Below are 69,065 nucleotides of genomic sequence, written 5' to 3'. Positions count from 1 at the left end.
GGTTCTGCTTTCTGGAGAACCTTGATACACTTATAAAATCATTTAAAGGCTCAGAGGAGAAAGCTGTAGGCTTGGCCTCCAGAAATGATTCTCAAACAATGCTGCAGAACTGAACCAGAAATTGCTATTTCTGCCACAAATGGAAGATGGGATTCAAGAGACTATTGCAGGACTGTTGAATTCAAGAGCATATTGGGAAGACTGTTTATTCATCTGTAGTCTCAGCCTCAAGCTCGTTTGTCTCTGCTCTGTGATTATAGGGTTGAAAGCTTACAAACTACATTTGCCTAGACTCCTTTGCCATCTTATGATTAATTTCTGCCAACGAGAGAAGAAAGCAGGAACTTCCTCCAGCTCCACATCCTCTCAGTCTCTGTGTATCATGGCTGGGGTCCCTGAGGAGAACACTAGAGAGGGTTCTTGAGATCAACACCTGTGAAAGCGAGGGCATTGAATGAGGCTTGGGCAGAGAAGTTGAGCTGTGATGTATTCCCAATAAAGACCGCTCCTGACCTTCTGGGGGCTCTGGATGGCTCTTCAAATTCTCTTGAATCACACTCCTGTATTGAGTTGGACTCCTGTTGGACTCCTGGGTCTTTACATCTCCTGTTCATCAGTCATTGGCTACACTGGAGTGAGGTGTGAATTTAGGCAAAGCAGTTTTATTCAGCCTAGGCAATTCCTAAAGAGAGCTGACGGCTAAGCATTCCCAACACCTGGAGAAGTAAGTTCGTCATTCCTGAATGGGAGTTTGGATCGTGTATCATGGCATCTACTACACAATGGATAGCTCTAGTTTCAGCTGGAATACTGCTGTGTTCCCAGTCCTAGCTACTTTGTACATTTCCTCCCCCTACAAATATACCAGCAGGATAATATCTCAGGCACCCTGGATGATCAAAGAACCAGCTGCAGGGAATCTGCGTTCGAATATCAGAAAACCAGCTTCACAGTTCTCCTTTTGGAGCTTGGGCACCTATTGCAGGGGCTCCCTTCAGAGGCTGGAGCTGAACTGCCTTGGTGCCTCCTTGGAGATCCCAGCCCCAGCTCTTGGTAATCTTGGAATCCACCAAGTGGGGTCTCATCTCTAAGACCCTGGATTCTGGGAGTACTACCTGACTTCCTTTGCTCCTTCAGACCCAGAGGTGATAGTGGATTTATTTCATTACAATCTTTGGGTTACCCTGACATCTTTTTTTTGCTCTTCCAGGCTTCTAACACCTATGCAACCAATTAATCTGACTATAAAGAAAGCTGAGTGCTGAAGAATTGATGCTTTTGAACTGTGGTGTTGGAGAAGACTCTTGAGAGTCCCTTGGACTGCAAGGAGATCCAACCAGTCCATCCTAAAGGAGATCAGTCCTGGGTGTTCATTGGAAGGACTGATGTTAAAGCTGAAACTCCAATACTTTGGCCACCTGCTGTGAAGAGCTGACTCATTTGAAAAGACCCAGATGCTGGGAAAGATTGAGGGCAGGAGGAGAAGGGGACGACAGAGGATGGGATGGTTGAATGGCACCACCCACTCAATGGATATGAGTTTGGGTAAACTCTGGGAGTTGGTGACAGACAGGGAGGCCTGGCATGCTGCAGTTCATGGGGTTGCAAAGAGTCGGACACGATTGAGCTACTGAACTGAACTGAACTGAACTGAATTGATGTATTTAAAGTTTTATTTTTTATTGAAGTATAGTTGAATTACAATGTTATATTAATTACTGCTGTACAGCAAAGTGACTTAGTTATTAATATATCAGATCAGATCAGTCGCTCAGTCGTGTCCAACTCTTTGCGACCCCATGAATCGCAGCACACCAGGCCTCCCTGTCCATCACCAACTCCCAGAGTTCACTCAGACTCACGTCCATCGAGTCAGTAATGCCATCCAGCCATCTCATACTCTGTCATCCCCTTCTCCTCCTGCCCCCAATCCCTCCCAGCATCAGAGTCTTTTCCAATGAGTCAACTCTTCGCATGAGGTGGCCAAAGTACTGGAGTTTCAGCTTTAGCATCATTCCTTCCAAAGAAATCCCAGGGCTGATCTCCTTCAGAATGGACTGGTTGGATTTATATATATGATGTGGGTTCAACTTAGCGTGCATGTATATATATATACATGTATATATCTATACATATACAAGAATACAAAAAAGAACACACAACACACACACACACACATATATATAGTCTTTTTCATATTCTTTTCCATTATGGTTTATCACAGGATGTTGAATATAGTTCCCTGTGCATATACGAGGATCTTATTTATCCATTCTATATATACAAGGTTGCATCTGCCAATCCCAAACTCCCAGTCCCATCCTCTTCCCTTGGCAAGCACCAGTCTGCTCCCTATGGCCCAAATTCTGCTCCACAGGTAAGTTCATTTGTATCACATTTTAGATTCCACATGTAAGTGATATGGTATTTGTCTTTCATGTTTAGACTTACCTCGCTTAGTAGTCAAGTGATCGTCTCCAGTTGCACAAATATCTGAATTTAAAACCCTCTTGCCTAAAATAATCTAGAGTGGTTCCATTTTCCCGACTGGACCCTGACTGATCCCTCTGCCACAAATAGGTGGAGATGGAAGATCACAAGGTTATCATTGAAACTGACGACTTTACCAGTACATCCTGTGTTGGGCTCAGCGATTATGAGGTTGTTCTACCACTTCTTGTTTGGTCGAGCCACTTGGCATTGAGATCTAACCCTGACTGGGGATTGAGCCCATACCCCCTGAATTGGGAGCACAGAGTCTTAATCATTGGACCACCAGGCAAGTCCTGTCCTACTGATTCTTGACACTTGTGAATGGGTAGGAATTCACTGGAATGCTGTGTGTGTGTGTGTGTGTGTGCATGTGTGTGGTCAGTCTTACTTGACTCTTTGTGGCCCCATGGACTATAGCTCCCCAGGCTCCTCTGCCCACGGGATCTCCCAGGCAAGATTTTGGGAGTGGGGTGCCATTTCCTACTCCAGGGGATTTTCCCAACCCAGGGATGGAACCCAAGTCTTTTGTGTCTCCTGCTTTGACAGGCAGATTCTTTACCACTAGTGCCACCTGGGAAGCCCAACTGGGATCCTGCTGCAGAACAAAATCAAGACAGTGGGAGAAGGTCTATGTCTCACTCCTCCCTTTTGAATCTCTTAGACTACACCTCATTGGCCAAAACTAACTTGCATCCAGAGCTTAACTGGAAAGGGGTCTGAGAAAGGTTTTTTGGTTTCCAGCTTCATGATGACACAGTGGAGGGAGGTTGGAAAGGATGCCTCTTGATCAGTTAACCCTTCTGGCCCCATCTACAAAAGGCTGCCCCAAAACTTTACCACTGGCAGTCGTGGTAGGCAGGTGAGGCCGGGGGCCAGATTGTAGGGGTTGAGTGAAGAATTGGGGTGAATCTAGAAGACTGAGAAGCTGGGGTAGTTTGAGCAAATCCAGGTCGTTTGGAAGAGATAACAGGACCTGAGACAGTTGTTGGATGGATAATACAGAAGTGAATGACAGGGAAATTCACGCTTTCACCGCTGAGGGCCTGGGTTCAATCCCTAGTGGAGGAACTAAGAAACTGCAAGCCGAGTGGCATGGCCAAATATAAAAAAAGCGACAGCAGTATGTTACATGGCAAAAAGGACTTTGCACATGTAATTGATGTTTCAGACAATAAAATAGAGAGATTATTCTGGGTTATCTGAGCGAAAGTGTTAATCACTCAGTTGTGTCTGACTCTTTGTGATCCCATGGACTATAGCCCATCAGGCTCCTCTGTCCATGGAATTTCCTAGGCAAGAATACTGGAGTGGGTTGCCATTCCCTTCTCCAGGGAATTTTCCCAACCTAGGGATCGAACCCAGGTCTGCCACATTGTGGGCAGATTCTTTACTGTCTGAGCCACCAGGGAGCTTATATGAGTGGGCTCAGTCTAATCCCATGAACCCTATAAAAGCAGAGGACTTTCTGTGGCTGGGGTCAGAGAATCAATCCTGAAGGAGACATCAGAGAGGTTCAAAGTGTGAGAAGGATTCCAGCCAGGGTTGCTGGAAGAGGCCCACATAGAAACCACCAGAATTAATGTAGGCAGCCTCTAAGAGTAAGACCGATTCCTGCTGGACACCTAGGGAGGAAGCAAGACCTCAGTCCTACAGTTGTGGGGACAATTCTGCCAGCAACATGTTTGAGCTTAGAAACAGATTCTTCCCCTGAGCCTCTGGGAAGGAAGGCAGCCCTGGTAACACCTTGATTTTGGCCTGGTGACAGACCCTAAGCAGAGGACCCAGTGGAGCCCTCTCAAAATTCCCATCTACAGAAACTGTAAAATAATAAACATGTGTTGTTTTAAATAGCTAAATGTGTGGTAATGTATCATGGAAGCCACAAAAACATAAAAAAATAAAATAAGAGAGAAAAAGCCCCAGATGAACAGTCTGTCTGCCTAATGATGTCCATGTGCGCTGCCTCAGCCTGCAGAGGAAGGCTTGGCCCAGTGTGAGCGGTTTCTGGGGCCCGAGTCCTAATGATATAAATGAGTCACCCAGTTTGTGATATTTTCCTGACTTATTCAGAAGTGGGTTAATGAGCAAGGCGGCGCAGGTCCTTCCCTGGTGGTACAGTGGATAAGAATCTACCTGCCAATGCAGGGAGACATGGGTCTGATCCCTGGCTGGGGGAGATTCCACATGCTGCAGAACAACTAAGCCTGTGGGCCACGACTACTGAGCCCGCACCCTAGAACCCACAAGCCGTAACTACTGAAGCCTGTGCGCCTAGAGCCTGTGCTCCACAACAAGATGAATCACAATGAGAAGCCCACGCATCTCAGCGCAGAGTGGCCCTGCTCGCAGCATCTGGAGAAAGCCCATGCGCAGCAATGAAGACCCAGTGCAACCAAAAATAAAGTCAATTAATTATTTTTAAAAATTAGCAAGGAAGGGAAGAATTACAAAGTAGCAGGACAATACTATAGAGGTTAGTGATATGGTTATTATCTTGATTGTGGTAGTGGTTCCACAGAAGAGTTCATATATCAAAAGTGATCAAGTTGTAAATTTAAATATGTGCCATTTACTATATGTCATTTGTATCTCAAGAATACGTATAAACTATACATAAAAAATACACACGGTGAAGACATGAAAAGACAAGCCATGGAGGGGGAGAAGATACTTGCAAAACTATTTTTGAATAAAGGTGTTTTATCCAGAATATGTTTTTGAAAACTTGCAACTTAGTAATAAGCCAAAGAACCCAATAAAACTGAGAAAAAAACATTTGAACAGACACTTCACCAATGAAGATATATGGATTGCAGATAACAATAGGAAAGCATGCTCATCGTTGTTAGTCATTAGGGAAATGTAATTTAAAATCGAAGAATTGGTGCTTTCACACTGTGGTGTTGGAGAAGACTCTTGAGAGTCCCTTGGACTGCAAGGAGATCCAACCAGTCAATCCTAAAGGGAATTAACCCAGAATATTCATTGGAAGTACTGATGCTGAAGCTGAAGCTCCAAAACTTTGGCCGCCTGATGCGAAGAGCTGACTCATTTGAAAAGACCCAGATGCTGGGAAAGATTGAAGGCTGGAGGAGAAGGGGACATCAGAGGATAAGATGGTTGGATGGCATCACCAACTCAATGGACATGAGTTTGAGCAAACTCCAGGAGATAGTGCAGGACAGAGGAGCCTGGGGTGCTACAGTCCATGGGGTAACAAAGAGTTGGACATGACTTAGTGAGTGAAAACAACAACAAAATCACAATAAGACACCATTATTCATCCACCTGAATGACTTTAAACAGAAGGATATAAAGAAGCAAGTGCTGAGACTTCTCTAGTGGTCCAGTGGTTAAGACTCCACCTTCCAATGCAGTGGATGTAGATTTGATCCCTGGTTAGGGAACTAAAATCTCACATGCCAGGCATGCTCTGAAATAGGGAAGCCAGCACACCATGACAAAGACCCAACACAACCCCCCCCAAACAAACAAACAAACAAACAAAGCAAAATAAAGAAACTAACAAAAATCAAGTGCTGGAGAGTTTGAGAGTAACCGGACTGCGAACTCTGTGAGGGCAGGACCTGGGCTCTCTTTGTCATCACAATGTCCCCTCATCACCCAGTTCAGGGCCTGGCACAGAACAGATATTTATTAAGTAGACAAAATTATTTGGGAGGACATTTTTTGATGACTTCTGGGGTCCCAGAGCAATTGGAACATCTCTCCTAGGGGTTCTCCCTTTATATCTCTCTTATGATGATGCTTGCCTGAGCATTTCCATCTCAGCCTGATAATTCAAGATAATTTCATCTCAAAATACTTAATTTAATCATCACATCCTTAAAAAATCTTTTTTTCCCCTTCCACAAGTAAGGTCACTTTTATAGGTCCCAGGGTTGGGCTGTGGATATCTCTGGGACAGTCGCTTTTCAGCCTACCACAAGAGAGATCATACAATCTTTCTTAGAGCAGTCACCTCCTCTCAAGCCAAATTCCCTTCAGCATGGGTCAGAATCCGACCCCTGTGAAAAGTTTCCTGTCTCTCTTCTTCTTTTTTTGGCGCGCTTTATGGCATGATGGGATCTTAGTTTCTCGACCAGGGATCAAATTCCGTCCTCCTGCAGTGGAAACGCAGAGTCCTAACCACTGTACCGCCAGCGAAGTCCCAAAACACGTCCTCTCTTTTCCCTCTAGATTCACTCTCCGCTTTGCTCTAGGTGGGAGTGTGTGGAATTACATCCGTTGGGACTCCCTTGCCTCCTGCCTTCCAGCTGGGTTCAGCCATGGGAGGTGTTAGCAGAAAACAGGAGGGAGGAAAAGAGAGCAGGTGCATATTGACTCTCCTGACTAGCTCCCGGCTGGGTTGGCAGCAGTGATGTTGCAAGAATCTGTGTCCGGGGACTGGTGATCACTCCCTCCCAGGTCCCTTCTGGTTTAGGAACGGTGGTAGCCTCCGGCTGTTGGCTGGGCCGGGGGTGCTGCCCTCTGTTGTTTTCTCTTAGCTATGCACCCGCATCTTGTACAGTTGTTGCTCCAATAAATTTCTTGCCCTATCTGATCATTTGGTCTCCCTAGAGGATCGAGTGGGGACGGCAATGGCACCCCACTCCAGTACTCTTGCCTGGAAAATATCATGGATGGAGGAGCCTGGTAGGCTGCAGCCCATGGGGTCGCTAAGAGTCGGACACGACTGAGCGACTTCACTTTCACTTTTCACTTTCATGCATTGGAGAAGGAAATGGCAACCCACTCCAGTGTTCTTGCCTGGAGAATCCCAGGGACGGGGGAGCCTAGTGGGCTGCCATCTATGGGGTCGCACAGAGTTGGACACGACTGAAGCGACTTAGCAGCAGCAGCAGCAGAGGATCGAGAGGATCGTGGCTGATACAGTCACCTGGTCAAGCCTACGATAGTCCCCAGCAAGAGCACCAGTGCAGGTTGGTTTAGGTCAATCAAGAATGACGCTGATGGAGGGGAGGGGGAAGAAGAATTCCCTGGCAGTTCAGTAGTTAGGACTCCATGTTTCCATTGTGTGGGTCACAGGTTCAATCCCTGATCCCTGATCCAGTTCCCAGCAAGCTACATTTCACGGCCAAAAATAAAAAATATACAAATTATTTTTAAAGAAAAGAATAATTGGGGAAGGGGCTGTGCTGAAAAGAATGACCTGAGAAATTTTGCTGGGCTGCCCACAACCGTGTCTCCTTTAACCATTTTAGTGATAGGGCCTTAAGATAGAGCTTCCTCTCTTATTCAACAGTTCACATGTTAGAAAAAAATTTTTTAATGATGATAAATTGATTTAATAACGAGTCCTTATGTTATGCCAGGGATTGTGTCTTGGTACTTGACATGATTTAACACATTTAATTCCCACTACCTCCCAATGTGGGCAGGATATTATAATTTATTTTACTGATTGGAAACTAAAAGCTTAACTGACATGCCCCAGGTCGAGCAGTAACTAAGTGAGCATTGGTTGAGATTGCAAGATCTCTCTGACCTCAGAGCTCACATTTTCAACCATGACCACCATCCTTTCTCAGATTTGAGATACTTCTGCCCATCAGATGAGATGCTAATCTCTTGGCATATATTGTTTCTAATCTATGGAAGAACCTCTTTTCTTGAATACATGTCACCATCACCTCACCCAAACTCCCTCATCTACTCTTAGGTACTACAGGGAGCTCTCCTCTTCCGAGGCCTGAACTTTTAGAAACATAAACCTGAGCAGTTGTATCTTTGATTAAAACTCTGCAATGACTCCCTGTGTATCTTACTGAAAAATCCAAATGCTTAAAGATTTCACAGACACCAAAGGCCCTGGTCCCGATCTGCCTATCTAACCTTACTCCCAGCCATCCCTCTGAGGAGTTCTGGACTCCAGCACACTGGCCTTCTTTCTGTTTCTCAAACTTTAATGACCAGAGTCCTCCCCAGACAGAAGTTCCTGGGAGGATAGGGACCTGTGGCTCTGTACCCACAATACTGGCAAATAGCAGGCAACTAGGAAACACTATCTGTGTAGAATGAGTGAATGGCTGCAGGGATGAATAAATGAAACTTTCAAGGTGAGGAATTCCTAAGTTGTTTTTAAAAAAATTTTTTTAACAATTTTTATTATTTATTTATTTATTGTGCTGGGTGTTAGTTGAAGCACACGGATCTTCTATCCTTGTTGAGGCATACAGGGTCTTTAGATGTGGCATTCGAACTCTTGTTGCAGTATGTGGGATCCAGTTCCCTGACCAGGGATCAAACCTGGACCCCCTGCATTGGGAGCAAGGAGTCTTAGTCACTGGACCACCAAGGAAGTCCCCTTAAGTTATTTTCAGATGAAGAAATCTAGAGGCCAGGAAAGGTAAATATATTACGATAAGTCACTCAGCAGAGTGACTTGTAAATGTCCCATCTGGGTATCAAATTCAGGTCCAAGTTCAAAGTCAGGCTTCCTCCACTCTGTCTCAGAATGATTGCTCTCACTAGTAAGTGTAACACCACTTAATAAGTGAAAATGAACTGACACCAGAAGAAAAGAATACCACCAGGGACATGGGATTTGCAAACATGGGGACACATAAATAGCAGGACCCAGAGTATTATAACTGTGAACTTTGACATCTGTGATCCCCAGATCCCTCAGGGAATGAGACTTGCTTGGGTGGGGGAGAGCCAAGTGTGACAGATTCATAGAATCCCCCAAAGGCATTGAAGGTTCAAATCAGAGGACCAGCCCTGTAATGGTTAGAGGAACCCAGGCAATTATGTAAGTAAGACTGGTTCCTGGTATGTGGGGGTCAGTGACCAAAGTGACCCAGGAATCAAGTCTTCTACTGACCACCCGAGATGATAGTCTGTGGCCGTGCATCCCGCAGAAATGGATGCATCCAGAGAATGTGTTCTAGTCTTGGGGAAGAACTAGTGTCTCTTGCACTCACTGTGGGTGGGTGAAGGTTCAGTCAATGGTGGCAGAGAAGCCATCTGCTGGTGTTCTACCCACTCCAATATTCTTGCTTGGAAAATTCCAGGACAGAGGAGCCTGGTGGGCTACAGACCATGGGGTCGCAAAGAGTTGGACACAACTGAGTAACTAGCACTTATTTGGGGCTTTCCATGTGGCACTGGTGGTAAAGAACCCACCTGCCAATGCAGGAGATTTAAGAGATATGGGTTCAATCACTGGGTCAGGAAGATCCCCTGGAGGAGGGCATGGCAACCCACTCCAGAGTTGTTGCCTGGAGAATCCCATGGACAGAGGAGCCTGGCGGGCTACAGTCCATGGGGTTGCAAAGAGTCAGACACAACTGAATCGACTTATCAGCACAGCAACAGTGAGGCAAACTCCATACATAGATGCTAAAACAAATGGGGCAGAATTTGAGAAGTAATAGGGATTTACGTGGTATCAAAGTCTCCCCACACCCTTATTTACTCCAAAGAGAAAAATAGTAACTGTACAGTAGAGAAACTTGGCAGGCACCATCTGAAAAAATAGAAATAAGAAAAACAAGGAGTTGTTGAATTCTGGATGATATCTTATACTTAGAACACAGCTCTGCTTGTACTGGCTACCTCTCAAGTACATGGTAGCTACATGGGATCTGGAGACCATACTGAACAGCTCATCTTCAATGGACCCCACTGTTCAAGATTTCTCATCCTATATAGTAATCAATGTTCTCATTATTAAGGCATTTTTAGTTAATATTACTTTACTTAGAATGCATTCTAGGAAATTCCCTGGTGGTTCAGTGGTTAAGACTCTGTGTATCCAATGTAAAGGGTGCAAGTTTGATCCCTGGTCAGGGAACTAAGATCCCACACGCCCAGTCATGGCTAAAAAAAAAACAAAACCTAATAATGATAAAATTTTTAAATAAATTAAAAAGAAGGGGTTTAAAAAAGAATGCTTTCTAGTGAGACTGTCACACCATCACATAGGTACTGTGGGAGGATCAATGCTACTGCTGCTGCTGCTGCTAAGTCGCTTCAGTCATGTCCAACTCTGTGCGACCCTATAGACGGCAGCCCACCAGGCTCCCCCGTCCCTGGGATTCTCCAGGCAAGAACAGTAGAGTGGTTGCCATTTCCTCCTCCAATGCATGAAAGTGAAAAGTGAAAGTGAAGTCGCTCAGTCATGTCCGACTCTTAGCGACCCCATGGACTTCAGCCCACCAGGCTCCTCCGTCCATGGGACTTTCCAGGCAAGAGTACTGGAATGGGGTACCATTGCCTTCTCCGGGGGGGATCAATAATGGCCCCCAAAGACGCCAACCCCCCATCCCTGACCTATGAATAAATCCTATTACACATGCAGGTGTAATTAAAGGATCTGAAGATGTAATTAAGATTTATGGACTTTGAAATAGAGAGATTATCCTGGATTCCCTGAGTAGGCTCAATCTGTACACACGTTCTTTTTTTTTATTTATTTTTTAAAAATTTATTTATTTATTTAACTTTACAATATTGTATTGGTTTTGCCATACATTGACATGAATCTGCCATGGGTGTACATGTGTTCCCCATCCTGAACCTCCTCCCACCTCCATCCCTATCCCATCCCTCTGGGTCATCACAGTGTACCAGCCCCGAGCACCCTGTATCATGCATCGAACCTGGACTGGCGATTCATTTCACATATGATATTATACATGTTTCAATGCCATTCTCCCAAATCATCCCACCCTCGCCCTCTCCCACAGAGTCCAAAAGACTGTTAATACATCTGTGTCTCTTTTGCTGTCTCGCATACAGGGTTATTGTTACCGTCTTTCTAAATTCCATATATATGCATTAGTATACTGTATTGGTATTTTTCTTTCTGGCTTACTTCACTCTGTATAATAGGCTCCAGTTTCACCCACCTCATTAGAACTGATTCAAATGTATTCTTTTTAATGTGAGTAACACTCCGTTGTGTACATGTACCACAGCTTTTTTATCCATTTGTCTGCTGATGGACATCTAGGTTGCTTCCATGCCCTGGCTATTATAAACAGTGCTGCGATGAATATTGGGGTACACGTGTCTCTTCCAATTCTGGTTTCCTCAGTGTGTATGCCCAGCAGTGGTATTGCTAGGTCATATTTCCAGTTTTTTAAGGAATCTCCACACTGTTTTCCATAGTGGCTGTACTAGTTTGCATTCCCACCAATAGTGTAAGAGAGTTCCCTTTTCTCCACACCCTCTCCAGCGTTTATTGCTTGTAGACTTTTGGATAGCAGCCATTCTGACTGGCGTGAAATGGTACCTCACACGTTCTTAAAAGCAGAGAAATTTCCCAGGCTGAAGGTAGAAGAGAAATGTGGCAAAGGGAGAAATGAGAGGGACTGCAAGCGTAAGAAGGATTTGACTCATGATTGCTGACTCTGAGATCTAGGGTCCTCGTTAACGGACCAAGAGCTAAGGATGGGCCATCACGGCAAAGGAAATGGAACCTTAGTCTGACAACCATAAGGAACAGAATCCTGCTGACAACTTAAATGAGTTTGAAAGGGAATCCTTTCCTGAGCCTCTGAAACTATCCAGCCAGCCACACTTTGACTTAGCCTGTAAGACCCACAGCAGAGAAACTACCCAAGCCCACCCAGATTCCTGACCTGTGTAAGTGTGAGATAATGAATTTGTGTTCTGTGGAGTCATTCAGTTTGTGAGAATTTGTTGTGGCGCCCTCCCCCCAAAATTCACATACATAAGTACAGAGACCCACACCAAAGGAAGTATCATTTTCTCATTGTTTATTTGTACGTTTTTTATAAAAAGTAGAAAAATAAACATACTGGGTCTGAGTTTGAGAAATGTCATCTATAAATAAATAATTATTTGGAGGCAATAAATAAAAAAAAAACTGATTTTGATGCATAAAAAAATATCTAAAAAGGTAGGACAGGTTGCAGACAGGTCTCTGGGGTCAGACACACTGGTCTCCGCTGGCAACACATTTCAGGTCCCGGGTGAGGAGGCGGAGGAGGTTGAACATCACAGAGGCTTTGAGGCAGTCCTGGGACTCCTGAGGGAAGAGGGGGATGGCTCAGTATCTCCCACGTCTGGGATCCCAGCTGCCCCGGACAACAGTTTGCCATCTCTGCTCACTCACCTTCCGGGCCTCCTGGAGGCGGTGCAGCCAGTGGTGGAGGCGGCCCCGGGGCCTGGAGCTTGCTGTGGGCTGAGCTGGGACCTGTGGGCAGAGGAGAGAGGGGTGAGGCTGTGAGGCAGGGCCGGGGACCAAGGGGGATGTCCAGGCGGTCAGAGCCCAGACCCGGCCTGGGGCCCCAACACTCACACAGGCCTGGAGCTTGGAGTGGATGTTCTGCAGCGTGAGAAGGGGCTGCTCCAGGCTGTGGCCCAGGGATGAGTTAGCCATGGCCTCCAGGACCGTCAGTGTCAGGGCCAGCTCTGCCTCCAGAGCCACAGGGCGCTCCCACACCTGAGGAAGAGACAGAAGACACGTGAGAGCTGCAAGTGAGAGGGACCAGGTGAGGGGGCAGGTGAGGGGGGCAGGTGAGGGGGGCAAGTGAAGGGACAGGTGAGGGGGGCAGGTGAGGGGGACAGGGGGAGGGACAGAGGGAGGGGAAGCAGGGTCAGGTGAGAGACACAGTCCACGTGGTTGGCTGAGCGGAAGCTGTGGGAGAGGACTGGGGAGGGCAGGGAGAGAAGGACACGTGAGAAGGAGGAGGTGAGGGGGCACCTGCGGAGCCAGAGCAGGTGAGGGCAGGTGGGGCTGACTCTCCCAACTCACCTGCAGGTGCTTCAGGTCCCGGGTCCTGGGGAAAAGGTGGGTGCTGCAGTCCCAGTCCTTTGGCAAGAACGAGTCTTCCTAGAGAGCAAGGGCAAGGTCGGATCACAGCCGGAGGGACGGAGGGGGGACCCCAGGGAGACCGGAGGATGGCCAGCAACAGAGGAGGGGAGGTTATCTTCCCAAAGGATGGCAGAGGCTCATCCAGTGCAGGACAGGAGATCGCCCACTGCGGGGAGTGGGGAGGTCAGCCCCCTCGGGGGTGGGGGGGCAGACCTGCCTGCAGCCCAGGTAGTCTAGGAACCCACAGGAGGGGGCTGGGGGCTCACCCACTGCCAGAGGGGTGGGGAGACTCACAAAGGCATCCCTGGCCGTCTTGAAGGCCTGCAGCTCTTGAGGGGACAGAGACTTGAACTGGGCCACGTGGCAGCCCCTGGCAGGTGGGAGGGCCCTGGGGGCAGAGGGCACAGGAACTGCTCCTGTCCTGCTCAGCGCCACGGTCGTCAGCATCAGCACCAGCACCAGCGTGCAGCCCGGGGCCATGTCTGGTTAAGGAAGCATAGGAAGGTGAGGGGAGGGAGGGCGTCAGGGAGTGAGGGTGCAGGCTCTGGGGAGGCGAGGGTCCCAGACACTGGTGCGGGGGCTCACCCAGCTTCATTCCTGCTCTCTGGTCTCTGTCAGAATGGGGGATCAAGTGTCCACTCTGAGGCTGTTGCCTGGGATCTCAGTCTTGTCTGGCGTCTCTGACTTCAGCCTCCTCTTCTGGATCTCGGCTCGTTGCTCCGTTCGTGTCTCTGAACTTGCAGCTCTGTCTGGTCTGAGGTGTAACTGCTGCCTGAGCTCCATGGTGCAGCTTTTAGCCTGTGCAGCCGGGCAATCCCAGCTGATGTAGGAAAAGTGAAAACACAGCTACAGGCTAACACTGGAAAGCCCAGAGCAGGGCGGAGCCAGTGAGCCAGGTGAGCAACTGAGCGAAAGAGAAACTGACATTGATTGGTGCTCACCTCGGAGGAAGTGAGTAATGAAGACAAAATCAGGACTGAAGTAGCTTCAGCCCCACAAGGGCGGGTCTCCTATAGAGACCAGGCTGATTTAGGACTGGGTGGGGAGGGGACAGAGGAAGTTTCTTTTTTGCAGATGCCCCAGTGCGGGGAATAGAAGGAAAAGGCACTTGTAGAAGGTGTTACCTTGAACAACATGGACCTTCCAAGAGGGAGGCTGTTCAGAGGATGAGAGAAGATCCAGAGGTGCTGTTGAGGGTGGGGAGAGTGGGTCAGAAAGGCACAAACACTCTAGAATTAAGAGAGGAGACCAGCCCCTCCCCACCTATGGATAGTGACAGAATAGGGGAGGGGTGGAGTCTGCATTAACCTGTTCTCTGATTGTCAGGTACAGAGGGACCCAGGAATAGGAGGATCTGCTATGAAATTGGGGTGTGACTAAGACTTCAGAGAAATCAGATGGGCTTGAGAAAAATGCCTTCATTCACTAAGTAATTATTTACTCCCCACTTTGGGTCAGATTCTTTTTAAGGTGCCAAGAAAACAGTATTGGAAGAAAATGAATCCTTCATGGAGCCATTTACAAGAAAAAGGTACCAGAGAGTATGGGATGGGGGGGTTAGGCATGTGGGATGTATTATGTTAGATAACATCAGATAATGGAAAATGAAAGAAATGAACCAGGGTTGAGAGTAGAATGGAAGAGAAAGTTGCACTAAATAAGGTAATGAAATGACACTTGAGGGCAGCCCTAAAGGAAGTGAGGGAGGCAGCTCCGTGGAGATCTGAGAGGGAGCCTTCTAAGAAAAGGGAACAGTCAGTGCACAAGGAAAAGAGAGAGAACCTCCTCCTTTTGTGAGCCTGTCTATGTCTCTGCTGCAGTGTGGTCTTGAATACTCATGATAGCACCAAAGACATCCATGTTTACCTACATTTCAAACACAGAAGATATTGCAGGGACTCAGAGAGGTTAAGAAAGTTGTTCAAGGCCACATAGCATATAACTAGTGAGGGCAGGATGTGAACTGAGTTTTATCTGACAGCAGACAAGTAACTACTGCACTCAACAGCCCCAGTGTGGCTAGATCTGGACTTAGAGGGAATGGATTTCTCCAACAGAAAGTATGGAGGCCTGGAAAGGGTGGCCCACAGTCCTCATCTGGGAATATCTATGAGCTCCAATGCATAATCATGTTTCCAAAGCAACCGCGGGAATGTGCCTTGGGCATCTACAAGTGTTCTGGTCAGATTCTGTCAATTGCACGCACCTTATATCAAGGGAAAAGATCAGGGTCATCCTCTGCTTTTAGGGCTTCCCTGGTGGCTCAGAGGGTAAAGCGTCTGCCTGCAATGCAGGAGACCTGGGTTTGATCCCTGGGTCAGGAAGATCCCCTGGAGAAGGCAATGGCACCCCACTCCAGTACTCTTGCTTGGAAAATCCCATGGATGGAGGAGCCTGGTAGGCTGCAGTCTATGGAGTCCTGAAGAGTCGAACACGACTGAGCGACTTCACTTTCACTTTTCCCTTTCATGCATTGGAGAAGGAAATGGCAACCCACTCCAGTGATCTTGCCTGGAGAATCCCAGGGACAGGGGAGCCTGGCGGGCTGCTGTCTGTGGGGTCACACAGAGTCGGACACGACTGAAGCGACTTAGGAGCAGCAGCAGCAGCATATCAGGGGAAAAGATATCCCTACAACAATGAATCATGAAAACTGACTGTTTATCTGAAAATTCCTAAATACTGTTTCTCTTAGAAAGGAAGTTCATGGGAGTGGTTAGGAGAATTGGAGCTGGAGGAAAATATTCTGGGTTCAAACCTAGTTCTGATCACTACCTATGAGACCCTGGGAAACAATCTTTGCACTTGGCTACAATGGTTGCCCTGGAGAAGGAAATGGCACCCCACTCTAGTTCTCTTGCCTAGAAAATTCCATGGATGGAGGAGCCTGGTGGGCTACAGTCCATGGGGTCGCAAAGAGTTGGACATGACTGAGCGACTTCACCACGACGACACGACAATGGTTGCCCATCCACAGGTCAGGACAAATGGAAGAAGTAGGGTTCTTGTGTATTATGTGCATGGTGGTTTAATGGAGACCAGTCATTAAGGCCATTCTGTGACTTCAGCTGGAAGCTTTGGAAACGTTATCTCAATATATATTACTCACTGCAGTGGACGTGTAATAATGTCATGGCGTAGATGAAAAAACTGGAGCTCAAAGAGAAGCAATTTGTCCAGACACACAGCTATGAAGTGGCAACAACAGAACTGAAACTCAAGTCACCTGATTTCCCTGTCTCAGCATTTTGTGATCAACAGCCCCCCCCCCCCCCAATGATCACAGGAGAAATAACCAACAGAAATGCAAAAAAAATATATTTAATAATTGGCAATAAACTGACAACAGAAGACAAAATAGAAAATACACACAGAAACTTCATTAATACAAAACACACAAGTTACGGAATTAAAAGAAAAAAAAAAACTGCTTCTCAGGACTTTTGGCCCCTTCACTACCCAGTCCCTCAGGGAATGAAGCCTCCCCAGCCAGGAGCTCCAAAAGTCACAGATTCAAGGACTCTCAAGGTGACCACTGAAGGTTCAAAGCTGGGATTGAAATTTGTCATGGGACAGGGGTTCCTGTAACTACAGAAGTAGAAACTGGTCCAAGAGTCACAGATTTATGGACTCTCAAGGTGACCACGGAAGGTTCAAAGCTGGGATTGGAACCTGTCATGGGACAGGGTTCCTGTAACTACAGAAGTAGAAACTGGTCCATGGTCTGTGGTGGTGGTCAGCGACCAAGGCAGACACGGACTCCAGTCTTTTCCTGGGAGGTTCTTAGGGCAACGCATCCCGCTGGTTCCCGGGGACTCTTCCTGGTCTTTGGGGAAAGAGCGCCTCAGGCACCAGCGCATACGGGTCGAGGCTGAGAGACCCCCTGGTTCAGTGAGACCACGGAGGAGGGCGGCGCCCGCAGCCCGGCGCTCTGAGCGCTCCGAGTCCAGACGGAGCGGCGGCGGCATCACAGACAAGGCCCCGCGTGCGCCACCAGCCGCAGGTCCCACGCGAGCAGGTGCAGGAGGTGGAAGATGACGGTGGCTTCGTAGCATCGAGGCGACTCCTGCAGCCCGGGAAGGAGGCAGGGCGGGGCTGAGTCGAGACTCTCCTTCCCGTGAGACCCCCCCCACTCCAGACCCTCAGGGCTGCAAGCCCGACCCCCGCCCCGTCTCCACCTCCCGCGGTCCTCCCTGCGGTCCAGCCGCGCTCGCGCCGGCTCCACTCACAGCTCGGCGAGTCTTGGGACGCCTCCCGGGCCGCCGCGGGGACCTCCTCCAGGAGCCTGGCCGGGCCAGCTCGAGCTGGAGCGGGGAAGGAGGTCAGCGAAGGCGGTGGAGACCCGAGCCTCCCGTCCCCTCCCCGGTGACTCGGACCCTCATCCTTCCGGCCGCAGAGCAAAGCCGGGAGGATGCCTTTCGTGTCCGTGCCCATTTCCGGGCTCAGTGGGACAGCTTCGCGGTGCGGGTCGTGGCCCTGAGACCAGGGGCGCAGAGCGAGCCGGGAGCGGCGCGGGGCCAGGCCGCCGAGCACTCACGCAGGCCGCCACGTCCCGCCCCGCGGCCGCCAGCAGCTCCAGGGTCTGCCCGACGCCGGGGAAGAGCTCGGGGCTCGGCAGGCTGCTCAGCACGGCCTGGGCGTCGGCGAGGTCGTGGGCCACCCGGCGGAGCATCGCACAGGACTGCGGGAACCGGGCTGGAGTTAGACGGGACAGCGCCCGAGCCGCCCTCCACCACACACACAATCCCGCCGGCCTCGGGCCTCACCGACAGCCGCGGAGGGTTCCTCTTCGGGCGGATAGAGCCTTTGCGAGGCCCCCAGCTCAGCGTCTCTTCTTCCTGCGGGACAAGAGCTGGGGTGACGCAGGGCCTCCTGGCCAGGGCCCCTGGAGCACTGGGCACGTCGAGGATTCCTGGACGTGGATCAGGACTGGTCGGGACGGTGGTGTTTTTCGTGTCCTGAACCAGGCTGCGCTCTGATGAGTGTGCGGAGATTTAATGCTCCCGCCTTCCCGGTGCGGAGCCGGCGCTTCGATGTGGAGCTAAGTCCGCCTGGAGTGGGCGCCCCTCCGTGACCCTCACCAAGGCCGTATATGAGCCGACCACGGGACACCCAGGAAGACGTCAGAGTCACAGTTGTGGACCCTGAAATCAGAGATGTGCTTGCTGGACGCTAGAACATGAGCGCCCCTCGGGCCAAAGCCTAGTGTCTCTGAGCCTGGAGGGCCCAGGGCCGGAGGGTCTGGGGGTCGGGGAGGGGGGGGACCAGGGCCTCTGAGCATCATTCACATAGTGGTCCCTCAGCGCCTTGACAGCCAGCAGCGCCAAGAGGTTCAAGGAGCGATAAAGTGAGAGGAGGCAGTGCCGGGCTCACCAAAACCCACAGCCCGATGGCCGCGGCGGCTGTGCCACTCCGCCCCATCTCTGCTCCTGCTGGAGGCGACAGATGTCAGGCGGCCCAAAGAGAAGGCCCTGAGTCCAAGCCCCTGCCTCTGGTTAGACTGGCACAAGGACTGTCATTCACAGAGTGGACGCTGATCACACAAGGGGGGTCCTGACACCCCTCCTACCCTCAGCCTCTCCTCCCTCACTCCTCACCTGCACTGTGGCTTGGGTGCCTGGCACTGCAGCAGGGCCTGTCTTCCACTGGCCTCTGAGTGGTGTCCAGAGTGGTGCCCACCTGGGTCGGCGGTGCCTGCACCCTCCAAGGTGGCTTTTAAGTGTTTCAACTGGGACCAGTGAGCAACCGGGCTTCCCGGTGCAGGGTAAGCTTTCCCAACGTCAGTGCTGGCCAGTGGCCAGCGTGTGTGGACTTTAGCCACCTTGGGCCAGTGCCAGCGATGACTCTACCTGACCCTCGCTCCTGAGCCAATTGCTACTGTTTGCTTTCTGGACTCTGTATTTTCTTTTTTCTTTTTTTTTTTTTTATTCCTTTATTTCTCATGTGTTCCCCATCCTGGACCCTCCTCCCTCTTCCCTCCCCATACCATCCCTCTGGGTCGTCCCAGTGCACCAGTCCCAAGCATCCAGCATCGTGCATTGAACCTGGACTGGCATCTCGTTTCATACATGACATTTCACATGTTTCAATGCCATTCTCCCAAATCTTCCCACCCTCTCCCTCTCCCACAGAGTCCATAAGCCTGTTCTATACATCAGTGTCTCTTTTGCTGTCTCGTATACAGGGTTATTGTTACCATCTTTCTATATTCCATATATATGCGTTAGTATACTGTATTGTTGTTTTTCCTTCTGGCTTACTTCACTCTGTATAATAGGCTCCAGTTTCATCCACCTCATTAGAACTGATTCAAATGTATTCTTTTTAATGGCTGAGTAATACTCCATTGTGTATATGTACCACAGCTTTCTTATCCATTCATCTGCTGATGGACATCTAGGTTGCTTCCATGTCCTGGCTATTATAAACAGTGCTGCGATGAACATTGGGGTACACGTGTCTCTTTCCCTTCTGGTTTCCTCAGTGAGGACTCTGTATTTTCTGTGTGTTGATCTTTCTTTGGCTCTCTAGTGATGAACTGAAAACACACCATTGCCTTCAATTGGAAGCAGCAAGCTTGGCAGAGGTACCAATACAAGTGCCTGCCCTCCAGGAGCTCATACTAGGGTTTCTACTGCTTGCTCTTCCATCACGCTCTTTTGTCATTACATCCTGTCTTCTCTCCCTGTCTTTTTCTTTCTCTTTCCTTGCACAAACATCCCTCCCTTCTGTTTTTCAGCTTTTTTCCTCATCTGGGTCTTAGAAAAATTCTGTCTTCCTTAGAGTATTATTTCATGTGTGTGCATGTTAAGTTGTTTCAATCATGTCTGACTGACTGTAGTCCGCCTGGTTCCTCTGTCCATGGGATTCTTCATTCAGGAAGTGCTCAGCATGTATCAGCTATAATTATTGTTAACAATGGTTGAGAAAAACATGTCTGCAATTCCAATTTTCAACAGCAAATGAACAATAGTTTTATAATTAGTAAATGAATAAATATCATTTAATAACACTCTATTAAATAATATGTAGTCCTTTACCAATTACCAACTAACAGACTTAGTTGCTCCACAGTATGTAGGATCTTCCCAGGCCAGGGATTGAACCCATGTCTCCTGAACTGGGAGGCAGATTCTTTACCACTGAACCACCAGCAAAGCCCCGCATGTTTAGTTTTTTAAGAAACGACCAACCCTGTTTTTCCAGAGGGGCTGTACCATTTTGCATTTACACCAGCAATGAGTGATCAATTTCCTGTATCCTCACTAGCGTTTGATGTTGTCACTATTTTTTTTAGGCATTCTGATAGTTGTATAATGGTATCTCATTGTGGTTTTAATTTGCATCTCTCTAGTGGCTAACAATGTCCAACATCTTTTCATATACTTATGTCCCAACTTTCACTCTTTGGTGAAATGTCTCTTAATGTCTTTTGTTCATTTCCCAAATGGATTGTTTAATTTTCCTACTGTTGAGTTTGGAGAGTTCTTTATCTATTCAAGATACTAGTCCTTCATCAGACGGGTGGTTTGCAAGTATTTTCTTCCAGTCTTTAGCTCATCTTTCTATCTTCTTTTTAAATTAATTAATTATTTCTGGTTGTGCTGGGTCTTCATTGCTTCACGAGGGCTCTCTCTGGTTGCAGTGCTCTGGCTTCTCATTGTGGTGGCTTGTTGTGGAGCACAGGCTCTAGGCACGTGGGCTTTAGTAGTCGCAGGACTTGGGCTCAGTAGTTGTGGCTCACTGGATCTAGAGCATGGGCTCAGTAGTTGTGGAGCACAGGCTTAGTTGCTCCCAGGCATGTGGGATCATCCTGGATCCAGGATCGAATCCATGCCCCCTGGATTGGCAGGTGGATTGTTATCCACTGTACCATGAGAGAAGTCCTGTCTTCTTAACATGATCTTTCACAGAGCAAAAATTTTTGATCAAGTTCAGTTGATCAATTTTCCTTTTATGGATTAATCCCTTTGTCCACCTCTAGACCTTGAAGATGGTCTTCCTAAATTTTTCTAGCTTCTATAGCTTTATGTTTTACATTTAAGTCAGTGATCCATATTGAGTTAATTTTTATTTTCATGTGAGTTTTATGTCAACGTTCATTGTTTGGCCTATGGATGTCCAATTACTCCAGCATTGTTTTTTTAGTTAATTAACTTACTTGTTCTTACCTGGGTCTGGTCTTCATTACTTCACAGACTTTCTCTAGTTGCAGCAAGTGAGATCTATTCTTCATCTCAGTGCGTGGGCTTCTTATAGTGGTGGCTTCTCTTGCTGCGGAGCAGGGGCTCTAGGGTGCTTCAGTGGGGGCTTCAAAAGTTGCAGTTCCTGGGCTCCAGAGCACAGGCTCAATAATTGTGCACAGGCTTAGTTGGCTCGGGTCATGTGGAATCTTCCCAGACCAGGGATTGAACCAGGTGTCTCCTGCATTGGCAGGCAGATTCTTCACCACTAAGCCACTAAGGAAGCCCAGTTTTGTTTTTGAAAGGGCTATTTTTTATTTCCAGTGAATTGCTTTTGCATGTATGAGTATTTCTAAACACAAGGAGTGTCACAACATGTGTATTGTTCTCAACAATTTCCTTTTTTCACTCTATGTTTTGAAGATTTTTCCACGTCAATACATATAGATCTACTTCATTCTATTTAAAGTCCAGCTTAATCTGGGGTTCATGAACCACCCCTACAGTAGGATTCAGGGGAGGGTGAACTTGCATGGGAGAAAGTTACATCTCCTTCTTCATTAACCTCTAACTGAAATTTAGCATTTCTTTCCCTTATGAATGTAAGCAACAAGCTACAATAATATTAGCAGAAGTTGTGACTTTGCCATAAAAGAAGACACAGATATTTCATAGCATATTACAGACATGGCACATATCTTGCAATATCATTTACTCCTATTAGTACCTCAAAAGTTAAACCTACTGCTCTATCTTGTACTTAGATCATCAATAAAGAGGCATCAGTTCAGTTCAGTCACTCAGTCGTGTCCGACTCTTTGCGACCCCATGAATCGCAGCACGCCAGGCCTCCCTGTCCATCACCAACTCCCGGAGTTCACTCAGACTCACGTCCATCGAGTCAGTGATGCCATCCAGCCATCTCATCCTCTGTTGTCCCCTTCTCCTCCTGCCCCCAGCCCCTCTCAGCATCAGAGTCTTTCCCAATGAGTCAACTCCTCGAAAGAGGTGGCCAAAGTACTGGAGTTTCAGCTTTAGCATCATTCCTTCCAAAGAAATCCCAGGGCTGATCTCCTTCAGAATGGACTGGTTGAATCTCCTTGCAGTCCAAGGGACTCTCAAGAGTCTTCTCCAACACCACAGTTCAAAAGCATCAATTCTTCAGCACTCAGCCTTCTTCACAGTCCAACTCTCACATCCATACATGACCACAGGAAAAACCATAGCCTTGACTAGACGGACTTTTGTTGGCAAAGTAATGTCTCTGCTTTTCAATATGCTATCTAGGTTGGTCATAACTTTTCTTCCCAGGAGTAAGCGTCTTTTAATTTCATGGCTGCAATCACCATCTGCAGTGATTTGGAGCCCCAAAAATAAAGTCTGACACTGTTTCCACTGTTTCCCCATCTATTTCCCATGAAGTGATGGGACCAGATGCCATGATCTTCGTTTTCTGAATGTTGAGCTTTAAGCCAACTTTTTCACTCTCCACTTTTACTTTCATTAAGAGGCTATTTGGTTCCTCTTCACTTTCTGCCATAAGGGTGGTGTCATCTGTATATCTGAGGTTATTGATCTTTCTCCCAGCAATCTTGATTCCAGCTTGTGCTTCTTCTAGCCCAGCGTTTCTCATGATGTACTCTGCATAGAAGTTAAATAAACAGGGTGACAATATAAGCCTTGACGTACTCCTTTTCCTATTTGGAACCAGTCTGTTGTTCCATGTCCAGTTCTAACTGTTGCTTCCTGACCTGCATACAAATTTCTCAAGAGGCAGATCAGGTGGTCTGGTATTCCCATCTCTTGAAGAATTTTCCACAGTTTATTGTGATCCACACAGTCAAAGGCTTTGGCATAATCAAGAAAGCAGAAGTAGATGTTTTTCTGGAACTCTCTTGTTTTTTCGATGATCCAACGGATGTTGGCAATTTGGTCTCTGGTTCCTCTGCCTTTTCTAAAACCAGCTTGAACAATTGGAAGTTCACGCTTCACGTATTGCTGAAGCCTGGCTTGGAGAATTTTGAGCATTACTTTACTAGCGTGTGAGATGAGTGCAATTGTGCAGTAGTTTGAGCATTCTTTGGCATTGCCTTTCTTTGGGATTGGAATGAAAACTGACCTTTTCCAGTCCTGTGGCCACTGCTATCGAGTGTAGTACTTTCACAGCATCGTCTTTTAGGATTTGAAATAGCTCAACTGGAATTCCATCACCTCCACTAGCTTTGTTTGTAGTGATGCTTTCTAAGGCCCACTTGACTTCACATTCCAGGATGTCTGGCTCTAGGTCAGTAATCACACCATCATGATTATCTGGGTCGTGAAGCTCTTTTTTGTACAGTTCTTCTGTGTATTCTTGCCACCTCTTCTTAATATCTTCTGCTTCTGTTAGGTCCATACCATTTCTGTCCTTTATCGAGCCCATCTTTTCATGAAATGTTCCCTTGGTATCTCTAATTTTCTTGAAGAGATCTCTAGTCTTTCCCATTCTGTTGTTTTCCTCTATTTCTTTGCATTGATTGCTGAGGAAGGCTTTCTTATCTCTTCTTGCTATTCTTTGGAACTCTGCATTCAGGTACTTATATCTTTCCTTTTCTCCTTTGCTTTTCGCTTCTCTTCTTTTCACAGCTATTTGTAAGGCCTCCCCAGACAGCCATTTTGCTTTTTTGCATTTCTTTTCCATGGGGATGGTCTTGATCCCTGTCTCCTGTACAATGTCACAAACCTCAGTCCATAGCATTTAGCGCGGGCGGCTGCGACCGGCGCATTTAGCGCGGGCGGCTGCGACCGGCGCATTTAGCGCGGGCGGCTGCGACCGGCGCATTTAGCGCGGGCGGCTGCGACCGGCGCATTTAGCGCGGGCGGCTGCGACCGGCGCATTTAGCGCGGGCGGCTGCGACCGGCGCATTTAGCGCGGGCGGCTGCGACCGGCGCATTTAGCGCGGGCGGCTGCGACCGGCGCATTTAGCGCGGGCGGCTACCACACGTCCGAGGTCAGAGGCAGAAGCCGGGAGGACCCCACGCCTGAGAGGAGGCGGCCAAGAGGAATTACCCCACGTCTGAGGTCAGGGGCAGCGGTTAAGAGTGCCAGGCTGCAACGGCTCAGGAACGGCCAAGAGGAGCTACCCCGCGTCCGAGGTCAGGGGTGGCAGCCGAGAGGAGCTACCCCATGCTGGAGGCCAGGGGCGGCGGCCGGGAGGAGCAACCCCACCTCCAAGGAGCAGTGACTGCGTGGGCGCAGGAGGGCCTAGAGGAGCTATTCCACATTCAAGGTCAGAAGGGGCGGTGGTGAGGAGATACCCCTGGTCCAAGGTAAGGAGCAGTGGCTGCACTTTGCTGGAGCAGCCTTGAAGAGATACCCCACGTCCAAGGTAAAAGAAACCCAAGTAAGACGGCAGGTGTTGCAAGAGGGCATTAGAGGGCAGACACACTGAAACCATACTCACAGAAAACTAGTCAATCTAATCACACTAGGACCACAGCCTTGTCTAACTCAGTGAAACTAAGCCATGCCCTTGGGGCCACCCAAGACGGGCGGCTCATGATAGAGAGGTCTGACAGAATGTGGTCCACTGGAGAAGGGAATGGCAAACCACTTCAGTATTCTTGCCTTGAGAACCCCATGAACAGTATGAAAAGGCAAAATGATAGGATACTGAAAGAGGAACTCCCCAGGTCAGTAGGTGCCCAATATGCTACTGGAGATCAGTGGAGAAATAACTCCAGAAAGAAGGAAGGGATGGAGTCAAAGCAAAAACAATACCCAGCTGTGGATGTGACTGGTGATAGAAGCAAGGTCCGATGCTGTAAAGAGCAATATTGCATAGGAACCTGGAATGTCAGGTCCATGAATCAAGGCAAATTGGAAGTGGTCAAACAGGAGATGGCAAGAGTGAACGTCGACATTCTAGGAATCAGCGAACTAAAATGGACTGAAATGGGTGAATTTAACTCAGATGACCATTATATCTACTACTGTGGGCAGGAATCCCTCAGAAGAAATGAAGTAGCCATCATGGTCAACAAAAGAGTTCAAAATGCAGTACTTGGTTGCAATCTCAAAAACGACAGAATGATCTCTGTTCGTTTCCAAGGCAAACCATTCAACATCACAGTAATCCAAATCTATGCCCCAACCAGTAATGCTGAAGAAGCTGAAGTTGAATGGTTCTATGAAGACCTACAAGACCGTTTAGAACTAACACCCAAAAAAGATGTCCTTTTCATTATAGGGGACTGGAATGCAAAAGTAGGAAGTTAAGAAACACCTGGAGTAACAGGCAAATTTGGCCTGGAATATGGAATGAAGCAGGGCAAAGACTAATAGAGTTTTGCCAAGAGAACGCACTGGTCATAGCAAACACCCTCTTCCAACAACACAAGAGAAGACTCTACACATGGACATCACCAGATGGTCAACACCGAAATCAGATTGATTATATTCTTTGCAGCCAAAGATGGAGAAGCTCTATACAGTCAACAAAAACAAGACCAGGAGCTGACTGTGGCTCAGATCATGAACTCCTTATTGCCAAATTCAGACTTAAATTGAAGAAAGTAGGGAAAACCACTAGACCATTCAGGTATGACCTAAATCAAATCCCTTATGATTATAAAGAGGCATATGTATCACTTATTGCAAAGTTACTCTAATGTTTTGGTAACTGTTTCAATACAATCAGTTTTCTTAATAGTCCTGTGTATTTAATTTTATGGCTTTAAAAACATGTTTCTGGAAAAAAAAAAAACACATTTCTGAATCAATAAGTGATTACAGCAAGGTGGCAGGATAAAAGGTTAATACACAAAAGCCTATTGCTTTCAATGAACAATTTGAATTTGAAATTAAAAATACCATTTACATTCAGCATCCCCAAAAATGAAATACTTAAGTATTAATACAAATCTAACAAAATATAAACAAAATCTGTGTGAGAAACACTGTAAAACTCTGATGAGAGAAGTAAAAGAACATCTAAAAATAGAACTCTTCTATGAATATGGATAAGAAGAGTCGATATTGTCAAGATGTCAGTTCTTCCTAACTTAATCTATAGAGTCAATGCAATCCAAAGTTCCAGCAAGTTAATTTGTGGATATTGACAAAGTGAAAGTTAAACAGAAATTCAAAAGACCCTGAGTAGCTTTCACAGTATTAAAGGAGAAGAACAATGTTGAAGGACTGACACTCTCACGTTAAGACTTACTATAAAACTACAATAATCAAGACTCTGCTATTAGTGAAAAGATAAATAAATCAATGTAACAGAAGAGAGTACCCAGGAATAGACCCACACAAATGCAGTCAATTGATTTTTGAGAAAGGACCAAAGGGAATTCAGTAAAGAAAGGATAGTCTTCCCAAAAATGGTATTGAAACAACTGGATAGGGAATTCCCTGGTGGCCCAGTGGTTTAGACTCCCAGCTCCCACTACAGGGGGCGAAGTTTCAGTCCCTGGTCTGGGAACTAAATCCTGCATGCCTTAGGGTGTGGCCAAAAATAAATATAAATAAATCAACCTAGATGCAGACTTTGCACATTTTCACAAAAATTAACTTAAAATATATCATAGACCTAAATGTAAAGTGCAGAACTATAAAACTCCTATAATGTAGTATAGGAGAAAATCTAGGGAACTGTGGTGATGATTTTTTGTATACGCTGAAAGCACAAAACATGGAAGAAAAAAAAATTGATGAATTAGAAAAATTTAAAATTTCAGATGACAGACACCATTAAAAGAATGAAAAAGTTACTCCCTTTCTCTCCCCTAGTCTTAAAAAGCATGATTTTAACAAAAGACTGGAAAGAATATCAATGCCTACCAATAGGAGTTTGGGATTGGTTATTCAATAATCCCATTAGATTGGAAGCCTTACTAGTGGTACATGCAAATTGTCTTCCATCTGCCCCTCCAAGTTCATTCTTCCCACTTCTCTAGCCTCCTCTGGGCCCCAGAAGCTGGCCTTTGGCTTCTGTTGAGTGCAGCCAATGGGGAGCCTAGTAATAGGCCCCGAGAGAGGGAAAGTAGAATACAGGCAGTGTATTTACTTCTCTTTCCCTCCACCTGTGTGTATGACCCTCTTTGTCCCAGGTCAGGGAACCCCTCCCTCCCCTATCCGCTTTCTTCAGGTTTAGGGATGACAGATATACACCGGCTGGGCCCAAGACCTTGAACTACTCCTCCTCTGCTCCCTTTACCATCCAATCCCTTGGTAAACACTCCTGGTATTAAACCACTTCAAATTATCCTAAATTGATTAGGGCATCTTTCCTGCAGGGGACCTCACTGATACAGTATGATTAAAGATGTGGGGGAATGCAAAGGAGAGATAATGGTAAGACACAAAAATCAGGCTACCAAACTGTATACAGACAAGATCCAACTTGGCAGAAATTGTTCATAGAGGGAAAAAGAAAAAAGGAGGATTAGCAACTAACTGCTAAAAAGATTACCTCCAGGAAGTGGGATTAAAGACTTGTTTAACTCTCCAAGTTGTATGTTTTTTTAATTGGCTGAATCTTTATAACAAATGTGTTACTTCAATAATCAGAAAACATACACACAAATCAGTCTATGTACGTTTCTACACATTGGAAAAACTGTTCCAGAGCTGGGGTGAGGCGAGACAGGGTGAGGTGGGTGGTGAATTGACAGATTTTCTTTTTCTCCCTTACGCATGTCTCTATTTTTCAGGCGTTATCCAATGGCCTTGCATTACTAATTTTATCGGGAAAAGTAGTAGGTTTTATTATTTATTTATTTAATATTTTTATTTATTTATTTGGCTGCACCAGGGTCTTAGCTGTGGCATGTGAGACCTAGTTCCCTGACCAGGGATTGAACCCAGGCCCCCTGCATTGGGAGCCCAGAGTATTAGCCACTGGACTACCAGGGAAGTCCCTTTTATTTATTTTTATTTTGGCTCTGTTGGGTTTTTGTTGCAGGCCTTCTTCAGTTGCAGCGAGTGAGGGCTACTCTCTAGTTACGATGTGCAGACTTCTCATTGCAATAGTTTCTTTTGTTGCGGAGCAAGGGCCCTAGAGCACTGGCTCAGTAGTTGCGGTGCATGGCTCTGTTGTCCCTCAGCACATGGAATCTTTCCAGACCAGGGATGGAACCCATGTCCCCTGCATTGGCAGGCGATTCTTTACCACTGAGCCACCAGGGAAGTCCAGTAGATTTTATTTTTAAACCAAAACAGAGACTGACTGAGACACACAGAGACAGAGACGCTTGAATGTTTGCAATGTTGACTAAAAAAATAGTCACAGCCTAAAAGTTGAGTTACATTTTATTTGGTGGAAATTTTCAGGACTTAAGTCCAGGAGGCAGCATCTCAAGAGGTCCTGGGAGAACTACTCAGAGGAGGTGGGAGGGGGAGGGAGTCAGGTTACATTGAAATTTGCATCAAGGGGTAGGTAGTCTGAACGTCAGAAGTATTTTCGTGAATTAAAGAAAATCAGATACCACAGTTAAGGAATTTAGCTCTTTTCCTTGTATGCAAAGATGGAAGAGTCTGGACTCACTGAAATCATTCCTTTCATATGCATCTCCGCTATCTGGGCCCAGTATCCTGAGTCCCCCAGCATTCAGCGTAGGGAGTGGTTACAGCTTGACGGCTGCCGGATGTTGTTCTCCTTCCTGGGCTCAGAAATTCACCTTTGGAGGGCTGGAATCACTGATGGCTGTGACATCCTTGTCTATTGATATGGCAGGAAATACTCCATTTCTCAGTGAGAAAAAGGAATAAGAAACAAACGAAGTTACTGACAGAGACAAAAACAGGACCAAAGAGGTGGAGACAAAAGGGGAGGTGAATAGAGAGGGAAGAAAGAGAAATAGAATGAAATGAGGACAGAAGAGGAAAGAGAGGCGGCACTAAATCAGATACGGCGTGGGGGGTAGTTATGGCTTAGAGATCAAGCTTTGAAGCTGGTTTGAGTACAGGCTCAAATTCTGCCTCTGCCGATTATAAGCTGCGTATCTTGGAGAAGCTCCTTCGTCTTACTGTGCCACGGTTTTCCCATCTGCAAATTGGAGGTATAATAGAACTATTCTTGCAGTGTCATTTTTGGAACATTAAATGAGATGCTGCTGCTGCTGCTAAGTCACTTCAGTCGTGTCCGACTCCGTGCGACCCCACAGACGGCAGCCCACCAGGCTCCCCCGTCCCTGGGATTCTCCAGGCAAGAACACAGGAGTGGGTTGCCATTTCCTTCTCCAATGCATGAAAGTGGAAAGTGAAAGTGAAGTCGTTCAGTCGTGCCCAACTCTTATCGACCCCATGGACTGCAGCCTACCAGGCTCCTCCATCCATGGGATTTTCCAGGCAAGAGTACTGGAGTGGGGTGCCATTGCCTTCTCCGTTAAATGAGATGAGTACATATCAATACCTTGGAACAGGGCCTAGTAACTGTGTAAGAGCTAATCGGCATTATAGAAAGGAGATAACGACATCCAGGGTGATGAAAGTGAAAGGATACAGAAAGGGCCTGGAAGTGTTGGCAGTCAGCTGGGGTGGCATCATTGCTGGCATTGCCTCACTGTGGGTTAAAGTCCTCACATCCCTGCCTACAACCCTCTGGGCCGATCAATGGCCAGCACTGACGTTGGGAAAGCTTACCCTGCACCGGGGAAGCCCGGTTGCTCGCTGGTCCCAGTTGAAACACTTAAAAGCCACCATGGAGGGTGCAGGCACCGCCGACCCAAGTGGGCACCACTCTGGACACCACCCAGAGGCCAGTGGAAGACAGGCCCTGCTGCAGTGCCAGGCACCCAAGCCACAGTGCAGGTGAGGAGTGAGGGAAGAGAGGCTGAGGGTAGGAGGGGTGTCAGGACACCTCCTGCCTCTTCCCCTGGGTGTGATCAGCATCCACACTGTGAGTGACAGTCCTTGTGCCAGTCTAACCAGAGGCAGGGGCTTGGACTCAGGGCCTTCTCTTTAGGCTCCCTGATATCTGTCGCCTCCAGCAGGAGCAGAGATGGGGCAGAGTGGCACAGCCGCAGCGGTCGTGGGATTGTGGGTCTTGGTGACTGTGGGTGTAGCTGCCAACCCCAACGTGACTGAGCCTCAGCGCTGCCTCCTCTCACACTATCGCTCCTTGGACCCCCTGGCGCTGCTGGCTGTCAAGGCGCTGAGGGACCACTATGTGAGTGATGCTCAGAGGCCCCCACCCCTCCGCCCCTGGCATCCCCCGGCTCAGATATGCCAGTCTTTGTCCCAAGGGGCCCTGGCGAACTAGAGTCTAGTAGGTGCATGGCAGATCTCAGAATGGAGAACTGTCAACCCCGACCCCTTCCCTGAGGCTCTGGTGGTCGGTCATACAAGAACTTGAGGCGCATCACAGATGGGGGGCCCCCTCCAGGCAGACTCGGCTCGACATCAAGGCGCAGGCTCCGCACACAGAGTGCGGGTGCATTTCAGCTCATGCATCAGAGCGCAGCCTGGTTTGGGACACGAAAACCACCACGGTCCCGACCAGGCCTGATCCACGTCCAGGAATCCTCGACGTCCCAGTGCTCCGGGGGCCCTGGCCAGGGGGCCCTGGTCAAGATGCCCTGCGTCACCCCAGCGCTTTTCCCGCAGGAAGAAGAGACGCTGAGCTGGGGGCCCCAAAACTGCTCGATCCGCCTGAAGAGGAACCCTCCCCGGCCGTCGGTGAGGCCCGAGGCCGGCGGGATTGTGTGTGCGGTGGGGGGCGACTCGGGCGCCGTCCCGTCTAACTCCAGCCGGGTTCCCGCAGTCCTGTGCGATGCTCCGCCGGGTGGCCCACGACCTCGCCGACGCCCAGGCCGTGCTGAGCAGCCTGCCGAGCCCCGAGCTCTTCCCCGGCGTCGGGCAGACCCTGGAGCTGCTGGCGGCCGCGGGGCGGGACGTGGCGGCCTGCGTGAGTGCTCGGCGGCCTGGCCCCGCGCCGCTCCCGGCTCGCTCTGCGCCCCTGGTCTCAGGGCCACGACCCGCACCGCGAAGCTGTCCCACTGAGCCCGGAAACGGGCACGGACACGAAAGGCATCCTCCCGGCTTTGCTCTGCGGCCGGAAGGATGAGGGTCCGAGTCACCGGGGAGGGGACGGGAGGCTCGGGTCTCCACCGCCTTCGCTGACCTCCTTCCCCGCTCCAGCTCGAGCTGGCCCGGCCAGGCTCCTGGAGGAGGTCCCCGCGGCGGCCCGGGAGGCGTCCCAAGACTCGCCGAGCTGTGAGTGGAGCCGGCGCGAGCGCGGCTGGACCGCAGGGAGGACCGCGGGAGGTGGAGACGGGGCGGGGGTCGGGCTTGCAGCCCTGAGGGTCTGGAGTGGGGGGGTCTCACGGGAAGAAGAGCCCTGACTCAGCCCCGCCCTGCCTCCTTCCCGGGCTGCAGGAGTCGCCTCGATGCCACGAAGCCACCGTCATCTTCCACCTCCTGCGCCTGCTCACGTGGGACCTGCGGCTGGTGGCGCACGCGGGGCCTTGTCTGTGATGCCGCCGCCGCTCCGTCTGGACTCGGAGCGCTCAGAGCGCCGGGCTGCGGGCGCCGCCCTCCTCCGTGGTCTCACTGAACCAGGGGGTCTCTCAGCCTCGACCCGTATGCGCTGGTGCCTGAGGCGCTCTTTCCTCAAAGACCAGGAAGAGTCCCCGGGAACCAGCGGTATTGCCGTGGGATGCGTTGCCCTAAGAACCTCCCAGGAAAAGACTGGAGTCCGTGTCTGCCTTGGTCGCTGACCACCACCACAGACCATGGACCAGTTTCTATTTCTGTAGTTACAGGAACCCTGTCCCATGACAGGTTCCAATCCCAGCTTTGAACCTTCCGTGGTTGCCTTGAGAGTCCATAAATCTGTGACTCTTGGACCAGTTTCTACTTCTGTAGTTACAGGAACCCTGTCCCAGGACAGGTTCCGATCCCAGCTTTGAACCCTCAGTGGTCACCTTGAGAGTCCATGAATCTGTGACTCTTGTAGCTCCCCACTGGAGAGGCCTCATTCCCTGAGGGACTGGGTAGTGGAGGGCCAAAAGTCCTTCTGAGAAGCAGTTTTTTTTTTTTTTTTTTTAATTCCCTAACTTGTGTGTTTTGTATTGATGAAGTTTCTGTGTATTTGCTATCCTGTCTTCTGTTGTTAATTTATTGCCAATGATTAAATATTTTTTGCGTTTTTATTGGTTGTTTCTCCTGTAATCCTTGTGAGGAGGGCTGTTAAGCACAGAATGCTGAGACAGGGAAATCAGGTGACTTGAGTTTCGATTCTGTCCCTGCCACTTCATAATCGTGTCTCTGGACAAATTCTCTTTGAGCTTCAGTTTTCTCATCCATGCCATGGCATTATTGCACTTCTCTTGCAGTGAGTAATATACATTGAAATAATGTTTCTGAAACTTCCAGCTGAAGTCATGGAATGGCAGTAATAATCGATCTCCATTAAATCATCACACATATAAATGCAAAACAATTGGACTTTAAAAACTTGTCAACGGACTTCCTTGGTGTTCCAGTGGTTAAGATGCTGGGCTTCCAGTGCATGGGGCTTGAGATGGATCCCTGGTTGGAGAATTAAGATCCTATTTGTCCCACTGTGGGGCAAAAAAAAAAAAGTCTGAATCTGTGGATGAACAATCTTTATGGACAGCTACAAGGCCTGTTTCCCAAGGTCACACAACTAGTGATGGTCAGAGCCTGGTTTGAACCCCGGAATCTTTAACTCCAGCTCCCAGCTCCTACCTGGTATCTCAGAGAGTAAAGAATCTGCCTGCAACGGAAGAAACCCAGATTCAATCCCTAAATCAGGAAGATCCCCTGGAGGAGGAAATGGCAACCCACTCCAGTATTGTTGCCTGGAGAATCCCATGGACAGAGGAGCCTGGCGGGCTACAGTTCAAGAGTTCAAAAAGAGTCCGAAGTGACTACACTAACACTTTCACTTTCTTCCCAAGCTCTTAACCACTGCCTTGAACTTCTTTTGTAAGAGAAGCACTATGATGTTTAAGAATTTTGAGGTATTTTGTCAATTTTCAGGATTCCTTTTAGCAATGTGTCCTCCCCTGATATACTGCTACTGCTAAGTCACTTCAGTCGTGTCTGACTCTGTGCAACCCCATAGACGGCAGCCCACCAGGCTCCCCATCCCTGGGATTCTCCAGGCAAGAACACTGGACTGGGTTTCCATTTCCCTCTCCAATGCATGAAAGTGAAAAGTGAAAGTGAAGTCACTCAGTTGTGTCTGACTCTTAGCGACCCCATGGACTGCAGCCTACCAGGCTCCTCCATCCATGGGATTTTCCAGGCAAGAGTACTGGAGTGGGTGCCATTGCCTTCTCCGTCCCCTGATATAACGTCCCTGCAATTGACAGAACTGACCAGAACACTGGTAGGTGCCTTGGGCACATCCCTGCTGTTGCTTTGGAAACATTGTTTAATGCATAACAATAATGCATTAGTGTTCAAAGATATTCCCAGCTGAAGACTTTGGTCCACCCTCTCCCTGGAATTACGAATGAAGGAAAGAGGGGGTGGGAGGAATACTCAAAAGGACTCCACACCTTCTACTGGAAAAATCCAACTCCCTCCAAGTCCAGGAGTGCTAACCATACTGGGGCTGCTGAGCGCAGTGGCTATTTTCTGGTTTCAGACAAAATTCAGTTCACATCCTGCCTTCACTGATTATTTGCTGTGTGACCATGAACAACTTTCTTAAGTTCTCTGGGTCCCCCACCCCCACCGCCTGTCTTCTGTATTTGAAATGTAGATTAAAGCATGGATGACTTGGTGCTATTGTGAGGATTCAAGACCACACTGCAGCAGAGACATAGACAGGCTCACAAAAGGAGGAGGTTCTCTCTCTTTTCCTTGTGCACTGACTGTTCCCTTTTCTTAGAAGGCTCCCTCTCAGATCTCCACAGAACTGCCTCCCTCACGTCCTTTAGGGCTGCCCTCAAGTGTCATTTCATTACCGCATTTAATGCAAACTTTCTTTTCCACTCTGCTCTCAACCCTGGTTCATTTCTTTCATTTTCATTATCTGATGTTATCTACCATAATACATTCCACATGCCTAATCCCCCCATCCCATACTGTCTGGTACCTTTTTTTTTGTTAAAAAAAAAAAAACAAAAACACTTCACGAAGGATTGTTTTATGCCTTTTATTTTTTTTAGTGATCTCTTCCTTGCACCTTAAAAGGGTCTGACGCAAAGTGAGGGAGGGGGTGAGTAATTACTTAGTGAATGAATGAAGTCATTTTTCTCAAACCCAGTTGATTTCCCAGAAGTCTTGGTCACACCCTGATTTCATAGCAGATCCTCCTATTCCTGTGCCTGACAATCAGAGTACAGGTTAGTGCAGGCTCCGCCCCTCCCCCATTCTGTCACGATCAGTACCAGGTGGGGAGGGGCTGGTCTCTCTTAGTTACAGAGTGTTTCTGCCTTTCTGACCCCCTCTCCTCACCCTCAACAGCACCCCTGGATCTTCTCCATCCTCTGAGCAGCCTCCCTCTTGGAAGGTCCAGGTTGTTCAAGGTAACACCTCCTACAGGTGCCTTTTCCTTCCTCTTCCTGCACTGGGGCAGCTGCAAAAGAGAAAGTCCCTCTGTCCCCTCCTCACCCAGTCTTAAATCAGCCTGGTCCCTGCAGAAGAACCCCCTGCACCCCTTGTGGGGCTGAAGCTCTCCCCATCCTGATTTTGTCTTCATTACTCACTCATTACTTCATTACTCATTCGAGGTAAGCATGAATTGATGTCATTTTATCTTTCGCTCAGTTGCTCACCTGGCTCACTGGCTCCGCCCTGCTCTGGGCTTTCCCAGCCCGGGCCTCCCCTGGTGGCCACTGTCAGCCTTTACCTGCGTTTTCACTTTTCCTACATCAGCTGGGATTGCCCGGCTGCACAGGCTAAAAGCTGCACCATGGAGCTCAGGCAGCAGTTACACCTCAGACCAGACAGAGCTGCAAGTTCAGAGACACTAACGGAACAACGAGCCGAGATCCAGAAGAGGAGGCTGAAGTCAGAGACGCCAGACAAGACTGAGATCCCAGGCAACAGCCTCAGAGTGGACACTTGATCCCCCATTCTGACAGAGACCAGAGAGCAGGAATGAAGCTGGGTGAGCCCCCGCACCAGTGTCTGGGACCCTCGCCTCCCCAGAGCCTGCACCCTCACTCCCTGACGCCCTCCCTCCCCTCACCTTCCTATGCTTCCTTAACCAGACATGGCCCCGGGCTGCACGCTGGTGCTGGTGCTGATGCTGATGACCGTGGCGCTGAGCAGGACAGGAGCAGTTCCTGTGCCCTCTGCCCCCAGGGCCCTCCCACCTGCCAGGGGCTGCCACGTGGCCCAGTTCAAGTCTCTGTCCCCTCAAGAGCTGCAGGCCTTCAAGACAGCCAGGGATGCCTTTGTGAGTCTCCCCACCCCTCTGGCAGTGGGTGAGCCCCCAGCCCCCTCCTGTGGGTTCCTAGACTACCTGGGCTGCAGGCAGGTCTGCCCCCCCTCCACGGGGCTGACCTCCCCCCTCCCCACAGTGGGCGATCTCCTGTCCTGTACTGGATGAGCCTCTACCATCTTTGGGAAGATAACCTCCCCTCCTCTGTTGCTGGCCATCCTCCGGTCTCCCTGGGGTCCCCCCTCCGTCCCTCCGGCTGTGATCCGACCTTGCCCTTGCTCTCTAGGAAGACTCATTCTTGCCAAAGGACTGGGACTGCAGCACCCACCTTTTCCCCAGGACCCGGGACCTGAAGCACCTGCAGGTGAGTTGGGAGAGTCAGCCCCACCTGCCCTCACCTGCTCTGGCTCCGCAGGTGCCCCCTCACCTCCTCCTTCTCACGTGTCCTTCTCTCCCTGCCCTCCCCAGTCCTCTCCCACAGCTTCCGCTCAGCCAACCACGTGGACTGTGTCTCTCACCTGACCCTGCTTCCCCTCCCTCTGTCCCTCCCCCTGTCCCCCTCACCTGCCCCCCTCACCTGTCCCTTCACTTGCCCCCCTCACCTGCCCCCCTCACCTGCCCCCTCACCTGGTCCCTCTCACTTGCAGCTCTCACGTGTCTTCTGTCTCTTCCTCAGGTGTGGGAGCGCCCTGTGGCTCTGGAGGCAGAGCTGGCCCTGACACTGACGGTCCTGGAGGCCATGGCTAACTCATCCCTGGGCCACAGCCTGGAGCAGCCCCTTCTCACGCTGCAGAACATCCACTCCAAGCTCCAGGCCTGTGTGAGTGTTGGGGCCCCAGGCCGGGTCTGGGCTCTGACCGCCTGGACATCCCCCTTGGTCCCCGGCTCTGCCTCACAGCCTCACCCCTCTCTCCTCTGCCCACAGGTCCCAGCTCAGCCCACAGCAAGCTCCAGGCCCCGGGGCCGCCTCCACCACTGGCTGCACCGCCTCCAGGAGGCCCGGAAGGTGAGTGAGCAGAGATGGCAAACTGTTGTCCGGGGCAGCTGGGATCCCAGACGTGGGAGATACTGAACCATCCCCCTCTTCCCTCAGGAGTCCCAGGACTGCCTCAAAGCCTCTGTGATGTTCAACCTCCTCCGCCTTCTCACCCGGGACCTGAAATGTGTTGCCAGCGGAGACCAGTGTGTCTGACCCCAGAGACCTGCCTGCAACCTGTCCCACCTTTTTAGATATTGTTTATGCACCAACTACCTCCACTGGATTATTGGTTCTAGATTCCTATTTTTTTACGAAGCCGCTAAATTATATTTATTCTTGTACTTTTTATACAATGTGTGAAAATAAACTATTTGTTCATGACATTGACCTTGCTTATATGTGTCTGAATATGTGACTGCATATGTGGCAGGGGGAATGGGAAGAGAGAAATGAAGAGAATAGGAAAGAATGTGGACTTGCCCGGTGGCTCGGTGGAAAAGAACCTGCCTGCTAGTGCAGGGAATGTGGTTCAGTTCCTGGTGGGGGAGAGTTCCACGTGCCACGGAGCAGTGAAGCCTGTGGGACACAGCTACTGAGGTAGCACTCTACAGCTCACGTGCTGTAGGCCCTTGAGGTGCAGCTACTGAAGTACACGCAGGCAGGGCCTGTGCTTAGCAACAGAGAGACCACTGCAAGGAAAGGCCCATGCGCTGAAACAAGAGTAGCCCCTGTTTTCTGCAACTAGAGAAATGCTGCATGCAGCAGTAAAGGCCCAGCACAGCCAAAAATAAAGAAGTAGGTAATTTTAAAAAAGAGAATAGAAAAGAATGAATGAGCAAGGAGTGAAAGAATCACTAAGGATTTTTCCAACCACAACAAGGGAAGATTTTATTGCACCACAAGCTGTCATTACATTAAGAAATAAGATGTCTAGAGGTGGCTGGGTCTGGGTCAGATCAGTGGGACAATGTCTTTATCGTGGACCTACAGTCTGTATCTGTGAGTAGGTCTAAGCATATGTGTTAAAATTGTGTTTATGGTCCATTCACCCCAACTGCCTGTGGTTCTGAACCTGGGATGGCTTGTCAGATTGGAGATTTGCTGGGAGAAATATCACAGAGGAAGTTATCACCAAAAACTACTTAGTTCCACTGTGAGCATCGTTCTATGTAGACAACTGTGTTGGCTACAAATCATTTTTGTTTCTGATCTATGTGTCTTTTATTTCCCTTCTTGCCTGATTGGAATGGATAGGAGTGCAGTACTACTATGTTGAGTAAGAAGGGTGAGAGAGGACATGTTTGCCTTCTTCCTGATCTTAGGGGGAAAGCATTCAGTTTCACCATTAAGTGTAAATGTCAGCTGTGGGTTTTTTTTTTTTTTTTTTTTTTGTAGATGCTCTTTTCTTTCTTTCTTTTTTTAAAATGTATATATTGATTTGGCTGTGCCAGGTCTTAATTGCTGCATGTGGGATCTAGTTTCTTGACCAGGGATCAAACCCTGGTCCCCAGTATTGGGAGCATGGAGTCTTAGCCACTGGGCCACCAGGGAAGTCCCAAGATGCTTTCTTTCAAGTTGAGGAAGTTCCTTTTCATTCCTATTTTTTCTAAGAGTTTTCAAAAATCATAAATGAATGTTTGTGTTTGGTAAATGTTTCTTCTTCATTGATATGATCATGTGATTTTTTTTTTTTTCTTTAGCCTGTCTTGGTGAATTGTATTGATTGGTTTTCAAATGTTGAACCAATCTCGTATGCTTGGAATGAATCCCTTAGGTGGTAGGGTATAATTCTTTTGATGTACTGCTGAATTCTGTGTGCCAACATTTTGTTAAGGATTTTTGTGTCTATATGCATTACTTTACTTTATGCAAGATAACAAGTTCAAATTATTTTTTAAGCCAGTCGAGTCAAAACTTACTGTTGTGCTGTGCTGTGCTGTCACTTCAGTCATGTCTGACTCTGTGACCCTATGGACTATAGCCCACCAGGCTCCTCCGTCCATAGGATTCTACAGTCAAGAATACTGGAGTAGGTTGCCATGCCCTCCTCCAGGGGATCTTCCCAGCTCTGGGATTGAACCCACATCTCCTGTGTCTCCTGCACTGCAGGAGAATTCTTTATTGTTGAGTCACCAGGTAAGCCCAAAACTTACTGTTACTTGCAGCCAAAAGCATCCTTAATGATACACATGGAAATGAAAGGCAGGTTTCCCACAGAGCTGATGAATTCTGGCTGCATGGGATTGTTATGCCCCCACCATACCCAAGACTGTCATTGATACAAAGAGTCCTCATAATCAGTATCCATGGAAGCGGGGCAGGAAGATGAATAACCTGGAGCTACAATCCAGGTAAACAGGCTCTCCTGCCTACCCCAGTCTCTATGACATCACTCTTCCTTCAAACCTCTGTTTCTTGAAAGTTTCACTCCAACTCTTTCAAGTCTTCTCTGCTTCCTCTTATCAGTGACTTTGTCATGTCTTTTCTCTCTCTCCAAACAGATTACTTTGCTCTCTTCCTCACAGAAGCTACCAGGTAGAAATTCCACATCATCTATACCACACTCTACCTGTCCCCACCCTCCTCTTGCTTCCCCATCAAGATCAGTGAGCTGCCTTTCTTCCTAACTTGGACCAGTGCCTGACCCTGGTCCCTCTTATGTCCTTCCTCCATAAATTATTCTTCTCTTAGCCTCCATTTTCTATAACTTCCTTTCTACAAGTACCTGCCCATCGGTAGTCTCCTCTTTTATTAAATCCCTTTCTTAATCTGTCCTTTTTTCTGCAACTATTTCTCCATTTCCCTTTACTGGCTCCACTTCCTTCTAGACTCCAAGTCTCTGTAACCCCTACAGTTGGCTTCTGTTCCCAGATATGCACTCCCCAACAACAATCTCCTTACAGCTAAATCCTGCATTGCTTCTCCAGTTCTCACCCTAGAAGACTTCTCAGCAGCATCTAACCCATTCCTCAGTAACTCCTTCTTGTAACTCTCTTCTACTTTGACCTTTGGGATACCACCCTCTCCTCTTCCTTCCATGTCTGCCTGCTTCTTCTCAGTCACATTTTCTGGTTCTCTTTCTTCTTCCTATCTCTCGAATACTGGAGTGTCTCAGGGGCCTGTCCTAGATCCTCATTTCTCTTCCTTATACTCTCTCTGGGGTCTTCTCACAAATCCCCATGGATTCACCAACTATATTCTCATTGACTACTTTTGTATCAGTCTGCTTAAGCTGGGTTATGCTTCAGTAACAAATGACCCTCAAACCAGAGGCTTATAACAACAAAGGTTTATTGCTTACTCATGCAACACAACCATCTTGAGTAAGTTGACTCTCAGCTCGTCACTGGGATCCAAGATGAAGGTGCAGTTCTATCTTGGACTTTGATGGTCTTAGAGAGAGTAGAGAGACGAGAGTACACGATGGACTAATCACTGGCTCTTAGAACTTCTGCTCAGAAATGATACAGATCACTTCACTTCCATCCCCATTTCATTGACCCAAACAAGTGACACAGCCATGCCTGAGGTCGATAGGGTAGAGATTAATAATTTCCCACAGAAATGGATTCCTCTCTTTGGAAGGTGAGAAGATATATTTCTTTATTTTTGACAGTGTCTGGTCTTAGTGGTGCAGGGGCTCTTCTTTTGGAGAGTGCAGGCTTACTTGCCACACGGCATGTGGGATCTTAGTTTCCAGACCAGAGATCAAAACCGCATCTGCTGCATTGGTAGGTGAGTTCTTAACCATTGGACAACCAGGGAAGTCCCCAGGAAGAAGATATTTTGAATGATAAGGCAATATAAAACATCTTAAGTTCTCATCTCCAACTCTGACTTTAAAGACAGGATAAATTGGCGTTATTATTTTGCATAGAAATCAGCTCAAGTTCAGATCCAAACTGGACCAGCTGATAAGCCAATAGCAACAAAGACTCTGTCCCTAAAATTTCCCTTGCCATCTTCTGAATAATGGTCCTTAGAAAGGGATTGACTGGTGAAAACTCCCATAAGAAGAGCTAATCCCACAGGGCTGAGAAGGCAGGATCAGTGTCCACTCTCCATGGTTCTGAACACCACTGATAGCTAGAAGAGGGTGGTTTCTTCCATTGCTGGGAGCTTGGTGAATGCCTGTTAACTTCTTCAGCACTTACAGATTTTTTAAATGGAATATTGTCACATCACCTGTGGTTGGAGAACAAATGGAAGAATCCTACTGTGTATGAAATGTAAATATGTTTACAGGGATTTTTTTTCCCCCTTAAATAACAGAAAACTTCAACTCAACTTGCTTAAACAATCAGGACTTTGTAAGATAGATCAGGAGTTGGCTAATTCAGAAAGTCACACTAATGTTATTAATAATTCAAATTCTTCCCATCTTTCAGCCTTGCATTTCAGCTGCATCCTCAGGTTTGATCATCTCAGGTCATAAGGTGGCTACCACAGTTGCAGACATTAAATCCTTTGGGCAGAAAAAGGAAAGAATATCCATGTGTCCTGCTTATCACTAAGGAAAACCTTTCCCAGAAGCCCCCTAGCAGACTTCCTTTTAACCCCACACCAACAACCCATTAAAAATAGCAAATCCCAGGACTTCCCTGGTGGTTCAGTGATTAACAATCTGTTTTGCAATGCAAGGGATGTGGGTTCAATCCCTGTTTGGGGAACTAAGATCCGACATATCTCAGACCCTGTGTGATGCCAATGCTGAGTTTTCGAGTCACAGCTAGAGAGCTCATGCACCGCAACAAAAGATCCTGTGGGCCAAAACTAAGACCTGACATAGCCAAATAAGTAAATGTTTTTTAAAATTTGCAATCTTCCATGCTGTGCTTAGTCGCTCAGTTGTGTCTGACTCTTTGTGACCCCACGGCCTGTAGCCCACCAGGCTCCTCTGTCCATGGGGATTCTCCAGGCAAGAACACTGGAGTGGGTTGCCATGTCCCCCTCCGGGGGATCTTCCCAACTCAGGGATCAAATCAGGGTCTCCTGTATTGCAGGCAGATTCTTTACTGCCTGAGCCACCAGGGAAGCACCAGTGGTCCTGATGTCCCAGTGCTCAACTTTCCACCTCTCCCCCCAGCAAATATCTCCTTCTAACATATCATATATGTGCTTACTTACTGGAACTTCCCTGGCAGTCCAGTGGTTAAGACTTTGAGCTTCCACTTCAGGGGGCATGGGTTCGATCCCTGGTTGGGAAACTAAAATTCCACTTGCCATAATGTGGTCAAAAAAAAAAATAAATAATAATAAAAATAGGGATTTCCCTGGTGGTCCAGTGGCTGGAACGCCATGCTCCCAGTGTAGGGGATTCAAGTTCAATCCCTGGTCAGGGAACTAGATCTCAGACGCTGCAGCTAAAGATCTCCCATGCTGAGATGAAGATTGAAGACTCCATGCACAGCCAAATAATTAAAATAAATATCTTAAAAATTAAAATAAATTCCAGCTCAATCCTATACCCACTCCAGCTACCACACTTCTCTGCCTCCTTGTATTAGTCAGGATTCTCCAGAGAAACAGAACTCTGACTGGATACAGATACAGATATAGACTATATATATATAGTTGTTTAGTCACTAAGTCATGGAGAAGGAAATGGCAACCTACTTCAGTATTCTTGCCTGGAGAATCCCAGGGACGGGGGAGCCTGGTGGGCTGCCATCTATGGGGTCGCACAGAGTCAGACACGACTGAAGAGACTTAGCAGCAGTAGCAGCAGCAGCACTAATCATGTCCAACTCTTTTGTGACCCCATGGATGGTAGTCCACCAGGCTCCTCTTTCCATGGGATTTCCCAGGCAAAAATAATGGAGCGGGTTGCCATTTCCATCTCCAGGGGATCTTTCTGACCCAGGAATTAAACCCATGTCCCCTGCATTGGCAGGCAGATTCTTTACAGCTGAACCACCAGAGAAGCCCTATATATATATACATATATATTTATTATAAGGAGTTGGCTTATGCATTATGGAGGCTAAGTCCCAGGGTCTTCCATTGGCTGCCTGGAGACCCAGGAGAGCTGATGTGTAGTTCCAGGCTAAGTCCAAAGCCCTGAGAACCAGGAGAGCCTATAGCGTAAGTTTCAGTCCCAAAACCAGGATGCTCGCAACTCAGGAAGAGCCAGTGTTCATCTAGAGTCTGAAAGCCAGAAAAGAGCACAATCTCAGCTCAATGCAGTCAAGCAAATGGAGTTCTCTCTTACTCAACCTTTCCCTTCTATTCAGGTCTGCCCACCGTAGGGAGGGCAATATACTTGACTTACTCTACCAGTTCAAATGTAATCTAATCCAGAAACACACTCACAGACATAACTTGAACAACATTTGGCCAAATGTCTGGGGACCCCATGGCACAATCAAGTTAACATATAAAGCTGACCATCACATGCCGTTTTCAGCAATGTTCGTCAAAAGAATTGTCTAGGGAATTCCCTGGTGGTCCAGTGGTTAAGAATCCACCTTCCATTCCCAAACCCAATGGTTGATATTCAGACCAATGTTTCCTGATGTTTCAGCAGTAGTTGACATGGGCGCTCATTCTCTGATCTATGAAACACATTCTTCCCTGGTTCCCACTTTCCTGGTTTTCCTTCTCTCTCTGGTGGTTCCTTCTCAGTTCCTTTTCTGATTTTCCATCTCCTGGAACATCCAGAGCTCATCACAGTGCTTATCTCTCATCTGTCTGTGATGCATGTATTTATTCTCATGGCTTAGAACCCAATCCCATCTCTGTAGTCATGGCTCTTGTGGCAGATTGAATTCTTGGTACACATTCTTCCCCTTTCCTGCATTTACACCCTTCCCATGGCCTCACTGAAGGCAGAGTTTACTTCTCTGTCCCTTGATTTTGGACCCAGCATGCGACTTTTTAAAGCCAGTGATATATATATATGCAATGATGTACAACAATGTGCCTATTCTCAGTCCAGTCCTCAAGAAGCCTCATGGGTTTCCTGTTATTTCCTGGGGTTTTGCTCTGATGATGAGAAGAGCTCTCCTGGCTTGCTGCTGTCCTTTAGCCTGGCCTTAGACCTGAGCCATCCAGACCCTCAGCTTGAATCAGAGCCACCCAACTGAACCTGATTGGAATCGTCGAACCCCAGAGGTCAGCAGAGCCATCCCCAGCTCATCTGCAGAGAGCTGAGCTAAGTCAATGGTTACTGTGTTTTTGAGATTTTTTTGGTTGTTTATTACACAGCACACACTGACTGATACACCTCCCAAACTTAGCTTTCCAGACCTCACTCCTGAACTCCAGGCTTATACATCAAACTCACTACTGAACAATTTCATTTGGATATCTAATGGGCTTCTCAAACTTATCATGCCAGAAATGTAACTCTTGCTCTTCCCTACCCTAAACCTGTTTCTTCTGCAATCTTTCTTATCCTAGAAAATGGAAGCTCCATGTTTCCAGATCCCCAAGCCAAAGACCTTCGAATCATCATTGGTTCCTCTCTTTCTCCCATCTCCCACATCCAGTTAGTAAGTCCAATTGATGCTACTTGTAAGAATATGCTGCACTGGGCCCTTGCTTACTCCCTCACTGGCCCCACCCTGCTCCTGTCCACCCTCTCTCAGCTGGACCATGGCAGCAGCCTCTTCCCTGTGCTCCCCAGTCCTGCTGTGGACCCTTAGTCTGATCCCCACATGAAGCCAGAGGAAATCTGTAAATACCTGAGTCAAGTCAGGCCCCTCCCCTACCCAGAAAACTCTTCCATCTCACTTAGTGTGTTCATTGACCAGTGAATAAATAAACCAAGTAATGATATATATGCCGAAGTAAAATCAATCTAAAAAAAAAAAAGCCAAATGGATTTGCATTACCCTAATGATTAGTGGCCATCTTCACACGTGCTTATTGGTCATTTGCATAAAAATGAGTCTTTTAAAGATGTTTGACTTATTTGGCTGCATCAGGTCTTAGCTACAGCACGCAGATCTTCGTTGTATCACGTGGGACCTTTTGTTGCAGTGCATGGACTCTCTAGTTGCAGCACTGGGGCCCAGTAATTGTGGTGTGCAGGCTTAGTTGCTCCACAGCATGTCGTATCTTAGTTCTTGGACCAGGGATTGAATCCACGTCCCCTGCATTGCAAGGGGAATTCGCCTTAACCACTGGGCCACCATGAAAGTCCCTGAAACGAGTCTTAGAGGGCCAAAATCAAGGTGTCAATAGGGCTGCCTCCTTAGGGAGAATTCTGGGAAAAATTCGATTCCTTGCCTATTTCAACTTCTAGTGGCCACCTATATTCCTGGGCTTGTGGCCCCTTACCTATCTTCAAAGAACATCACTCCAGTCTCTGACTTAGCAGGCATACAGATAATCCAGGACAATCTTCTCATCTCAAGATCCTTAATTCAATTACATGTGCAGTTTTTTTTTTGCCACAAAAAGGTCATACTCACAGGTTCCAGGATGAGGACCTGGATATCCTTGGAGGCCATTATCAGCTTGCCAGAGTCAGAATTCCCTCTGCTGTACACAGGTGGGACCCTGATGCTGGGAAAGATTGAAGGCAGGAGGAAAAGGGGATGACTGAGGATGAGATGGTCCGATGGCATCACCAACTCAATGGACATGAGTTTGAGGAAACTCCGGGAGTTGTTGATGGACAGGGAAGCCTGGCGTGCTGCAGTTCATGGGGTCACAAAGAGTCGGACGAGACTGAGTGACTGAACTGATACTGATACTGATCAGCCCACCACAGTCAAAATTCCCTACCATACCCAGGTGGTGTAAAGGCTGCATTCCCTTTTCTCCCCTGGAGACTTGGGTCCTGTGTGACTGTCTCTCATCCCTCAACCTGCCTCTTACCCAAGCAATGTGACAATACCTCAATATCTAATCAGTATCTAATACATCAATATCTAATCTTCCTTCAGGAACAGGAAACTTGACTTCCCACCAGGCATATGGCTAATCTTTTTAAAAATTTTAATTAATAAGCTGTGTTGGGTCTTCATAGCTACACATGGGCTTTCTCTGGTTGCAGTGAGTGGGGGTTAGTCTCTAGTTTCAGTGCACAGGCTTCTCATGGCGGTGGCTTCTCTCATTGCAGAGCTTGGGTTCTAGAGCACGCAGGCTCAGTAGTTGTGGTGTGTGGGCTTAATTGCTTCATAGCACGTGGAACCTTCCTGGACCAAACCAGTGATCAAACCAGCGTTCCCTGCAATGACAGGTGGATTCTTCAACATTGGACCACGAGGGAAGTCCACGACTCAACTTCTCATGGCATCATATGCTCACCTATAACTAAGTTCTGACGGTAGGGTGGAGATAGGTGTATCATGTGTCACTCTAGAAAGAGCTCTTAAAGAATAGAACATTCTATAGAACAGTCTTTTGGACTCTGGGAGAGGGAGAGGGTGGGATGATTTGGGAGAATGGTATTGAAACATGTATAATATCATATGTGATACGAATCGCCAGTCCAGGTTCGATGCAGGATACAGGATGCTCGGGGCTGGTACACTGGGATGACCCAGAGGGATGGTATGGGGAGGCAGGTGGGAGGTGGGTTCAGGATGGGGAACACGTGTACACCCGTGGCGGATTCATGTTGATGTATGGCAAAACCAATACAATATTGTAAAGTAATTAGCCTCCAATTAAAATAAATAAATTTATATTAAAAAGAAAGAATGGAACATTCTCTTCTTCCCTCCCTCTTATTCTTCATCTGTTGTCTGGAGTAAGGATGCAAAGATGGAGTTCAAGAAATCATCTTGGACCATGAAGAGGAAGCCACATATTGATGATGGAGCAACAAAAGCTTGGGTCTTCACACTGTGGAGCCCTGGACAGCTTGAGTAGCACCTATCTTCACGTAAAAGAGAATAAAACTTATTTTCAGGAAAATCTAATACTAATTTGTGATAGACAGCATAACACCGCCACCAAAGATGCCCTTTCCCAGTTCCTAGTCCCTGTGGATATGTTATATTACACGGAACAGGGGTGATATAGTGGCAGATAGAATAAAAGCTGCTAATCAGCTGACATTAAAATAATGAAATTATCCTGCATTATCTGGGTGAGTTCAATGTGATCACAAAGATCCTTCAAAGTCAGGGAGAGGTTTGAAGATGCTATGTTGCTGGTTTTGAAGAAGGAAGGGGCCACAGGCTAAGGAATGTAGGTGGCCTCTAGAAACTAGAAAATGCAAAGAAACAGATTGTTTTCTAGAACCTCTAGAAGGAGGCTTGATTTTAGCCCAGTGAGATCCATTGATTTTAGCACAGGGAGATCCATTTTAGATTTCTGATCTCCATATCTGTCAGATAATAAATCTGTATTTTATTTAACTATTAAGTTTACTTCTTGAAAATGGCTTCTTTTTTTTTTTAAGTATTTATTTATTTATTTTCGGTTGCACCAGGTCTTACACGTGGGATCTTCGGTCTTCCTTGCAGCATGTGGGATCTTTAGTTGCTGCATGTAGGATCTAGTTCCCTGACCAGGAATCGAATCCAGGCCCCCTGCATTGGGAGTGCAGAGTTTTAGCCACTAGACCACAAGGGAAGTCCCTGTATGGCTTTAAACCACTAAGTTTGTAATCATTTGTTTTGGCATCAATAGAAAACTAACACATAATTGATCCAGTTTTCTTCTCCTGAATCTTTCTCTGTTTTTAAGGGAGAAAATAATAATTATCTCATTAATAATGATAATCAAAACCAGCATCAACATTAATAGTCAACAAACAGAATTTTTGTATGCCTGATATAATCTTGGCACACAACACATTATCTTATGTAAGCTTCGCAACAATCTCACAGAGGAAGTAAGAAGCGTTAAATACAAATGTGGGAAAAGAAAGAAAGGCTGAAAATTAGCAAGCTAAACATCAATCTCAAACGTTAGGATAAGAACAGCACAATACATTTTAAAAAAAAGAGTAAAAACCAAATGCACAATAGAAACAAATGTTATGTGTTATTATTAATGAAGTAAGATCAAATTAAAGAAAAACCCCAAATATACAATACAGAGGATCTATAAAGCTAAGTGTTGGTTATCACTAGTAATTTGAAAAAAAATTGCAATTACATCTCAAAGCTGATGAAAAAAATTCAGCCATAAAAAAGGAAGGAAATCTTTCCATTCGAAATAGCATGGATGGCATTATGCTAAGTGAAGTAAGTCAGACAGAGAAAGACAAACACTGTGTGATTTCACCTTTTTTTTTTTCTGCACTGTGAGGCATGTGGGATCCTAGTTCCCCTGTATTGGGAGCGCAGAGTTTTAACCATTGGACTGCCTGATCTCACTTTTATGTGGAATCTAAAAAACAAACAGAAAGCTGAACTCATACAGAAACCAAGAACAGATTGATGGATGAATGAAGGTGGTCACAAGGGACACAGTTCTAGTTATAAAATAGGTAAATCCTAGGATGTAACAGGAGAAGGCGATGGCACCCCACTCCAGTACTCCTGCCTGGAAAATCCCTTGGACGGGGGAGCCTGGTAGGCTGCAGTCCATGGGGTCGCTAAGAGTCGGACATGACTGAGCGACTTCACTTTCACTTTTTACTTTTATGCATTGGAGAAGGAAATGGCAACCCACTCCAGTGTTCTTGCTTGGAGAATCCCAGGGATGGGGGAGCCTGGTGGGCTGCCGTCTATGGGGTCGCACAGAGTTGGACACGACTGAAGTGACTTAGCAGCAGCAGCAGCAGCAGGGATGTAACGTAGAGCATGGTGACTATGGTTAACAATACTGTATTGTATATTTAAAAGTTGCTGGATTCCCTGGTGGCTCAGTGGTAAAGAATCCACCTGCCAATGCACAAGACACAGGTTCAATCCCTCATCCGAGAAGATCCCACATGCCTCAGAGCAACTATACTCGTGGGCCACAGTGATTGAGCCTGTGATCTAGAGCCTGCAAGTGCAACAACTGATACCAGAGTGCCCTGGAAAGAGCCTACGTTCTGAAGCGAGAGAAGTAACTAGAGAGTAGCCCCTGCTTGACACAACTAGAGAAAAGCTGGGGCAACGAAGACCCAGCACAGCCAAAATAGATAAATAAACAAAAAGTTAAGAGAGGAGATCTTAACAGTTCTGACCACAAGGGAAAAAATGTAATTATTTGAGGGTATGGATGTTAACTAAACTTACTGTGGTAATCATTTCACAATATATACATATACCATTAAGTTGTAGACCTTACAACATATACAATCAGTTCAGTTCAGTTCAGTCACTCAGTCGTGTCCGACTCTTCTCGACTCCATGAATCGCAGCACGCCAGGCCTCCCTGTCCATCACCAACTCCCGGAGTTCACTCAGACTCACGTCCATCGAGTCAGTGATGCCATCCAGCCATCTCATCCTCTGTCGTCCCCTTCTCCTCCTGCCCCCAATCCCTCCCAGCATCAGCGTCTTTTCCAATGAGTCAACTCTTCGCAGGAGGTGGCCAAAGTACTGGAGTTTCAGCTTTAGCATCATTCCTTCCAAAGAAATCCCAGGGCTGATCTCCTTCAGAATGGACTGGTTGGATCTCCTTGCAGTCCAAGGGACTCTCAAGAGTTTTCTCCAACATCACAGTTCAAAAGCATCAATTCTTTGGCGCTCAGCCGTCTTCACAGTCCAACTCTCACATCCATACATGACCACAGGAAAAACCATAGCCTTGACTAGACGGACCTTTGTTGGCAAAGTAATGTCTCTGCTTTTTATGCAGGTCAGGAAGCAAAAGTTAGAACTGGACATGGAACAACAGACTGGTTCCAAATAGGAAAAGGAGTACGTCAAGGCTATATATTGTCACCCTGCTTATTTAACTTATATGCAGAGTACATCGTGAGAAACACTGGGCTGGAAGAAGCACAAGCTGGAATCAAGATTGCCAGGAGAAAGATCAATAACCTCAGATATGCAGATGATACCACCCTTATGGCAGAAAGTGAAGAGGAACTAAAAAGCCTCTTGATGAAGGTGAAAGAGGAGAGTGAAAAAGTTGGCTTAAAACTCAACATTCAGAAAACGAAGATCATGGCATCTGGTCCCATCACTTCATGGGAAATAGATGGGGAAACAGTGGAAACAGTGTCAGACTTTATTTTTTTGGGCTCCAAAATCACTGCAGATGGTGACTGCAGCCATGAAAAACATATACAATACTATATGTCAATTATGGGCTTCCCTGGTGGCTTAGACGGTAAAGAATCTGCCTGCAATGCAGGAGACCTGGGTTCGATCCCTGGGTGGGGAAAATCCCCTGGATAAGGGAATGGCTACCCATTCTAGTATTCTTGCCTGAAGAATCCCATGGACAGAAGAGCCTCATGGATGTGGGTGGGGGAGCGACAGCCCATGGGGCGACAAACAGTCGGACAGGACTGAGCAGTTAACACTTTCACTTTCGTGTCAATTGTATCTCAGTAAAACGAGAAATGAGAAGAAAAGAGAGAGAGAATGTACCGATGACCAATATAAGCAACAGAGAAGGAAACCTGAAGTTTTGCCGTTTGCAGCCACAAGGGTGAACCTAGAGGGTATCTTAGGCTAAGCAAAATAAGACAAGAGAAAGACAACTGCTGTACAGTATAACTTATATGTGGAATCTAAAAAATACAACAAACTAGTGAGGATAACACACACAAAAAAAGAAACAGGGAATTCCTTAGGCGGCCAGTAGTCAGGAAGATCTCACAGCTGAGGTGTCAAAGAAAAAGGGAGACACAGAGAAGAAACTAGTGGTCACCAGTGTGGGGAAGCGGGAAAGGCAACATAGGGGTCGGGGAGGGAGAGGCACAAACCGCTGGTGTAAGATAGGCTCAAGGATATACACAACGGGGAATATAGCCAGTATTTTATGATAGCTGTAAATGGAGTGTAACCTTTAACAATTGTACAAAAAATAAAACAAAAGGAAACGCTCCTTACAAGTCTCAGAACTAGAAGAGGGAACTAGCTTTTGTGTGTATTGTCTCGACTTCACACGAGAGGAAACTGAAGCTCCCAGATGCTGAGTGGCTTCCCAAGTTCAGGCAGAGCCGTAAATTTCCCCGTAAATGACAGAGCCGGGGTTTGAACCCAAGGCTCCAGCTCTCCCCAGCCGGCTCCAGGAATCTCCGTGCTTCGGCGCCACCTCGCGGGTGCGCCCAGCCTTCCCACGCCCTGCCCGCAGCCCGCGAAACTCCACCCCCTCCCCAGATTTGGTTTAGGGTTTTCACTGGGGTCGGAGGGCGGTCTCTAGGTCAAAAGTGTTACAGCCCTTGGGAGTTTCAGACTCTGCTTCCTCCACAGGTTGCTCTGAAATTTCATTAGATTTTCTCTCTCAGTTTCAACTACTCCCCTATGGTGCCCCCGGGCCTCCTACCGCTCCTCCTCAGCCTTGATGGCCTCTGAACTCCTCCATACCCTCCTGGTGGCAAGTTGCCTGTCTGGAGCCAAATTCTTGGCTCTATCTATCTCAGATGGGAGTGTCAGGCTTGCTTAATGGTCCCCAGCACTGGGAGCTGGTAGAAAACACGGAACTGAAATCCTACCCCAGACCTGCCGAATCGGATCAGTATCTTAACAGGACCCTCTCCACCCACCTCACCCCCAGGTAATCTGGGGCACAGTAAAGCCTGAGTGAGGCGTCTCAGGTGGCCCTAGTGGTAAAGAACCCACCTGCCAATGCCAGAGACCTAAGAGATGCAGGTTCGATCCCTGGCAGAGGAAGATCCCCTGGATGAGGGCACGGAAACCCACACCAGGATTCTTGCCTGGAGAATGGACAGAGGAGCCTGGTGGGCTACAGTTCATAGGGCCACAAAGAGTTGGACACAACTGAAGTGACTGGGGACGCACACATCAGGCAGTTTGAGTAGCCCTGGCCTACAGCACCAGGGGATCATGGGACCCAGGGAGCCTTCCAGATAGGTGCCTCACCTGAAGCAGGCGTAGCTGAGAAAATGGTTTTCACCTGTGTGTCTTGAAGTTGATGATGAGTTACCTTTTGTCTGCACTGGAGAAGGTTCAAGTACATTCCAGAAATTTGGCTTCCAGGTGTGGTCTAATGAGACTCCATCATGGAGCCCAAGAGATGTTCCCTTTTCTATTGCTACTGGAATTTGGCTTAATTTGTTTGGGAAAATATATGAAATAAACTTTCTAGGAGTTGAGCAAATTGAGCTATTAATATGGAAAATTCTAGATATAATAAACAGTGACATGTGAAGTCTTCGAAGACCAAAGCCCTGACCCAGTGTTCTCAAACTCCAGCATCAAGTCACCAGGAGGGCTTTTAAAACTCAGATTGTTGGAGGGTATCCTTGGTGGTTCAGTGGTTGGGAATCCACCTACCAACACAAGGGACACAAGTTTGATCCCTGCTCCGGGAAGATCCCACATGCTTCAGAGCAACTAAGCCTGTTTGCTACAACCACTGAGCCTGTGCTCTAGAGCCTGGGAGCTGCTACTACGGAAGCCTCTGCAACTAGAGAGTAGCCCCGCTCACTGCAACTGCAGAAAAGCCGGAGTGCAGCAGCGAAGATCTAGCAGAGTCATAAATGAATAAATACATCTTAAACAAACAAACAATCTCCAAGTGTTGGGAATTCCTGGGGGTCTAGTGGTTAGGACTCTGTGCTTTTATAGTCCAGGGTGTGTGTTGGGAACTAAGATCCCTCAAGCCAGCCTGGACAACACCCCCTCAAAACAAAGCCACAAACAAACAAGCTCAGACTGTTGGGCCCCATCCCTAGAATTTCTGATTCGTAGAACTGGGGCGGAGCTGAGAATCTACATTTCTCACTAGTTTCCAGGGAATGCTGATGGATGCTGTTGGTCCAGAGATCACTTTTTGAGAATTGCTGCTTCCAAACCAAACAGTCAGGGTTGGTTTGGAGGGTTATATCAGCCCTTGAGAATTATATAGAAACACACCAGCAAATTTGGAAAACTCAGCAGTGGCCACAGGACTGGAAAAGGTCAGTTTTCATTCCAATCCCAAAGAAAGGCAATGCCAAAGAATGCTCAACCTACCGCACAATTACACTCATCTCACATGCTAGTAAAGTAATGCTCAAAATTCTCCAAGTCAGGCTTCAGCAATACATGAACCGTGAACTTCCTGACGTTCAAGCTGGTTTTAGAAAAGGCAGAGGAACCAGAGATCAAATTGCCAACATCCGCTGGATCATGGAAAAAGCAAGAGAGTTCCAGAAAAACATATATTTCTGCTTTCTTGACTATGCCAAAGCCTTTGACTGTGTGGATCACAATAAACTGTGGAAAATTCTTCAAGAGATGGGACTACCAGACCACCTGACCTGCCTCTTGAGAAATCTGTATGCAGGTCAGGAAGCAACAGTTAGAACTGGACATGGAACAATAGACTGGTTCCAAATAGGAAAAGGAGTATGTCAAGGCTGTATATTCTCACCCTGTTTATTTAACTTATATGTAGAGTACATCATGAGAAATGCTGGACTGAAAGAAACACAAGCTGGAATCAACATTGCTGGGAGAAAGATCAATAACCTCAGATATGCAGATGACACCACCCTTATGGCAGAAAGTGAAGAGGAACTAAAAAGCCTCTTGATGAAAGTGAAAGTGGAGAGTGAAAAAGTTGGCTTAAAGCTCAACATTCAGAAAATGAAGATCATGGCATCTGGTCCCATCACTTTATGGGAAATAGATGGGGAAACAGTGGAAACAGTGTCAGACTTTATTTTTCTGGGATCCAAAATCACTGCAGATGGTGATTGCAGCCATGAAATTAAAAGACGCTTACTCCTTGGAAGGAAAGTTATGACCAACCTAGATAGCATATTCAAAAGCAGAGACATTACTTTGTCAACAAAGGTTCGTCTAGTCAAGGCTATGGTTTTTCCTGTGGTCATGTATGGATGTGAGAGTTGGAATGTGAAGAAGGCTGAGCGCCAAAGAATTGATGCTTTTAAACTCTTGAGAGTCCCTTGGACTGCAAGGAGATCCAACCAGTCCATTCTGAAGGAGATCAGCCCTGGGATTTCTTTGGAAGGAATGATGCTAAAGCTGAAACTCCAGTACTTTGGCCACCTCCTGCGAAGAGTTGACTCATTGGAAAAGACTCTGATGCTGGGAGGGATTGGGGGCAGGAGGAGAAGGGGACGACAGAGGATGAGATGGCTGGATGGCATCACTGACTCGATGGACGTAAGTCTGAGTGAACTCTGGGAGTTGGTGATGGACAGGGAGGCCTGGCGTGCTGTGATTCATGGGGTCGCAAAGAGTCGGACACGACTGAGCGACTGATCTGATCTGATCTGAACCCCTGTCTGTGATCTGTCATTAAAAAAATGATTCATTCCAGTGATCCAGTGCAAGTTTAAGTACTGATTTGAATGTTTTCCTGTATTCATGTAGCAGATTTAGCATTTTCATAATGTTATTTATGTTCAGATTCTACCCAGATTGAGACAAAACTTTCTTTTTTCTTCTATTAGCGCTTTCACATGTATACCCATCTATTTTTTATAGTCTGATGAAAAATGTCAAATCAAGACATGAGATGTAAAAAGGGAATTTTTTTCACATTGTTCAAATAAAAATATATCAGTGGATTTAAAAAAAAAAACCCTACTGTTCTTCCCACTGCATTCCCGGAGTCCTTTGCAACGCCCCTGTAATAGCTCTTTTCATTGTGTTTGAATTATTGATTTACCATCTAACTTTCTCAAAGGCTCATGGGCTCCTCAAGGGCAGGACATTCTTTCATTTGAAGAAAAAAAAAAAAAAAACGTGCAGTAAAGAGATGTTTATTTTTCTACCATTTGTCCAGTTTATGTTACTAACAGCAAGGAAATTGTTTTCAGAGCAAGATGCCTAGTGAGTGCTCACATGGGCATGTTAGATGTTTGCATGGAGTTTTGCGATTTTGAGATTTCATAGAGCATAGGGTGGGAGTGGTTGAGAACTGGGGCTTTGTCAATGATAGTGGGCGTGTGATTCTGTTGGCAAGACAATGTCTGAGGCCGTGTTTCTCTGGCACTGTGTATCAAGCATATGTCTACACTTAATCTTAGGTTCACCAGTGAGTATCAGTGACCATCAGTGATACTGATGCGTGAAGGGGTGTCCCTACCTTCCCTCAACTCGTGTGTGTGTCCCTGGATTGGGGATGCTGTGCCCATGCCCTGGGTTTTTGTGGATTCTCTCTGCCTCTGGCTGTCTGCTGTGCCCCAGAGGGTCCTGCGTTCCTGTCCCTGTCAGGGTCTCCTCACCATCCCATGTTGCTCTCTGTGTCTGAAGTTCATGGCCCTCCTGGGTGGCTGGGGCTCTAGGTAACTGTGTCTGTCCCCAGGTCCAACCCTCGCAGAGCTGGGAGGGTAGGGACTCTGTGTGGGAAGTTAGCAGCTGGAGATTAGATTTCGTAGTCACGAGAGGAAAGGAGGGAGAAGGATGCAGGTTTGATTTGGGGCCGGGTCAGGCCAGGGTACAGGGTCTCAGAATCATTGTAAGAATAATCCTAACAGCTTCTGTTAATTGTGCATTTACCGTGTGCCAGGCACTGTACTTTTTTATATTATATTTATACTGTAATTTATAAATATATTTATATTTGGGGCTTCCCAGGTGGCTCAGTGGTAAAGAATCCACCTGTCAATGCAGGAGATGTGGGTTTGATCCCTGGGTAGGGAAGATACCTGGAGAAGGAAATGGCAACCCACTCCACTATTCTTGCCTGGGAAATCCCATGGGCAGAGAAGCCTGGTGGGCTACAGTCCATGGGGTCACAAAAGAGTCAGACCCAATTTATCAACTAAACAACAACATATTTATATTTATACCATTGTATTTATTCACCATCACAATTAGGTACATATATTATATTTATAAATAATTACGTGAATTGCTCCTAATATTTTAAATAGTATTTTATTGGCTATAAATTACTTTATATAGTAAATCTATTGTCATTTTCTGTTTCTATCATCATTTTGTATTATCCTATGGAAGATAGGAGGAAACATTCAGGGAGATGGGTTCACTTGCCCAAGGTCATTCAGTAAGGTGACAGTCAAAATTTGAACCTAGTTCTTAGTGTTTCCAGCCTTTGGCTTTTAACTCCTACACTACCCCGGGCAAGGCAGAAGACGGTGTCTAGGAGAACAGGAGGGAGCAGGGTTAGCCGAGTGGCTGTGGATAACAGCAGATTGTTGTCAGTGTGGTGGGGTGCTGGTGTATGTTTGTTGAGCTTTGTCGTGTGCCAGGCATCATGCTAAGGGCTTTCATAATAAGAATATGGCAAGGACTTCCCTGGTGGGCGAGAGGCTAAGGACTCCGAACTTCCAAAGCAGGGGGCCCAGGTTCAGCCCCTGGTCAGGGAACTAGATCCCACAAGCCGCAGCTCAAGATTCAGTATGCTGCAACTAAGAGAGTAGATCTCATGTGCCGCAACTGGGACCAGCGCAGCCAAATAAATACATATAAAAAAAATAGGCAAACACTCATACGGCACGTAGCAAGGGCCCTACTTTAAGTGCTGTTATGTGGATTATTTCATTTACTCCTACACCAGCATCCTGAGGTGGATACCGTCCGTCCTTGTCTCCATGAGACCCAGAAGTAGAGTCACTTGCGAAAGCTCGTGGAGGTGCTGGGATCTGGCTCCAGGCGGCCTGGCTCCATAGGCTGTTCCTCTAGCCCCCGTACTTTTCTACTATCCCTTGTAGTCTTCATAGCAATCCTATAGTGTAGGAAGAAATGTCACCCGTTTTACAGATGAGGAAACTGAGACCCAGACTTGGACCCACCCACAGAGCCACAGCTCATTCACACACCTGACCCTGTTCTCATCTGGTAGGAGGCCAGGGATTCCAGAGACCCTCTGAAGGGCCTTGGCCAGACTCCCAGATGCCAGGGGCCTCATGTCCCTGAGGTCCTAGCCTCCCTAACCTTCCTGTGCTGCTGCTGCTGCTGCTGCTGCTAAGTCGCTTCAGTTGTGTCCGACTCTGTGCGACCCCAGAGACGGCCTCCCACCAGGCTCCCCCGGCCCTGGGATTCTCCAGGCAAGAACAACTGGAGTGGGTTGCCATTTCCTTCTCCAATGCATGAAAGTGAAAAGTGAAAGTGAAGTCGCTAAGTTGTGTCCCACTCTTGGCGACCCCATGGAATGCAGCCCACCAGGCTCCTCTGTCCATGGGATTTTCCAGGCAAGAGTACTGGAATGGGGTGCCATTGCCTTCTCTGTACAGCCCCTTAATTTTGCCTTTGGTTTATACCATTTTGACTTGCTGATCAGTAAACATTCACGTTACAAAAGTTGTCTATTTTCCCCCAGATTATGTTTTTCTTTTTGTTGCTATACAAAACATTTAAGTTTTATACAGTTTAACCTATCCTTTGTTTATTTTATTTAAAAAAATATCTATTTATTTGGCTGTGCTGTGTCCTAGCTGTGGCATGTGGGATCTAGTTCCCTGACCGGGGATGGAACCTAGCGCCTCTGCATCCGGAGTGTGGAGTCTTAGCCAGTGGACCATCAGGGAAGTCCCCTGTTTATTTTATAGATGCAAGATTTCCAATCTTGGTTAAGAAAATCTCGTTCCTTGGGAGTAAGAATTCTGGGGTGGGGGTACAGTGGCAGCTTCTTCCTTCCCTCTCCCCTTCCTTGACTTGTCCTTCTTGGGGTAGGTGGCAGAAGGTGTTGTTTGATATCTTGTCAGTTTGTAAGTCTTCTTTATATATGTTGTTGTTGTTCAGTCGCCCAGTTGTGTCCAACTCTTTGCAACCCATGGACTGCAGCACACCAGGCCTCCCTGTCTCTCTCTATTGACTGGAGTTTGCCGAAGTTCATGTTCTTTGCATCAGTGATGCCGTCCAACTGTCTCATCCTCTGACGCCTCTTCTCCTTCTGCCTTCAATCTTTCCCAGCATCAGGGACTTTTCCAATAAGTTGTCTGTTTGCATCAGACGACCAAAATACTGGAGCTTCAGCTTCAGCATCAGTCCTTCCAGTGAATATTCAGGGTTGATCTCCCTTAAGACTGACTGGTTTGATCTTGCTGTCCAAGGAACTTTCAGGAGTCTTCTCCAGCACCACAGTTCAAAGGCATCAGTTCTTTGGTGCTCTACCTTTTTTACAGTCCAGCTCTCACAACCGTACGTGACCACTGGGAGGACCATAGCCTTGACTATATGGACCTTTGTCGGCAGAGCAATGTCTCTGCTTTTCAACACACTGTCTAGGTTTGTCATTGTTTTCCTGCCAAGAAGCAATGGTCTTCTGATTTCATGTCTGCAGGTACTGTCCACAGTGATTTTGGAGCCCAAGAAATGGAAATCTGTCACTACTTCCACCTTTTCCCCTTGTATTTACCATGCAGTAATGGGGCCGGATGCCATGATCTTAGTATTTTTAATATGTAATCTTTAGTCAGCTCCTTCACTCTCCTCCTTCACCCTCAACAAGAGGCTCTTTAGTTCCTTTTCACTTTCTGCCATTAGAGTGGTGTCATTTGCATATTTGAGGTTGTTGATGCTTCTCCCGCCTATCTTGATTCCAGCTTGTAACTCATCCAGCCCAGCATTTCTAACGATGTGCTCAGCATATAGGTTAAACAAACTGGGTGACAGCAGACAGCCCTGTCATACTCCTTTCCCCATCTTGAACCAATCAGGTGTTCCATACAGGGTTCTAACTGTTGCTTCTTGACCAGAATACAGGTTTCTCAGGAGACAGGTAAGATGGTATGGTATTCTCATCTTTCTAAGAGCTTTCCACAGTTTGTCATGATCCACACAAATGTTTTAGTGTAGTCGATGAAAGAGATAGATGCTTCTCTGAAATTCCCTTGCTTTCTATATAATCCAGCGAATGTTGGCAATTTGATCTCTAGTTCCTCTTCCTTTTCTAAACCCAGCTTGGACATCTGGGATTTCTTGGTTCAAATAATGCTGAAGCCTAGCATGCACAATTTTAAGCATGACCTTACTAGCATGGGAAGTGAGTGCAATTGTCCAATGCTTTGGTACTGCCCTTCTTGGGAACTGGAATAAGGATTGACCTTTTCCAGTCCTGTGGCCACTTCTGGGTCTTCCAGATTTGCTGGGATAATGAATGCAAAACCATCATCTTTTAGGGATTTGAATAGTTCTGCTGGAATTTCATTACATCCATTAGCTTTATTAACAGCAACGCTTCTTAAGTCCCACTTGACTTCGCACTCCAGAATGTCTGGCTCTGGGTGACTAACCACACCATTTTAGTAATCTGGTTCATTAAGATCTTTTTTAATACGATTCGTCCCTGTATTCTTTCCATCTTTATATATAATAGCTACTAATTCTGTGCTGTTCCAAGTGTTGCAAATTTCCCCCCAGGCCTTTTGTATATTACCTTGCAATGATTTTCGTCCTGCAAATATGTCTAGCTAATTTCTCAACCTTGCTCTGAGAGATCTGCTCCTGGGGAGGTGGGGGCGACTCCCTTCTCATCTCCTCCCTCCCATCTCTCCCTTCCCTTTCAAGGTCTGTCTCTCCTTATCTCCAGCTTCTTCTTTCCCAAGGGCCTGCCTGGGGGGAAAGGTACACGCCCGGCACGGAGGCCCAGCTTCCATCCCCTTCTTTGGGCCTCTCCCTATTTGGAAGTGGGAGGGGGTTGTCCACTCGCTGTCAATTTTTAAGAGCTCCTCCCCCTATAAGTATTAACCCTATGCTACCCTCTGTATTCCAAGTCACAGGTCCTGTCATTTGCTACACTCCGTCTTAAGCAGCAGCAGCTGCTGCTGCTAAGTCGCTTTAGTCGTGTAGACGGCAGCTGAGTTTTATGCAAATAAAGTCCGTCCTGTATGCGCGGTTGTGGGTTCTGATGTTGGTTGGGAAGTCTCCCTGCTCCCGGGCGCCCTCGCCTTCCCTCCCCAAGTCCTTATCTCGCAGCTTTTCGTTTCCCACGGGTCGGGAGCATAAAAGGGAGCGGGGGCTCGGCCTCGCAGCGTCACCATGTCCCCGCTGTGCCCACTGCTGCTGACCCTTGCCCTGTTGGCCGTCCCCGGCGTCCGGGGCGCCTGCCCGGCGTCCGCCGACCTGAATAACGCCGACGGGACGCGCACGTGCGCCAAGCTCTACGACAAGAGCGACCCCTACTACGAGAACTGCTGCGCCGGCGCCGTGCTCTCCTTGGAGCCGGGCGCCGACCTGCCCTACTTGCCCTCGGACTGGACGAAAGTCATCTCTTCGATCGTGGTGGGCCAGCGCTGCGAGCTCACCGTGTGGTCCGGTCGCGGCAAGGAGGGCAAGTCGCGCAAGTTCTCGGCCGGTAGCTACCCGCGCCTGGAGGAGTACCGCCGCGGCCTCTTCGGGGACTGGTCCAACGCCATCTCCGCGGTCTACTGCAGGTGCCCACCCGCCGGCCCCACCACCCAGACCCCTGAGCCTCTGACCCAAACTGAGCATCCTTAGAACCAGTTTCCGAGGTCCCCCTTCTCCTCCCCCACGCCCCCTCCCCCAAGCCCATGCCCCTTGGATCTCCCAGACCCAACTCTGAGATTCCCAGACTCAGTAATCCAGTCTTCATTCTGGGAGCTCCCCGTCCCACCTCCCTGAATCGCCCACTTGCCTACCCACCAGACGGCTGCACTCTCTGGGGAGGGCAGATGATCTCTGGTGACCTCGAGCCTAGCCTGGTGATAGGAAGCCATCAACCCCCTCACTTTGAAGCCCCCAGAACCAGAGCTAGTCCTTCCCCACCCCCCTAGATCATCAGATCCCAGGGCTCTCAGACCCAGCTCTGGAGCTCCCAGATTCTAAACCTGACTGACCCAGACCTCAAGACCCCAGACCTAATTCCAGGAGTACCCTATCTAACCCTCATGCTCCTCATGCTCCACTCTTCTAGATCCTCTACATCAGCCTTGGCCCCAGAAACTGGTTCCAATGCCCCCATTAAGGTTCTGAAGCCTCCAGGCCCAACTTTGGAGGCCCCTGAGCCCACCCTGAACTCACATATCCAAACTCACAGACCCCGTGGCCCTAGATCTACCCAGGGCACCCTCTAAAACCACCCACCTGCCCCTCTACCCCCAAGAACTCCAAGAACCTCCAGCCCCAAACTCCCAGGCCAGGATGCCTAGCCCCTGAATTTGGAGCCCAGCCCCAGCCCCCAACCCCATCTCAGGCTTCTAGAATCCCTCCTACCATAAATCTCTGAGGCCCTGGCACCCCCTGACAATAATTTTCTATTCTGTTGCAGTTGCAAATGATACCTTACGAGATCGCTCATCTCCAGCCCTTACAAAGTGCTGAGCCCCTCACCTGGCCTTGTCCATGGGGTCTGCTGAAGTCTGTAAGACCCAGGAGAACAAAGCTTTCTGCCTACCCTCATATTGCCTTCCCTGTAATACAGCCCTTATGAAGCCATCTTTGTCTGCCCTCTGCTTGCGTTTGGGCCCCAAGTCCACGCAGATGTGGGGTCGGGAATGGAGGAGGGAGCAGGGTGGTCAGGGCTGGGTCAGCCCATAGTACCTGCTGTGAATGGGGACACATGCATAGATCCTGTGGGGGCACACGCACGGATTTAGGTGTACACACATGTGCACATACCCATACGGCATCTGTGTGACAAGTAATGGTACTGCTGGCTGATTTTTAAAAATATTTATTTATTTTGTTTGGCTGTACCAGGTCATGGGATTTCCAGGTGGTGCAGTAGTAAAGAATCTGCCTGCCAGTGCAGGAGATGCAAGAGACTGGTTCTATCCCTGGGTCGGGAAGATCCCCTGGAGTAGGAAATGGCAACTCACCCCAGTATTCTTGCCTGGAAAATTCCATGGACAGAGGAACCTGGAGGGCTATAGTTCACGGGGTTGCAAAGAGTTGGACATGACTGAGCATGCACGCTGGGTCTTAGCTGTAGCATGTGGGATCTAGTTCCCTGAACAAGGATGGAACCTGGCCCTCCTACATTGGGAGCCCAGAGTCTTAGCCACAGGACTACCGGAGAAGTCAAACACTGAAATGCTTTCTACACTTATTGGTGGATAGCCGTTTTCTGAATCCCCCCTTCCCCACAACAGGTGTTCAGGCCTGCCAGGGACCTCAAGACTCTCTCAGGATTCATATGTACGATGGTAAGAGGCCTTCAAGGACTCTGCCCCATGTAGGTCCAGGGTCTGTTTTGTGATCTGCCCACAGCCCAGGACTCATGGGTTGTGAAATACTTTTAATGCCCCAGGCTCCAGCACATGGAGAACATTTTCATTCTAATTTGCATATTTCTGAAAATTCAAATTTGCAATTTACTACTTCTAAGGATAAGGACCCTTGACGAGTACCTGGGTTTGGGGGCTCTGGAGGAGTAAGAGAGGAGCAATGAGGGGTCTTGGGAGAAAGAGAAGTAGAGGGACAGCTCTGGGGGATGATAACATGGGATTGGAGGGAGGAAGGAAATCTGGGGACATTCTGAGAGTTAAGAGACATGGGAGAAGAAGGAGGTGAGTAGAGAGGCTACAAGGCCATAAATTTGGAACATAAGAGATCAGAGGTCAAGGGAGGTGCTGGAGATCAAGGACGTGCAAGTGGGAAATGAACTTGGTGAAGTTCTAAGGAGCAAACGCCAGGGAAACAGCATTCCTTGGGCACATGTATTTATTCATTCAGTCAACAAAGGTTTATTGAGTCCCTATTATCTTGTTAAGCACTGACTCAGGAAGAAGTGGCCACTGCCCTCATGCAGAGAGTGCAGCGAAAATGCCAGTGAGACAGACAGTCAAAAATGTGTGAAGATGTCAAATGAGAAGCCAAGGCCCAGACAGGATTACAGGGCATAGGAGGCAGTACGTGATCCAGGAGTAGCCAAGGGGACAGGAGGGTATAAAGGGGGAAGCGGGGTGCTCAGGAAACATGGTGGAGCTTAAGAGTCAGGAGGTACTAAGGGTTAGGGACTTCTAAGGCTTAGGGAGCTGCTAGGGGATCAGAGAGATGCTAAGATATCAGAAGTGATAAAGTAATAAGAAGTCACTGAGGGGTTGATGTCTTGTATCATCATATAAGACGTCAGGAGGGGCCCAGGGTCAGCCAATCACTCCCTGAATTGCACAGACACAGAGGAGTCGGTCACCCTAGTCCGCCGCAGCCCACCACGCTCCATCCGGTTCTTGGTCTTGTGCAGGAAGTGGACAAAGCGGACGCCAGAGCCATACTGGCGGAATACGTGGGATACCTGGGGCAGCACCAGGGTCAGGAAGAAGTTCTTTTTAGGGACCCATAAGCCCTGCCCTCCTCCCTCCTCCCTCTGTGAGGTCTTGGGACACAAAAGCACATGTGGAGGTGGTGGCCGGGGTAGAGCGTCTCACCTGGATCCAGTGCCCGGGAGGGCCTCTCCCAGAGGTGCGGGGGGCCACGTGGTGCTGGGCGATGACTGTGCTGCGGTCAGCCGCCAGCAGCCAGACGTGCAGCTCATACACACATGCATCTAGTCGGCTGTCCTCGAACCTGGGGTGGGGGGCAGGCCTTCAGCTGCCACCACAGCCCCCACTCCTGGTACGGTTGCCATTCCACACACACACCCACTGGCACCCACTATGTGCACCGGGGCTGGGTGCTGCTTGTGACACGGCAGTGACCAAGACAACCCTATGCCCTGCTCTCATGGGATTAATAGTGGTCCAGTGGGGGAGATGGACATGTCATTAGGAAGTGACAACTAGGCATGGTCAGGGCTGGGATAGGGGACATGCGGGGTGCTGGAGCATAATGCATCTGACCCAGGTTGGGAGTGGTCAGGGAAGGCTCCCCATGGCCTGAGTTCAATCCCTGGTTGGGGAACTGAGATCCCTCAAGCTGTGAGACACAGCCAAATACAGGGGGGAATCCATCTCAAGAAAAGAAGGTGACCAACATCCAAGGAAGAAAGAAGAGGCTCTGGGCGGGAATATTTCAAGAACAGAAAGATTCAGACCAAAGGGGCCAGAGAGATGGAAAGGGCTGGGTCCCTCAGTGGCAGGAGGGTCTCAGGGAGCACGGGGTGAGGCATGCGCTTTGGGGAGCCCACGTGTGCCACCTGGCTGGGCAGGTGGGCGGGGCGGAGGCACGTACCAGTCCATGACTGTGATACGTGGCTGCTCATCATCCAGTAGCTCCTCCCATAAGCCCTCGGCCAGGAGGTCCACGCACTGCTGCTTCACCGTCCAGCTGTGAGAGAGGGCAAGGGGGAGGGCTGCCATCTGCTGGCATTCTCCCAGGTCAGCCGGCCCCCTGAAGCGGGACACCCTGATCGTACCACCCTCCTAAAGACATCAAGGGCGCTGGCCTAGGGGGGCTGAGCAGCCACTCAGCACCTCACAGTATCGGCTCCTATGAGCTTCTCTGAGGGGGATGCATCCTGAACCCTGTGTTGCAGATGGGGAAACCGCGGTGCACACAGGGAAGTGACTTACAAGATCGAGCAGCAAAGAAGTGGCAGAGCTGAACCCAAGTGCCTGTGACTCGGAGCCCCTGAGTTGCGGCATCCCACCCACTATGCAGAAAGGGGGCCCGGTTTAAAGGCTTAGGTGACTCTCCCGTTCCCACAGAAAGAGGCTGAGTATAGGAACAGTATTAACTGCTAGGCTTCCCTGGTGGTTCAGGCGGTAAAGAATCTGCCGGCAGTGCCAGAGACCCAGGTTGGATCCCTGGGTCCGGAAGATCCATTCAGGCAACCCATCCAATACAGGCAAACCATTCCAGTATTCCTGCCTGGAGAATTTCATGAACAGAGGAGCCTGGTGGGCTACCATCTATGGGGTCGCGAAGAGTTGGACGCGAACTGAGTGACTAAGCACGGCATGGAACACCTACTACGTGCAAACTAGCCAGACCCTATGCCGTGTGTTTTATGGGCATGCTCTTATGACATCCTGTTTACAGAGCAGGAGACAAGGGCCCAGAGAGGTAAAGACAGCTTTTCCAGGTCCCACAGCGAGGGAGGCCGGAAGAGGGAATCAAATGCAGGCCACGTGTGTCCCGGCCACTCACCTGAGGTTCTGCTGGAGTTTCTCAGTCCTGATGTGCCAGCCGCGGAAATTGCCTGGCGGGTGGAGGAGCAACGGATTAGAACTTGCCCCTTCTCCAGGGCCACCCTTCCACAGCACGGGGCTAGCCTCCGGGCGCTTACCCAGAGCCTCCAGGGGTTGCTGGGTGGGACCGGTAGGGGGCGCTGGCTCATAAATGTTGATGCCTGAAAAGCGCAGGGAAGCGGAGCCTCAGGCGTGCTGAAGCTGCCCTCCTTCCTGCAGGATCCCCACTCCCTGCCCGCTGGACGCCGCTGGAAGGACGGGAATCAGTGCCCCGCCTGCCAGACCAGCCCAGCCAGGCAGCAGGGAGTGAGTCAGGGCCCTAGGAGAGCCTTGAGAATGTCCTGGGGTCAGAGGGCCAGTGCTTGGAGGGGGAAGGCGTTGTGGCGAGAGGGGAGGAACAGAGGGAGAAAGAGAGAGAGGAACCAAGAAAAAGAGAGAGAATACGGGAGGAGGGAGATAGCTCTGGGAGATAATGAAGGACAGGGAAGCCTGGCGTGCTGCAGTCCATTGGGTCGCAGAGTCGGAATGACTGAGCGACTGAACGGTAACATGGGAGGAGGGAGGGAGAGATACAGACCCTGTGAGAGATAGAGACACAAGATGTAGAAAGAGACAGAGATGCAAGTGAGACAGAGAGACACGCTGAGAGAAAAAGGGACAGAGAAGGAAGTGCTAGAATGCATGGCTGCTCGGCCGCTCAGGCCTGTTAGATTCTTTGCGACCCCATGGATTGGAGCCCACTAGGCTCCTCTGTCCATGGGATTCTTCAGGCAAGAATACTGGAGTGGGTTGCCATGCCCTCCTCCAGGGGATCTTCCTGACCCAGGGATCGAACCTGCGTCTCCCGCATCTCCTACAGTGTAGGTGGATTCTTTACCTCTGTGCCACCGGGGAAGCCCCAGAGAAGGATGCAGAGGAATAAAAACACAGAGGGACACATCAAGAGACAGAGACGAAGAAACAGAGTTAAGAGAGACAAGGAAACAAAGAGAAGACGAGACCGACGGTCTAGGTGAGCGAGCCCAGGGGAAGGAGACGGAGGCGTGGCGGCCTCCCGGCTGCTCCAGCCTTGCGCGGACCACGGCCCCGCACCTTCGGGGTTGGGCGAGCGCAGTAGGTTGCGGTAGAGCGGCCGCCTCAGGAAGAGCAGCTTCCAGGTGAGGCGCGGGGGCAGCTCCAGGCTCCCTCTCGGCGGCGCCCACTCTTGCAGCAGCAGCTGCCGCGCGTGGGCCTCGGTTGGCGACTCGGGCGCAGGGAGCCGGGGGGTCTCGGGGGCCGCGGGCGAAGGCGGCGACGGGGGCGGAGGCGGCGACGCCGGCTCCTGGGGGCTCGCGGGTTCCTCCATCCCGCCGCCGAGCTCTGGTCCTTCCCGCACCTCCTCCATCGCTCGGGTCTGGGTGACTGCTGTCCGGGCTTCTCCGCAGGGTTCGGGGTGAACCCAGGGCGGGAGAGGGCGGAGCGCCTCGACTGGCCTTTAAGTAGAGGGGTGTGTTGGGGGAAGGATCCGGGCCCCCAGGCCCTCCTCCCTCAGGGTCGGGAGCCCAGGCCCCAGCCCCTCCTTCTCCCAGCCTGCAGAAGTCCGGGTCCCAGCCCAGCTGTGTTTCCCAAGCCTCCTGCTCCAGTTTCCCCAGACATCAGCCCTGGAGAGGGGTGTGACCAAGGCGTTAATGCCAGGGCTCGGTTCTCTAATGAGGCCCATCCACCTCGTTAACATCCCGCGTGGCTGGAGGAAAGCTTAATTAATGAAGCCCCCATCTCCCCCCGCAACCTCCCCGTCAGTTGGGCATGCTGTAAGGGGTGGGGATGGGAGGGGAGTCCCGCCTCTGCTTGTTCCTCCTCTGTCCTCACTTGGGACACGAACTTGGGACCTGATATTTCTTGTCCCAGAAGCATAGAGGCGTGGGGTGGGAGACAGAGAGAGACCCAGAGAGACTCTGAGCTAGAGATGGGGAGTCACAGAGATGGGGGACCCAAGGGAGACACTGAGATAATGTCAGAAAGGGAGGTAGTAACCCCTCCTGGAGGGTGCCTTGCATCTCTTCCTGGGGTTGGGCAGGTGGTGCAGGCTGGCCAGACCTCCTCCCTGGGAGGTCATAGGGAGTTTGGAGTCAGGGCTGGAGCGATGGCGGGGGCAGGAGGTCGGGGGTGCGGAGGAAGTGGGGTGGCTGAGGAACTTGAAGAGCCAGATGCCCACGCCCACAGCCTGCCCTTGCCACATCCCACAGCCTGCCCAGGTAAGCACAGGCTCAGTCCCACATAAGTTACCAGTAACAAGTGCCACAGTGAATGCTTTCTGCTTGCTAGATGTTGTCCTAAGCTTTTACAAGTTCATTTCATCCTCTAACAACTTAGGTGCTATTATTACGGGCATTTTATACATAAGAAAAGATAATAGTGAATGAACATGGAGTTGCGGGCCAGCTTGCACACCAACCCTGAGTAGGGAGCTGTTGTTATCCCCATTTCACAGATGAAAAACTAGAGGGCCCCCTCACAGGCCTGGTCCCATACCACCCCAGATAACCCCATATGCTTTCCGCCCCAGATTCCCACAAGATGCTGACAGACACATTCTGCAGACACAGAGAGTGGAGCTCACACCCAAATGATGCTCATGTAATTAACGCCCGTGTGCCAGGCATTGTTCTAAATTCTTTAGGTGGAGTAATTAATTCAATCTCCATATCTTCCATAGGAAATAGGTACTATTGTTATACCCGTTTTGTAGACTTCTACTTTTGTAGAAGTCTCCGTAACTGAGAGTAGAAGTCTCAGTTACTGAAACTCAGAGAGGTCTAGTAACTCACCCAAGGTTGCACAGCTGGTATGTGGCAAATTAGACACGGAGTTTCATGTGATACACAGGGATACAGATTCAAATTACCCCCAGAGACAGTGGCTCACAGGGAAACAGATGGGAGAACATAGTTACATTTATTGAGTGTCTGCCTTTAACTCATTATGTCTTACAACAACCCTGGGAGGTGGGCACTGGTAATAGTTCCTCCACTGACTGATTGGGGAACTGAGAGGCAAGAGAGGTGAAGTGACCTATCCTGGGAAAGCTGGGAATTAGCCAGGGCCCTGGGAGGAGGCAGGACCCACAGAAGGGGACAAACTAACTTATGTGCAATATTCCTGCTCACCCAGAAGTCCCCAAGAGGTTTCCAAATACTTGCAGAGCCCATGATCCATGCATAACTGGAGACACTCCCACCACCACTGCAAGCGCACAGACCCACACCCTTGCCTGGCTGCCTGCCTGTCTTCATCGGAGGAGGAAGAAAGGACAGAGTCAGGAGGAGGAGTGTCTGTCTAGTGGAGTCAGAGCTGTCCCCAGGTCAGAATCCAGGGCAGGGAGTGGCTCAGAGCCAGAGACCAAAAAAAAAAAAAAGGCAGGAAATCTGTAGAATCAGGATCAACACCCCTCCTCTGTCTGCCCCCCTCCTGCCATGGTGTCCACACTATCTCACTCCTGGGGTCCTCAGCCCCTTCTCTTACACACACACACGGGCCACAGTTAAAGGGGTCTTATGAAAGGTTCAACACAAGTAGTCACTCCCCTGCTTAAACCTGCCATGGCTCCCCAGTGCCCTCAGGAGAAAAATCCCAGCTCTCTGCCAGCATTACAGGCCCTGGATTTCTGGTCCCTGTTCTCACCCATCTCAGGGATTTTGCTCAGAAAGTTCTTTCTAGCCAGAATGCCCTTCTGTCTCACCCATATCCTCATACCACGCGATCCCCAAATTTTAGTGCTCACCAGATTCACCCAGGAAACTTATTTTAAATGTGTATCTTCAGGCTTCCCTGGCAGTCCAATGGTTAAGATTTGCACTTTCAATGCAGGGGGCATGGGTTCGATCCCTGGTCAGGGAACTAAGATCCCACATGCCTCATGGCATGGCCAAAAGAAAAAAAAAAAAGTGTATTTTCAAACCTTACACCCAGGAGTCTAATTTAGTCCCTGTGGACCCCAGAATCTGAAATTTTAGAAACACCCACCCTACAACCCCATACTATGAGAAATAGTTTTACTTAAATCTGAGTGATCCAGGAGCCATACAGAGCCAAGTGTCTTTCAACATTAGATCTCCAGTGTCTCCTTTCTTCACCTTCTGATCAGCAAAGGTTCCAGTGTGGGGACTCAAGCTCTGAAACAGCAATCTAGAATCAAAGAAAGCAGGTTGGTGGCTGCCTGGGCTGTAGGGCAGAGGGGTGGCCTTTCTGGGGTGAGAAAAAAGCTTTATCTTAATTGTGGTGGTAG

At 48.5% G+C, this 69,065-nt stretch overlaps 6 protein-coding genes across 6 annotated transcripts; 3 read left to right on the top strand and 3 right to left on the bottom strand.

Moving 5' to 3' along the window:
• Positions 1-12,295: 12,295 nt before the first annotated feature.
• Positions 12,296-13,783, bottom strand: LOC139177361 (interferon lambda-3-like). The gene is made up of 5 exons (XM_070772449.1): positions 13,598-13,783; positions 13,244-13,321; positions 12,788-12,931; positions 12,602-12,682; positions 12,296-12,514 (listed from the first exon to the last, which is right to left on the bottom strand). Exons 1-5 carry the CDS (start codon positions 13,781-13,783, stop codon positions 12,416-12,418), a joined length of 588 nt encoding a protein of 195 aa, XP_070628550.1. The 3' UTR covers positions 12,296-12,415.
• A 3,487-nt stretch (positions 13,784-17,270) lies between these two features.
• Positions 17,271-18,724, bottom strand: LOC139176980 (interferon lambda-4-like). Its single transcript, XM_070770220.1, has 5 exons — positions 18,677-18,724; positions 18,070-18,141; positions 17,841-17,984; positions 17,533-17,607; positions 17,271-17,369 (listed from the first exon to the last, which is right to left on the bottom strand). Exons 1-5 carry the CDS (start codon positions 18,722-18,724, stop codon positions 17,271-17,273), a joined length of 438 nt encoding a protein of 145 aa, XP_070626321.1.
• Positions 18,725-30,170: 11,446 nt separating this feature from the next.
• LOC139176979 (interferon lambda-4-like) lies at positions 30,171-31,945 on the top strand. Its single transcript, XM_070770219.1, has 6 exons — positions 30,171-30,198; positions 30,463-30,638; positions 31,076-31,147; positions 31,233-31,376; positions 31,610-31,684; positions 31,847-31,945. Exons 1-6 carry the CDS (start codon positions 30,171-30,173, stop codon positions 31,943-31,945), a joined length of 594 nt encoding a protein of 197 aa, XP_070626320.1.
• A 3,718-nt stretch (positions 31,946-35,663) lies between these two features.
• Positions 35,664-37,026, top strand: LOC139177360 (interferon lambda-3-like). Its single transcript, XM_070772448.1, has 5 exons — positions 35,664-35,849; positions 36,121-36,198; positions 36,511-36,654; positions 36,760-36,840; positions 36,928-37,026. Exons 1-5 carry the CDS (start codon positions 35,664-35,666, stop codon positions 37,024-37,026), a joined length of 588 nt encoding a protein of 195 aa, XP_070628549.1.
• A 22,724-nt stretch (positions 37,027-59,750) lies between these two features.
• Positions 59,751-60,209, top strand: SYCN (syncollin). The gene has a single exon (XM_070770218.1). It carries the CDS (start codon positions 59,751-59,753, stop codon positions 60,207-60,209), a length of 459 nt encoding a protein of 152 aa, XP_070626319.1.
• A 2,166-nt stretch (positions 60,210-62,375) lies between these two features.
• NCCRP1 (NCCRP1, F-box associated domain containing) lies at positions 62,376-66,269 on the bottom strand. The gene is made up of 6 exons (XM_070771005.1): positions 65,894-66,269; positions 64,900-64,962; positions 64,761-64,812; positions 63,843-63,938; positions 63,101-63,239; positions 62,376-62,967 (listed from the first exon to the last, which is right to left on the bottom strand). The coding sequence occupies exons 1-6, from the start codon at positions 66,183-66,185 to the stop codon at positions 62,827-62,829; spliced, it is 783 nt and encodes a 260-aa protein (XP_070627106.1). The 5' UTR covers positions 66,186-66,269; the 3' UTR covers positions 62,376-62,826.
• Between the last annotated feature and the right edge of the window lie 2,796 nt (positions 66,270-69,065).

The sequence above is a fragment of the Bos indicus genome, chromosome 18 (assembly GCF_029378745.1).
Source record: "Bos indicus isolate NIAB-ARS_2022 breed Sahiwal x Tharparkar chromosome 18, NIAB-ARS_B.indTharparkar_mat_pri_1.0, whole genome shotgun sequence".
Classification (NCBI taxonomy): Eukaryota; Metazoa; Chordata; class Mammalia; order Artiodactyla; family Bovidae; genus Bos; species Bos indicus.
Note: the sequence above shows the minus strand (reverse complement) of the source record. Positions and strands in the feature narration are given on the sequence as shown.

Bases quoted from the DNA above. Each gene is read 5' to 3' on its own strand.
- LOC139176980 (XM_070770220.1), bottom strand. From the start codon at position 18,724: ATGGGGCGGAGTGGCACAGCCGCCGCGGCCATCGGGCTGTGGGTTTTG. The intron at 17,985-18,069 runs GTGAGGCCCGAG...CGGTTCCCGCAG, and splicing joins GGAACCCTCCGCGGCTGTCG to TCCTGTGCGATGCTCCGCCG. The intron at 17,608-17,840 runs GTGAGTGCTCGG...TCCCCGCTCCAG, and splicing joins GGCGGGACGTGGCGGCCTGC to CTCGAGCTGGCCCGGCCAGG.
- SYCN (XM_070770218.1), top strand. From the start codon at position 59,751: ATGTCCCCGCTGTGCCCACTGCTGCTGACCCTTGCCCTGTTGGCCGTC.
- LOC139177361 (XM_070772449.1), bottom strand. From the start codon at position 13,783: ATGGCCCCGGGCTGCACGCTGGTGCTGGTGCTGATGCTGACGACCGTG. The intron at 12,932-13,243 runs GTGAGTTGGGAG...TCTCTTCCTCAG, and splicing joins GGGACCTGAAGCACCTGCAG to GTGTGGGAGCGCCCTGTGGC. The intron at 12,515-12,601 runs GTGAGTGAGCAG...CTCTTCCCTCAG, and splicing joins GCCTCCAGGAGGCCCGGAAG to GAGTCCCAGGACTGCCTCAA.
- LOC139177360 (XM_070772448.1), top strand. From the start codon at position 35,664: ATGGCCCCGGGCTGCACGCTGGTGCTGGTGCTGATGCTGATGACCGTG. The intron at 35,850-36,120 runs GTGAGTCTCCCC...CTTGCTCTCTAG, and splicing joins AGACAGCCAGGGATGCCTTT to GAAGACTCATTCTTGCCAAA. The intron at 36,199-36,510 runs GTGAGTTGGGAG...TCTCTTCCTCAG, and splicing joins GGGACCTGAAGCACCTGCAG to GTGTGGGAGCGCCCTGTGGC.
- LOC139176979 (XM_070770219.1), top strand. From the start codon at position 30,171: ATGGAGGGTGCAGGCACCGCCGACCCAA. The intron at 31,148-31,232 runs GTGAGGCCCGAG...GGGTTCCCGCAG, and splicing joins GGAACCCTCCCCGGCCGTCG to TCCTGTGCGATGCTCCGCCG. The intron at 31,685-31,846 runs GTGAGTGGAGCC...CCCGGGCTGCAG, and splicing joins GTCCCAAGACTCGCCGAGCT to GAGTCGCCTCGATGCCACGA.
- NCCRP1 (XM_070771005.1), bottom strand. From the start codon at position 66,185: ATGGAGGAGGTGCGGGAAGGACCAGAGCTCGGCGGCGGGATGGAGGAA. The intron at 64,813-64,899 runs GTAAGCGCCCGG...TCCACCCGCCAG, and splicing joins GCAACCCCTGGAGGCTCTGG to GCAATTTCCGCGGCTGGCAC. The intron at 63,240-63,842 runs GTACGTGCCTCC...CCCCCACCCCAG, and splicing joins CGTATCACAGTCATGGACTG to GTTCGAGGACAGCCGACTAG.